Below are 72,089 nucleotides of genomic sequence, written 5' to 3' on the forward strand. Positions count from 1 at the left end.
TGAACCAGTGAAGTACATTAGCGACAATCGGCAATGGTTTTATGATCATCATTCGGCTTTTAATTCCAGATACTTATTGAATTCAAATTTCACCATCTGCTGTGGTGGGATTTGAACCTGGGACCCCAGAGCATTATCCTGGGTCTCTGGGTTAATAATCCAGTGACAATACAACTTCACCACATCTCCACATGAAAGGACCTGCTCAGAAAGAAGCCTTACCTCGTTTAAGTGTAAAGTGACATATAGATAACTGAAGTTGGTGATTCATGTTCTTGGTGCAGAAAACATAAATTGGTGAAACGTTAAAACAGATCTCAGAAAAAGTATCCCTTTATTCTTGGGTTAATTGAATAGGAGTAAAGCAGGTGAAATAGTAGGGTATTGAAAATATGGGTGCTCGGCCGCGTCGATCACAATAACAGTGATGCTTGCTTAACAGGGCTGAACATTTTTTCTAATTTTCTTAATTTGGATTTGTTTCTCATAAATTAATAAATTTAATTCATAACAAAATTTGGTAAAAGTTACCACCACTTATATTCAGAGGAAAGAAATAATAAAATTGGGAAATAAGAATACTGCTTTTTCCTTCTGGATGATGTGAGTCCTTTCTGACCTCTTAAGAGATAGACTTTACCGCAACGTTCTGACAAGTGATTTTACTTATTGAATTGCAGTCAACAAGCAACATTAATTTTACCAAATGCTACTGAGCTTCCCGTTAATACTGGGTGGCAGGCCCATTTTATTAAGGTCACATGCCAAAAGACTTTAAAGGCACAGCATAAAAAAATGTATGACGACAAAAGTCCCTGTCACAAACGCAAAATATTGTGGATTCTGCTTATTTAAAATAAAATGTTTAAAATAAAAGCAGAAATTGCTGGGAAACTTCGGCAGGTGTGGCCGTATTTGTGGAGAAAGAAACAGTGTTAAGGGCCATAATTTCTGAGCTCCCCAGCATTGGATTTGGGGGGTACCGCAAAACTGCCGCTTCCGATGCTATGCTGCAGTCCCCCGCTGGTGGCGTTATCAAATTTTTCACCCCATGTTGATGGGTCCATGCAAAACCGTCATTTGCACAGATTTAAATATCATTAGCAATTTGGACATTTCATTCTCCATCTTCTGCGATGCCCTGCGCACTCTTAGGTGGACGTCTCGCGGGGACAAATTGGTGCAAGTATTTACAAGCAGGGTCTGGGCGCATGGCGGCCGAGGGAAGGAAGTGGCTAAAAAACTCAAAAAGCCTCAAAGCTACAGGGCTTGCTGGGAGGTGGCTGCCCAGCAGGGGGCAGTAGCGGGGAACAACTTGGTGCCAAGTCTGTGGTGTCCCTTTCGGGATTGGGGTGGCCTGGTTCTGACCACCACTGTTGGAGTATGTGGATTAAATGCACCCCTTTTGTGCTGCTTACAGGTCCTGGCTGTTCACATTGCTGAGCACTGCTGGAGTCCTTTGAATGCTCAGAGAGCCTCTGGTCATCTGGAAACCGACCCAGGCTGCCCCTCTGGATACCATCATACACCAGTTGTAACAACACCAAATACCTGCAGAAGGAAGTCTAATAATATTGAAAAATTACAGACCTGCGCTTTGAGCCTGAGATCTGCAATAAAGCAGTCAAGTGTTTCACTTGTTTTCCGGACTCTTCTGGAAAATATATCTTCCAAAAGTTTCATTTATCTGAAACTCACAATGCCTGTCAAACATTTTGATAACTTTACTATATTTCTTTGAGTCATCCTCATTCTCAAAATGGAATGAGTTGAAAATCTCTAGGGTTTGCGATCCAGGCATTGTTAAAAACAATGCAATTTTTTGCTGGTCTCTGGCCACTTTGTGGTCTAAGGCTGAGATATATAATTCAAACTGCTGTTTGAAATTTTTCCAGTTAACATCAACATTACCCGATGTCCGGAATTGCTTTGGATTCTGCAAACCCTCCATTTCTCTTTCACTGGGCAGGTTTCTTCCGGCGTTCTGGCATCCGTGAGGTAGTTGCGATCGGAGCCTGGTTGAGTTTTCTTTTCTTCTGTCTTTGCAAGTTTTTTTCGCACGGATATTTTTTTCTCTCACTAAACCTTTCTATATCACCTTAGCAACCAATACTGGTACCATGTGATGTTCTCTGTTTTCTTTGTAATGATGGCTTGGATGTGTAGTGTTCAACAAAGAACATCAAGCTATGTTAATTAACAAAGCTGATTTATCAACACTACTTTAAAATAGATTCAAATGTATTCCTAAGTACAAAGGTTCCTAAAATAAACTATGCTGTAACTATATCTACAGAGCTCTCAAATACACAAGTCTCTCACGCCTAAACGCCTTTGCCCCGAATCAAGGGTTGTCACGTGCTCCTACATGACTGCTCTTGAGCACCTCTTGGTGGTGAGCTGTATTTACATTAAATTGTTAATTCTTCATTCCCCATACAATATCACATTGTTACAGACACCTGCACTGTGGTCTTTGGAGCCCTCTCTGGTTCTGTGCCCTTCTCAGGACCGAGGCCTCACCAGTGACTCCTACCCCTCAGGATCATGAGCTGTCTCATCCCGGTGAGGCTGGCAGCACTGACTGCCTCAGCCAACAATTCTCACCCGTTAGTCACGCGGCGAGGGTGTCCCTCCTCTCCTCGCTAGCATGGAGCTGTGGGTCCACCTCAGTCTCCCGAACCTGGGGATAGGTCTTCTCTGAGCAATCTTCGTGGTTGCAGTGAGTGTGTGGAAAGTGGACACCAGCTGCCAGGCTCTTTAGCACTAATTATGGCCCAGCGGTTTCAACACCGGAAAATGGGGTGAGGGGCTTTGCGTCTGTGAGGCATTCAAGCAACTTTAAATATTGTGAAGACCCATTAAGGAGGCAACTACAGCTACAGCCTGAGTGTCCTATCAAACTCTCTCAGGATACAGCTATGCTGCAGCTTCTCTCATGACCTGACCTCCACATGATGGACATCAACAGCTGTGTTGCTCACCAGATAGTACCCCCGAAACCTGTGCACTGATGTCTTCTGAAGTGTTGGCTAGTGTAGACTTGAGAGATGAACAGACACTTCCAACACTGATGAAGGTTCAACTCAATTTTATTAACTACTTCTAACTAACTAACACACGATGACTGTGGGTCTAAATGATGCTAACTTAAACGAGAGACCTAAGCCTAGTCTGAACCAGTTGATTCTCTCAGCACGTGGTGTGAGTCTGTGCTGGGCTGAATAAGTTCCTGTTACACTGCGAGGCAGCACCCAGAATCAGCAGGAACCGTGGTGCCCCCTGCCTTTGTTGTGTGTGTATTCTAACTGGTGATTGGCTGCGGTGTTTGTACATGTTGATTGGTCCCTGTGTGTGTCCATCAGTGTGTCTCTGCACCATGATATACTGGTGTATATTATGACATCTTCCACTGAGATGTGTGTCTCTGCTCGGTGGAAGGTGCGGGTGAAAGCCGTGACTCACCAAAGTGGTCTCTTGGGTGGTCGGGGGTGTGGGGGGGGGGAGGGGGGGGGGGGTATGTCTCAGGATGGCCCGACTCAATCAGATGGCAATCCTGTAAGACAATGGACATGTGGTCAGTGACAGGGAAAGGTTAATTTTGTGGGACATCAATAACTCACTTGAGACAGTTTACCGGGTGAAGGGACAGTGGCTCTCACTTCTCTGGTGCAGGCCCTTCGTGCTGTCGGTCACTGCTCTCTCCTCAGGCAACCCCACATTCTCCAACACTCTTTCCTCGTCGGGGATGAGGACTCGGATCTCTGAGATTCCTCCCCCACCCCCGTCTTCACCCTTTCCCCATTATTAATGTTACATTCTCCTGCGGGAACAAAGAGAGGACATTGTAAGTCTCATGCTTGATGGGTCAGGGAAGTCTATAGCAGGTGGAATGTGTAGGCACCGCACATAGCCATGAAGGGGATGTTCTGGTGGATGCAAGGGTTTCTCAGGAACAAGCTTGAAGAGCAGGGGCGGGATTCTCCCCTACCCGGCGGGGAGGGGGGTCCCGGCATAGCGGAGTGGCGCCGACCATTCCGGCGTCGGGCCTCCCCAAAGGTGCGGAATTCTCCGCACCTTTAGGGGCCAAGCCCTCACATTGAGGGGCTAGGCCCGTGCCGGAGCGGTTGGCACCACGCCGACTGGCGCCAAAACCAGCAACAACAGCCTTTGACACCCGCCGCCTGGTGCCGGGGCTGGCCGAAAGGATTTCTCCGGTTCGCGTCAGCTGCCGCTGACGTCACCACCGGCACATGCATGCTGGGGGATTCTCTTCCGCCTCCGCCATGGTGGAAGCCGTGGCGGCAGCGGAAGAAAAAGAGTGCCCCCACGGCACTGACCTGCCCATCGATCGGTGGGCCCCGATCGCGGGCCTGGCCACCATGGGGGCACCCCTGGGGTCCGATCACCCCGCGCCCCCCCAGGACCCCGGGGGCCCGCAAGCGCCGCCGATCCCGCCGCCACCAGAGGTGGTTCAAACCATGGCAGCGGGAGAGGCCTCCCAGCGGCGAGTCTTCGGCCCATCGTGGGCCGGAGAATCGCCGCAGGGGGCTCGCCGATCGGTGGGGCATGATTCCCGCGGAGAATTTCTGCCACGGCGGGGGTGGGATTTGCAGCGGCCCCGGGCGATTCTCCGACCCTGCGGGGGGTCGGTGAATTTCGCCCCAGATGTTGGAAGGGTGTGAGGTGTCAGCCAGTGGACTGGGGGAGAAGAGGGGGAATTTGGGAGAAAGAACTGATGCCAGGAAAGATTTGTGCAACTCGTTGGAGGTCATTCACCTTCCGACATTGGATAGCGGTCCTCCTGGTCACGTTGCCCACACTCATTGCAGCTGTCACTGCCTCCCAGGCGGCTCTGCTGATCCTGCTGCTACTTCTCCGACCCCCTTGGGGGAACAGGATGCCCCGCCTCTCATCCACTACGTCGGGAAGCTTGGCCAGGATAGGCATCCCCAAAGCGAGGAGCAGGTCTGCGTGTTGCCATCTTCATTTCTTGACCGTAAGTGAGTGCTGCGGGAGTGTTTAATAGCTGCTGCCCCTCGTTGGCAGCGAGCAGCTGAAGCACGAGTGTGGTCAATCAGACGGTGACAGAGCCAGGCATGATGGGATTCATGTGGAGACTCATTTGATGTACCAAGTGCGGGATGAATGAAGGCCACGATCTCACCATCACAGCCGACGCAAAACAACCCGCCAAACTCGCCCAAAATGACACTGAGAATTTCTGGGGGTGAATTCCGCCCTTAGGGCTGGATTCTCCGCCGGCGGGATGCTCCGTTTTGCCGGCAGCCTAGGGTTTTCCCGACGGTGTAGGCCAGCCCAACAATGGGAAACCCAATTGACCAGCCTGCGTAACAGAGCGTCCCACCGGTGGGGTGAAACAGAAAGGTGGCGCGGCGTGGCGGAGAATCCAGCCCTTAGTCTGCCAAACAGAGAATCCCGCCCAGTTTCTGTTCACTCTCACTCTCACTACAGCTGCTGCCCCAATGGCTGACATTTGCCAGCATTTTCAGTTTTGTTTTAAGAGTGTTTGACAGGTAAGTTTGGAATGAATCTGCTGGTTAATTACATACAGGGATGCTCGTCATAGTCTTGGATAAACGATCAGGAGGACACGCCGCAGGACCAACGTCTTCCATAACCATGGCAACAGTGTCTCATCTCCACTGGATCTTCTTCTTTCTCTTCCCTCACCGAGTGTTCCCCTGAGGCAGATTTGTGTCTCTTTCCATATCTAGTCATTCCCGGAACAGGTCGCAAGGGGCTTATGGCTTGAGGGGCGCCACTCCACATCAAGCGTAGCTGACTGGGAGTCTCTCCCGCTCTTACCGTCAGCCATTATCACATTGGAAGGATTTTGACCGCATGGTGAATGCACCTTCCTTGGCCATCAAATCCTGGAGTGGGACGTGAACCCGGAGCTGCTGGCTCAGAGTCACGGGGCGGAATTCTCCGCTCCCCACGCCGGGTGGGAGAATTGCGGGAGGGCCGGCGACTCACGACACACCCCCCTGGCGCCCCCCGCGATTACCCCACCCCCGCTCGGAAGAATCGCTGCTCGCCATTTTTCATGGCGACCGGCGATTCTCCCGCCCGGATGGGCCAAACGGCCTGACGTTCCCGACCGGTTCACGACGGCGGCAACCACATTTGGTCGAAGCCGTCGTGAACATGGACGCCAAATGCTGGTTGAAAAATGAAAATCGCTTATTGTCACGAGTAGGCTTCAATGAAGTTACTATGAAAAGCCCCTAGTTGCCACATTCCGGCGCCTGTTCGGGGAGGCTGGTACGGGAATGAGGCTTGTGGGGGGTAGAGAGGGGAGTGAGCACCATGGCCGTGCTCGAGAGGGGACTGTGCCCACCGATCGTCGGACCGGCATCTCAAAATGACGCACACTTTCCCCTCTGCCGCCCCGCAAGATCAAGCCGCCACGTCTTGCGGGGCAGTGGAGGGGAAGACGGCAACCGCGCATGCGCGGGTTTGAGCCGTCAGCCGTCGTGACGTCAGCCGCACACGCGCGGGTTTGAGCCATCAGCCGTGTGACGTCAGCCGCGCATGCCCAGCCTGCGCATGTGCGACTAACGTCACTTAGGCGCTGCCGTCACGTCATTCTTGGCGCGCCGCCTTGTGCAAGCGTCAAGGCCCAGCAGCTGAGAGTTACGGAGCGTCGCTCCTAGCCCCCCGGGTGGGGGTGAATAAGGTGAGAGGAGCGGCCTCCGAGGCCGTCGTGAAACTTGGCCGAGTTCACGACGGCCTTCCCGATTTATCGCGGGAGCGGAGAATTCCGCCCACGGACACTGCCCACTGCACCACAATTATCCACAGGATGCACTTCAGCAACTCACCTAAATCTTCTTCGGCAACACTGTCCAAACTGTGACCTCTCCTGCCGAGAAAGATAAATAACAGGTGCATGGGAACACTACCACCTCAAAGTTCAGCCATCTATCATGCAAGTCAGACAAACTATTTAGCCTTGGACATCTATCGCCATTCCTTCATCCTCCCGAACAGCACTGTGCGCGCTCCTTCACATGCGGTTCAAGTAGAAAATCCAGCACAACCACCTCAAGGGCAATCAGAATGGATGATGAATGGTAGTTTTGCCAATGAGGCTGACATCTTGAAAACTGTTTTAAAATAAGGACAAGGAGCTCTCCTGCAGAGACAAGGAATGGTAGAGATTAGAGTCTTCTTCAGAATTCCAAGAGCAGGCAAACTGGCTGTCTCCATGTGTGAATAAATATGCACATGTGATGCAAGATACCTGAACACAAGGAAATGAATAGAAATAAACATTAATACAAATATGCGAATATGTCAATGACTTGGCCTGTAGTTAACATTACACGGAGCACGTTTGACTCGTGAATCAGTCGCATTTAGCTTTTAAGTTAATGAGATATTATGTGGCAGAAAATGTCAAAACATAGAGGCCCAGTTCATTAAAACACAATGGGGGATAATATCAGCTAGTAAAACTTTATAAGGTACATTAAAGTGCATTAAACCACATCATTGTTTATTCATGAAATGAATTTGAATACAGTCGCAATTCACCTTTCAGGCCATGGATGAATTACTGTCAGAGTTTCTCCTTTAGATGAAATCCCATGTGTGTTTCCTTTAACGACAGGCTGTTGAGGAATTTATTGAAAGCTGACACACATCCCACAACCTTGTCTTATGGACCAGGCCTTCGCTCATAAATATAACCATTGTTTAGAACAGACAGAAACATCTGAAAATAATCATCTGACGGTAACATATCTGATGACAGAATGTAGCAGATGAAGGGAGTCAGGTTAATTTATCAGTGTCAGATAACAGAGCAGGACAGATTTATTATCCATGTAGACTCCATTACTTTGCTCTGATATAATGAACACACCAAGTTCATGATGCTGTGGTTAGAGGAGGATAATAGAGACTCGCCTCTGCAGACATAAATAGAGACAGACTCGGGTGGGGCATATTTCACTTGGGTTCCTTCTTAATGCTCAGCCCTCGACTGACCTGTCCATTATCATCAGAACTTTTAGGTGGCGAGTGAACTGCTCATGGGCATTGACACCAAAACTAAGAGCCAGATTGAACAGGTTTCTGCAACCAAAATGCAGTTGTTATTTGATGATCAGTTGACCAAAATTAATTGGGATTATCAATGCTCTTCTGGAATGTGTAGTAGGTAGGCTGCTGATGGCATTGAAATATAACAGGTCTCTTGTGAGAACGAAGCACACATAGCGTCTAGGTGACGTAGACTTACACATAACACAATGGGAGAAGGAAACATTCAAAGTATTTTAGGTGCGGAACATGTTCATCCCATCTGATCAGGGAGGTGGTGGCATAGTGGTATTGTCACTGGACTGGTAATCCAGAGACTCAGGGTAATGACCCAGGTTCAGAATCCCACCACAGATGGTGGAAGTAAACTCAATAAATGAGGACTGTCAGAGGATATAGTTCAGTTGGAGACTTAGGCAGAGAGATGGCAGATAGAGTTTAATCAGGAAAAATGTGATGTATGCATTTTGGAAGGTCGAATGCAGGTGGGAAATATACAGTAAATGCCAGAACCCTTAAGTGTATTGACAGGCAGAGGGATCTGGGTGTACAGGTCCACAGGTCACTGAAATTGACAATGCAGGTGGAGAGGATAAATAAGAAGGCATACGGCATGCTTGCCTTCATCGGACAGGGCATGCAGTATAAAAATTAGCAAGTCATGCTGCAGCTGAATAGAACCTTAGTTAGGCCACACTTGGAATATAATGTTCAATTCAGGTCTCCACACTACCAGAAGGATGTGAATGCTTTGTAGAGAGAACAGATGAGGTTTGCCAGGATGTTGCCTGGTATGGAGGGCATTAGCTTTGAGGAAAGGTTGGATAAACTTGGTTTGTTCTCACTGGAAAAACAGAGGTAGAGGGGCGACCTGATAGAAGTCTACAGGATTATGAGGGGCATGGACAGAGTGGATAGTCAGAAGCTTTTTCTCAGGGTGGAAGAGTCAATTATTTTTTATTTTTTTTTAAATTTAGATTACCCAATTATTTTTTCCAATTAAGGGGCAATTTAGTGTGGCCAATCCACCTACTCTGCACATTTTTGGGTTGTGGGGGCGAAACCCACGCAGACACGGGGAGAATGTGCAAACTCCACACGGACAGTGACCCAGAGCCGGGATCGAACCTGGGACCTCAGCGCCGTGAGGCAGCTGTGCTAACCACTAGGCCACCGTGCTGCCCTAAGAGTCAATTATTAAGGGACATAGGTTAAGGTGTAAGGGGTAAATTTTAGAGATCTGCAATGGAAGCTTTTTATACAGAGGCCAATCAATGGGTGCCTGGAACTCACTGCCAGAGGAGGTGGTGGGCGCAGGTCCGATAGTGACGTTTAAGGGGCAAATACATGAATAGGATGGGAATTGAGGGATAGGGACCCTGGAAGTGTAGAAGATTTTAGTTCAGACGGGCAGCATGGCCTGCACAGACCTGGAGAGCTGAAGGGCCTGTTCCTGTGCTGTAATTTTCTTTGCTCTTCGTAGTTATTTCTTCTAAAATATCTAGAATTAAAAGTCGAATGATAACCATGAAATCATTATCAATTGGCGGAAAAGACCAACTGGTTCACTAATGTCCTTTCGGGAAGAAAATCTGCCATCCTTACCCGGTCTCGTCTACATGTGACTCCAGACCCACAGCAATATTATTATTATTATTATTATTATTATTATATGGTTGACTCTTAAATGCCCTCTGAAATGGCCTAGCAAGCCACTCAGTTGTATTCAATCACTATGAAAACTTAAAAAAGAAATGAAACCGTACGGACCACTCGGCATCGACCGAGGCACCGGAAACAACAATGGCAAACCCAGCCTGCCGACCCTGCAAAATCCTCCTTACTAACATCTGAGGGCTTGTGCCAAAGTTGGGAGAGCTGTCTCACAGGCTAGTTACGCAACAGCCTGACATAGTCATACTCACAGAATCATACCTTACAATGTCCCAGACACCACTATCACCATTCCTGGATATGTCCTGTCTCACCGGCAGGACAGATCCAGCAGCCGTGGCACCATAGTGGTATACTGTTGGGAAGGAGTACCCCTGGGAGTCCTCAATGTCGACTCTGGACCCCATGAAGCCTCATGGCTTCAGGTTAAACATAGGCAAGGAAACTTCCTGCAGATTACCACATACCGTCCACCATCAGCTGATGAATCAATACTCCTCCATGTTGAACACCACTTGGAGGAAGCACTGAAAATGACAAGGGTGCAGAATATAACCTGGGTGGGGACTCCAATGTCCATTAGCAAGAGTGGCTCAGTAGTACCACAACAGAATGAGCTGGCCGGGTCCTAAAGGAGATAACTGTTAGACTGGGACTGCAGCAGGTGGTGAGGGAACCATGAAGAGGGAAAAAGATACTTGACCTCACCCTCACCAACCTGCCTGCTGCAGATGCATCTGTCCATGACAGATTTGGTAAAAGTAACCACTGCACAGTCCTTGTGGAGACAAAATCCCATCTTTACATTAAGGGTACCCTCCATCATGCTGTGTGGCATTACCATCATGCTAAATGGGATAGGCTTTGAACAGATCTGGCAACTCAAGACTGGGCATCCATGAGGCGCTGTGGGCCATCAGCAGCAGCAGAATTGGGCTCACACACAATCTGCAACCTCATAGCCTGGCACGTCCCCCACTTTTCCATTCCCACCAAGCCAGGGGATTAACCCTGGTTCAAAGAGGAGTGCAGGGGAGCATTCATCACATACTACTATTTAACTCCAATGAGCATTTCTTGGATACCACCTTCCTGTGATTTTATAAATTTACAACTAATATTGAATAAAAATGAAATAAGACACATATCCACCTTTAATATATTGAAAATCTGTTCATACCTCCTGTCAACATTTTCCTGCGACAGAACTTACATGGAAACAGTTATCCTGATGTGCTATAATTGCACCGCCCACCAGTGGTGGTACTGTAGCTGAACATTACTCCTCACGTATAAATATTTCACTTGTTACACAACAGCATATCCTTCAATTCACTCTGAGTATTGCCATTTGAGTACAAGTATCTATATGAATTAAAAATCTTGCCTGTGCTGTGCACTTCTTGTAAGTGCTATGTTTACCTCCGTAATTGCTTTCCTCTCAACCCTCATTGATGACTCGATTATTTTCTTGAATCAACACATGACCTGACTCACCAAGTATATAGTCCGAGGAGAGTGTGTCAGAATTATAACTCGGCCCATCTGATGCATTTATCTTTGAGAGATGTTAACCCAGGAACTCTGGGGAAATATTTTCAGATGGTAAAAAGTGTCTCCTGCTCACCTAAAGTAAAGTCGCCAATAGTCCCAAATAACTTAGGCTACTTTCCCCTTTGAGGGGCAGAGCTGACTGGTAGTGATTTAACCTGAGGATCACCACACCTCAGACCAGCGCCGGCCCTAGGGTTGCTGGTGCCCCGGGCAAGCTGAACTTCGGCGCCCTTGGGGGGGGGGGGGGGGCCGAGAGGGGGGGCGGGGCCGAGAGGGGGGCGGGGCCGAGAGGGGGGGGCGAGAGGGGGGGGCCGAGAGGGGGGGGCCGAGAGGGGGGGGCGGGGCCGAGAGGGGGGGGCGGGGCCGAGAGGGGGGAAGGGCCGAGAGGGGGCGGGGGCGGGGCCGAGAGGGGGGGCCCGCGGCTGAGAGGGGGGGGGCCGAGAGGGGGGGGCGGGGCCGAGAGGGGGGGGCCGAAAGGGGGGGGGCTGGGGCCGAGAGGGGGGCGGGGCCGAGAGGGGGGTGGGGCCGAGAGGGGGGGGCCGAGAGAGGGGGCGCGGACCCGGGGGGGGGCCGAGAGGGGGGTCGGACCCGGGGGGGGGGACCCGAAGGGGGAGCGGGGGGGGCGGACCCGAGGGGGGGACGGACCCGAGGGGGGGGGGGGGCCGGCCTGGGGGAGGGCGGCCACCGCGCATGCGCTGGTTGGCACCGGCCCAACTGCGCATGCGCGGGACCCGAGTCTCTGGCGCCCCCTAGCACATGGCGCCCCGGGCGACTGCCCGAGTTGCCGGTGCCTTGAGCCGGCCCTGCCTCAGACGAGGGGCGAGGTTGAGAAGGTGGAGCTCTCATGAATAACTTCAGCCATCCCGCATTGTTAGCCTTGCTCCAGCATCACAAACCAGCTGTCCAGCCAACTGAGCCGACTGCTCACCGACTGCCACATTGGAATAATGAGTAGGGAATCCGGCTATTTATCCTGCTCCAGCGATCAATAAATCATGGCTGATCTGATTGTGCCCTTAACTCCATTTTCCTGTCTGCCCCCCTTGTCATCCTTGACCACCTTGGCAAGCAAAAGCCTGTCTTGAATAAATTTAATGGGTGGAATTTACCCATTAAATGCCACTCCTGCCAACGGGATCTTCCAGTGCCGCCGACGTCAATCGAATTTTGAACAGCTCGCCATGTTTTCTGGCCCCACCCCTATCGCATCAGGGCCTTAAAACTCCGCCCACCGACCCAGCCTCTACTGCTCTCTGAAGGAATGGATTCCAAACACTAATGACCCTCTGAGGTTCCTCTGCACCTCCATCATAAATGGGAAATTTTGAAACTGTGCCCCCAGTTCTACATTCTCCCATGAGAAGGAAACATCCTCTCAGCATCTACCCTGTCAAGCCCCCTCAGAATCCTATCTGTTTCAATAAGACTCTCATGTATTGTACTCGCAGGATAAAAGAATGGAAATGCTGAAGCTTGCGGAGTTGAACGCAACAATCAACAGAGGTTTATTGAATGGTTGTGAACTGTGCAAAGGTTTAATCCAGCCTGCAAAGTAGCCGACGATGTCACAGGCTATCATGTGACTGAGCTCTTAAAGTGACCATGCAACAACATAACAACAACCCACATATAAATAACAAAGATCACCTGCCTTTCTTTGCTTTAACAAAGGGTCATCTGGACTTGAAACATTATCTCTTTTCTCTCCCTACAGATGCTGCCAGACCTGCTGAGATTTTCCAGCATTTTCTCTTTGGTTTCAGATTCCAGCATCCGCGGTAATTTGCTTTTATTACCTCCCTTTCTTTTGACTGCAACGTGTATAGACCCAAATCGTTCAACCTCTCCTCACAAAACAACACCTCCATCTCCAGAATTAGCCTTGTGGATTTCCTCTGAGTTGCCTCCTGTCATAGCCCCCAGGAGGTCCATGGGGAAACAACCATTGATGTCCCCGTGGGACCCGTGGAGGACGGGCCGCCCAAGTAGAGGGCGGAGGCCAACCACCTGGGGCTCGTTAAGGTAGGGGAGAAAAGCAGGCCCAACTCAGGGCCTGGTCGGACCGATCCTGACAGCGAGGTTTGCACCGGAGTGAGATGCAGTGCCAAGCATATAATTGTAAATAAATGTAAATAAATTCATCTTTGTTGGCGACACCTTCCTTGTGGTGTTTTATACCTCCAATGGGAGTATGTCCCAGATCTTTATGCAAGGTGACCAAAATTGCACCCAGTGCTCAAGATGCAGTCTGACAAATGTTCTGTGTGGTTGCAGCAAGTATTCCTTACTCTTATACTCCATTTATAACTTCAGTGGATGATCTGCAAGGATCCTGGAAATACAAAGTAGACGGAATTTAAGGTTTATGCCAAGGATCTTACAGCTCATTTACTGAAGCTCAGGTAGATTATTGGGAACCAGCCCCATGGAAATAATTTTCCTCCACTTGCATGGTCAGGTGGATGTTAAAGATCTGAGCAAGGAGGTCTCCTCCTCTCCGAGTTGACCTTCAAAACACACCCTGGCATAACAAAGTCGAGGTGAGCTGGCCTTTGGACTCAGCACTGTTTCTGGTCCATTTCCTCATATTGAATGGCCGCTGTGGTTCCTACGGAGCTCAGGGGTGCGGAGGTCAATTGCAGGGCATTTACCATCCATCAGGCCACAAAGGTGATTGATGCAGGTAGGGCAGCGGATGTTGTCTATATGAACTTCAGTAAGGCCTTTGAAAAGGTCCCTCATGGCAGATGGGTACAAAAGGTGAAGTCACACAGGATCAGAGGTGAGCTGGCAAGATGGCTACAGAACTGGCGAGGTCATAGAAGGCAGAGAGTAGCAATGGAAGGGTGCTTTTCCGATTGGAGGGCTGTGACTAGTAGTGTACTGCAGGGATCAGTGCTGGGACCTTTGCTGTTCGTAGTATGTATAAATGATTTGGAGGAAAATGTAACTGGTCTGATTAGTAAGTTTGCAGACGACACAAAGGTTGGTGGAATTGCGGATAGCGATGAGGACTGTCAGAGGATACAGCAGGATTTAGATTGTTTGGAGACTTGGGCGGAGAGATGGCAGACGGTGTTTCATCCGGACAAATGTGAGGTAATGCATTTTGGAAGGTCTGATACAGGTAGGGAATATATAGTGAATGGTAGAACCCTCACGAGTATTGACAGTCAGAGAGATCTTAGTGTACAGGTCCACAGGTCACTGAAAGGGGCAACACAGGTGGAGAAGGTAGTCAAGAAGGCATACGGCATGCTTGCCTTCATTGGCCGGGGCATTGAGTATAAAAATTGGCAAGTCATGTTGCAGCTGAATAGAACCTTAGTTAGGCCACACTGGGAGTATAGTGTTCAATTCTGGTCGCCACACTACCAGAAGGATGTGGAGGCTTTAGAGAGGGTGCAGAAGAGAATTACCAGTTGACTGGTATGGAGGGCATTAGCTATGAGGAGAGGTTGAATAAACTTGGTTTGTTCTCACTGGAACGACGGAGGTTGAGGGGCAACCTGATAGAGGTCTACAAAATTTTGAGTGGCATAGACAGAGTGGATAGTTAAAGGCTTTTCCCCAGGGTAGAGGGGTCAATTACTAGGGGGCATAGGTTTAAGGTGTGAGGGGCAAGATTTAGAGTAGATGTGCGAGGTAAGCTTTTTACACAGAGGGTAGTGGGTGCCTGGAACTCGCTGCCGGAGAAGGTGGTGGAAGCAGGGACGATCGTGACCTTTAAGAGACATCTTGATAAATACATGAATGGGATGGGAATAGAGGGATACGGACCCCGGAAGTGTAGAAGATTTTAGTTTAGATGGGCAGCATGGTCAGCGCAGGCTTAGAGGGCCGAAGGGCCTGTTCCTGTGCTGTACTTTTCTTTGTTCTTTGTTCTTTGTTATCAAGCGAAAATTGGCCGAGGCAGGAGAAGTAGAGGAACCACACAACCTTTCACAAAGTAAACCATGCCAAGGCATTTCATAGGAGGGCTAATCATTGAAAGAAAAAAAGAGTAAGTATAAAGTAAGCAAAGTAGCAGAAATCTGCACATTTCCGTTTAAACAGAGGTGGGTGTGTGGGGGAGGGATGTTCAAGCTACCTGAATATGCTCAGGGACAAAACAGTCAAAAATATATTTTGAGAAGCCTGAGAGTCTCAATTTCAAGTAACTCACATCCTGACTCCCAAAGCCTGTTCACCTACAAGGCACAAGGCAGGAATGTGATGGAATATTCTACACTTGCCTGGATGAGTGCAGCCCCAACGACACTTAAGAAGCTCAATACCCTCCACAACAAGTCAGCCACTTGATTGACATCCCACCCACAAACATTTGCTCCCTCCACCACCAATGCACAATGGCAGCCGTGTGTACCATCTATAAGACGCATTGCAGGAACTCACCAAGGTTCCTTAGGCAGCACCTTCCAAACCCACAACCACTACCATCGAGAAGAACATGGGCAGCAGAAACATGGGAACACCACCACCTGGGGGTTCCCCCACAGGCCACTCACCATCCTGATTTGCAACTTTGTGCGTGATTCAGGGGAAAATTTCTAACTGTCTTCTGGGACGCGTATGGAGCATGTTTCTCAGCGGCTGCGTTAGCACGAACACGGCCTTTCTGCCAAAAATGAGTCCCCACGAGCTTCTTGCCATTATTGGCTGCCTTGCCATCTGATTCGGCTGACTCAAGCGTCAGTGTCTCACCACTAACAAGAGGGAGCTGACTTTAAAACGCTCCCTTACCACGCACTCCCAGTCAGCACACAAGCATGGCAGTGCGCAGACCTACTGCTCGATTTGGGGTTGCTGACCTGGCCAGGCTCCCCGACACTGTGAGTGCAAGATGAGAAATGCTGTTCCCCCGAGGTGGGGGTCAAAGAACCAGCAGCAGGGTCAGCAATGCCGCCTGGGAGGCAGTGGCAGTTCGGGCAGCATGGACCGGGTAGGACCGCCGCCCAATGTCAGAAGAAGACCAACGACATCCACCGAGCTGCAAGGGTAAATTATCACCTCTCTCCTGGCATCCATCACCTGCCACCCCTCAAATTCCAAATCTCCCAACCCCCCGTCGCTGATCACTGGCTGATGCCTTGCACCCTCACCAAATCCGATCTGGGTGCTTGCTTCTCAGAACTCACTGGCACCCACAGCACAACCCCTCCATGTTCAGCTGCAGCACCCACAAATGCCACCTGCTATCGATCCCCCACTGACTTATCAAGCATGTGATTCACAATGCCCTCTCTATGTCCCCACACACAAAAATGGCCCATAAGCGGGAAAGGGCCAAGACGGGGGCAAGGCAGAGTCCCAAAGATGCGAGGCCTTATTCCCAATGAAGAATGGGCCCTGGAGAGCGCTGGGTTGACCGAGGAGAGAGCAGTCACTGACAGCGAGGTCAGCCTGTGCCACAGAGGAGAGGATCATTGCCCCTTCATCCAGATGGCCTTTCTCAAGTGAGTAGTTCATGTCAGACAAAATGATCCTTCCTTCTCACTGACCACATGTCTATTGTTTTGCAGGATCTCCATCTGATGAGGCCAGGCCATCTGGAGTCAGTCCCACCCCACCACCGCCCAAGAGACCACCTCGGAGGAGAGTTCTCAGGAGATCACCAGCGATGCATCACAGCTATCACTGGACCTTCTACCAGCACAGAGACACACAAACCTCGGTGGGCGACATTCGTGGTCTGGTTTCTGGGGCACAATGTGGTGAGCACCACACAGTTGCTGATTCACATTAGGTGGTGGCAGAAACGTCCAAGGAAGACACCAGTCAGCGATCTGCTGGATTCCAGGACTCAGCTGGGTCTCAGTCAGATGCTGAGCCTCTGGACAAGATTCTTCCAGAGCTGATGCTGATGATAGGCCACAGCAGTGACATTCAAGAGGGGATGTCAGGTATATTACAGCTGGGGCAGCACGGTGGCATATTAATTAGCACTGTTGCCTCACGGCACCGAGGACCTGGGATCGATCCTGGTCCCAGGTCACTGTCCGTGTGGAGATTGCACATTTTCCCAATGCCTGCGTGGGTCTCACCCCCACAACCCAAAGATGTGTAAGGCAGGTGGATTGGCCATACTAGTTATAGGCAGCACTCATCATTCCAGCAACAAAAGCATCATCAATCTGCAAAAACATTTCCTCAACGGCGTCATCAGGTGGCCCATTTGGATCAATGGCACGCACCAGGTCACACAACGTCTTCTTGCTTCAAACTGGATTGCCTTCTGGACTCATACGTCCCCCTGAGCCTGGTATACCAGGATCCAGGTATCTTAGAACAAATTCTCCTTCTTTCCAGATACAGAAAAGGAAGGAAACAGGAACAACAGTCTCCAGGCATTTGCAGCCAGCAGCAGGAGCAAGCAGCAAACACAACCTGCAGCTGTGAAGTGCTCTCGCAACGAACAAGGCTAATTCCCCATTTGAAATAACCTTCAGCTGTGAAGCTAGAGGCTGCTCACAGTCACAGGGAGTGAAATTGACTTTCAGCATCAAAGCCACAGTAGGGCTGTGTCCTGGATATGTTTGGTAGGGCAAACAAGCTGCAGCTGTGGTTTCCCCTATTATAGGCCTCCACAATATTTAAATATGGCTTGGAGGCCTTACATATGCAAAGCCACCCCCCCCCCCCCCCCCCCATCAGCCCAGGGATGACCCCAGACCTGGAACGCTTCAGCCCTCCCGACCAAGTCCAAACCCCGTAAAGGGTTCCCCTACCCCACGCCCCTCCCTTGAGCACTGGAGCAGCAGCTCTGGTCCCCTTGATCAGCATGCTGGAAAATGGAAATGGGTACTCACCTCCTCATGTCCCCTCGGAAGCCATTGTGGGAGATTCACGTTTTGGAAAAGGAGTACTGAACAACACCGACGGGACCTCTCGCTGGCAACTCGGGTAACTCCCAGGAGGCCGCTGCATTTGACTTCAATCTCGCTAATGAGGTTGAAATGAATGCAAATGAGGGTTAATGACGCCCCCGCCATCTTCGGACAAGATCTAGAACTGTCCACGCCAGACGCAACACTAAGGTTGAATCACACCCTATATCGCTATTCCTTCACTGTCGCTGGGTCAAAATCCTGGAACTCCCTCCCTAACAGCACTCTGGGTGCACCTACAGCTCAGGGACTGCATCCATTCAAGAAGGTAGTTCACCACCACCTTCTCTAGGGCTATTAAGAATGGGCAAAAATGCTGGTCTAGCAACAGCGATCCCCGTATCCTTTGATAAATTGGAACATAATTAATAGTTTGGCATGATTTAAATTTTGGAACTTTGATTCAGTGAATCCATCAGTCTGATAATTCAGCCAATTTACATATTTACAAATAATCCAAGACTAAATTGATTGATAATGTTCTGGGGAAAAGAAACAGCAACTGAAAATCCAGCTGAATGAAAGACTAGGGTTACCATTGCAAGTAAGATGTATTAAGGATGCAATTTTCCAGGTTGGAATTAATGTCTAAAAACAATTACATTAAGTCAAAACTCTTTCTGTATTCTGACACAAGTCTAAAGGAATGTTTATAAACTGAATTAAAGGCAGAGAAATGTGTCTGGGCAAACCCCCAATTTATTATTTTTAGTAAGCTAGTTGTGCCTTCTCAATCTCACTCAGATAACGACAGCACTAAACCGTAGTTAATAAGTGCTCATTCTTTGCTTTCAGCTTTCAGATTCAATAGGGATGCATCATAAATGAGTGTGGGGGTTGGAGCTGTAACTGGATAACCCATTTGTAACTTCAAACCTTGGCTGAAGGCCTCCCGAGCCAAAATATGTTTCCCCATGTGTTCTTCACGCAAATTTGCTTTCCTGATCTGAACTCAGAGAGACTGGGAATGATCTGTGACTGGCATTGCACGCGTTCCTGGGACTTTACAATGTTCTTCATTGCAATTCAGCTAGAGAATTCTCTGTATTAAATTAGAGTGGAGAACGAGCCAACAAGCTGAAAATATATTTCATAAAAAGGTGGAATCAAATCAGCAGACTCTCATTGATTTTCTTTCCCTCCCTCAAAGACTGCCATTGTGAATGGTAATGAGGAATGAGATGCTGCTACTTATAGAGCAACGGTGGGTGATGAAATCTTGAGACCTTTGGGCCAAGATTCTTCGACCCCACGCCGGGGGTGGAGGAAAGGAGAGGAAAGAGGCAAAGGGGAAAGGAGACAGAAGGAGAGGAGAGGGGAGAGAAGGGAGTGGGACGAGGAGAAGAGGAGAGAGGGGAAGAGGACGAAGTGAAAGTGAGGCAAGGGAAAGAGGGGAGGAAAAGGGAGGAGAGGGAAAGGGAGAAGAGGGAAGAAGAGTGAAGGGGAGGAGAGGAAAGGAGAGGGAGGGGAGCAGAGGGAAGAGCAGGAGAGGGAAAGGGAGGTGAGGGAAAGGGGGGAAGGGAGGAGAGGGAAGGAAGAGAGGGAATAAAAAGATGGAAAGGGGAGAGATGGCAAGAGGAGTGGGAAAGAGATGTGAGGGAAAGAGAGGTGATGGGAGGAGAGACGGAGGGAAGGGGAGGAGAAGGGGGAAAGGGAGGAGAGGGGAGGGGAGGAGGAGGGAAGGGGAGAAGAGGGGAAGGGAGGAGAGGGAAGGGGATGAGAGAGATGGGGAGGTGAGGTAAAGGGAGGTGAGGGAAAAGGAGAAGAGGGAAATGAGGAGTGGGAAAGGGAGGAGATGGAAAGGGAAGAGAAGGAAAAGGAGGGGAAGTGAGGAAAGAAGAGGGGATGGAGACGAGTGCTAAAAGAAATTCAATTTTGGGATTAACATAGCAAAAAGAAAATCAGTGTGAAAAATAATTTCTTCACATTTTTGTCAAACATTTACTCAAGAAAATAGATGTTTGCTCCTAAAAGTGATAAATGACCACAGAAACACTCGTGCTTCCTCCATACTCTTCCGTGACCAGTTAGTTTGCTTCTCTCATTGACTGCAGCTACTAGGCTTGGCGCAGTGAGGTAACATTCATTACCTCACCAGCTCCTGCCTGTCACATTCAGGATACTCCTTTGTTGCGGACCCTGCTCAGAGCGTTGCTCCTCCATTTCCCTGGTGTTGAGAGGCTGTAGATAGCCGATGTTCTGAAAATTCCCCCTGTAGTTGTCAGCTGAACTGGCCAATCGACTGTCAGCACACTGAGCTCAGGATGGAGACCAAAATACTTTCATTGGACGTGCGGTGCAAAGTTAGTTTAGGAACAGATGTTAAAACTTAAGACCTGACACTCAAAATACTTCCAGCACCTTTGTGTGCATTGACTGCTGCACGCTTAGTGCAAGGAGCAATATAGTAAAAGCTGAAAATTCCAGACCTGATATTCACCCCTAAACACTCACATTAAAGTATTTTGTTTCTGTTCATTTAAGAATGACTGGATATTTACAGACCTCCACAATAGAACAGTACAGCACAGAACAGGCCCTTCGGCCCTCGATGTTGTGCCGAGCAATGATCACCCTACTTAAACCCACGTAACCTGTATACCCGTAACCCAAGAATCTCCCCATTAACCTTACACTACGGGCAATTTAGCATGGCCAATCCACCTAACCCGCACATCTTTGGACTGTGGGAGGAAACCGGAGCACCCGGAGGAAACCCACGCACACACAGGGAGGACGTGCAGACTCCACACAGACAGTGACCCAGCCGGGAATCGAACCTGGGACCCTGGAGCTGTGAAGCATTGATGCTAACCACCATGCTACCCCTTTTCTTGATTGGTCGTGACAGGTCCCAACAAACTCTGCCCCCATTTTATACTGGAGGCAAATCTCATTCGGAGTGCCAGCGTTTAAAAAATATTTGTAATGTTTTCACAGAGAAAATTGACCCAATGAATTCAACAAAACATTTCAGAATGAAAGCCAAATACTGTGAAGGCTGAAGGTGCTGGATAAACTCAACAGAACTGGCAGCATCTGTGGAGAGAGAAGAAGAGTTAATTCAAGTTTGGAAGACGTGTCATATTGACCTCTAAACACTTTTCTCCGACAACAGATGCTGCCAGACCTGCTGCGTTTTTCCAGAACATTTTTCTTATAGAATTTACAGTGCAGAAGGAGGCCATTCGGCCCATTGAGCCTACACCGGCCCCTGAAAGAGGACCCTACCTAAGCCCACACCACCACCCTATCCCCATAACCCAGCAACCCCACCTAACCTTTGGACACAATGGGGCATTTTAGCGTGACCAATCCACCTAACCCGCACATCGTTGTACTGTGGGAGGAAACCGGAGCACTCGGAGGAAACCCACGCACACACGGGGAGAACGTGCAGACTCCGCACAGGCAGTGACCCAAGCCGGGAATCGAACCTGGGACCCTGGAGTTGTGAAGTAACAGTGCTACCATACTGCCCCCTTTCTTAGGACGTCTTAGAATCCCTATTGAGTAAGTCACATCCTTGATTCTGAATTGACCCGCCTACTTTGCAGTTAACTGAAAGTTAAACATGCATAATTCATCCCAAAGATGATAATTTGTAAAACAAAAAGGAACTACGAGCTATAAAGTTTAAATACAGGGCTATTTTTCTCTTCCTGGACCTGGGACTATTCAACTACCTGAACTAATATCAGATATTGAGCAGAATTGTACATGGTGCAGCCACCTCCAAACACAATTTTCACTGGATAAGCGATTCAACAAAAGCAGCCACAGGAACAAAAAAAATCTGCCCTTGACATTGGTATATGCACTCGAACAACGGTCCCAATGGTTTTTAAACGTCAGCCCTTATCTAACAGCCAGGCCTTCATTGAAGGCCTCAGAATGACTGCCGCAGAGAAAGGGGTCTCAACAATATTCAAATTGCTTGTTGAGTGAGGTTCACCTTTAATCTCGTTTCTCAGGTATTTCAATTTACTCTTCACGACAACTTGACGGCCTTTTGTCTGGTCAAACTTGAGTACGAGTAATTTGACTTTATGGTTGCCGCCCCACAGCCTGAAATGACATTAGCCATGAGTGCATTGGAGAGAGAGAGACACTGGCAGAATGGAACCCACTGATAGAGGGAGGCAGCTGTGGAAATCACTGAAAGAGGCAGCAAATTTCTTTGTCCTGTCTCAACCTGGAATGCAACGAAAGCTGGAACAGTTTCATTTGGAAAAGCAAGAGTGACCCCTAGTGCATCAAATACTTGCGGCCTCACAACACCCAGAAGCTTCTGCTTTACAAACTCTGATCCAAAACATTTGAAATCAAATGATCTGATATTTCAACATATATTAACATTGAAGTCCTATTTAATTCAATTGTTGGATAATTCATTTTTTAACTGCAATAGCCCACAACAACAACTTACATTTGTAAAACACCTTTAACCTAAGTCCACTGAGTCCATAGAATCTCCACAGCGCAAAAGGTGGTCTTTTGCCGATCGAGTCTGCACTGACCCTCTAAAAAAGCACCCTACATAGGCCCACTACCCCGCCCTTGCCCTGTGATTCAACTTGACCTGCACATCTCTGGACACTAAGGGGCAATTTATCATGGCCAATCCACCTAACCTGCCCATCTTTGGACTGTGGAAGGAAACCGGAGCTCTCGGAGCAAACCACAAGGAGAAATTGCAAACTCCGCGCAGTCACCCAAAGCTAGAACCGAACCGGGCCGGGTCCATGGCGCTGTGGGGCAGCAGTGCTAACCACTGTGTCACCATGTCGCCCTCAAATATCCCAACACTCTTCACAAGTCATAATATTGACACAGAGGCGAGGAAAGTGACATGTCAATAGGTGACCAACTACTTGGCAAAGAGGTAGGTGTGAAGGAGCATCGAGAGACAGGCAGCAAGGCTCAGAGAGTGAATTGCAGAGCTAAGTCCGAGGCCAGGCGTACAAAAGAGGTCAGAACTGGAGGAAAGCAGATACCTCATGGAGTTGTATGGCTGGAGGTGGTCACACAGAAAGAGATTGGCCTTGGAGACCATGGAGGGATTCAAATACAAAATTGAGAAGTTTAAAATCGAGGTGCCAGTGCAGGTGGATGAGAGTAGAGGGGTTGGGATGAGTTTAAATTGTTAGGAATTGGCTCAATTGTGCTTCATATTTGGATACATTTTGGTTGAAGTGGTGAATATTCCTTTGTGACAATAAATGTGAAATTGAGAAGAAAAAAAATGACACTTTTTCCCAGAAGGTGACTGGGATGCTGTCATGCTGAAACTCACCTCAACAGTTATCTCAGCTGCTCGACCCCAGAAATTGGCTCAAATAGTTTGGACACAAATGCTGCCTAGGTTATAAGACTGGCGTCATTTATACTATAAATAACAAGCCTCAATATCTGAAAGGTATTAATAGAAATCTGTTAAGTGTGCTTGCAATTCTAAACCAACCATTTTTTTGAAGGCGTGATATTTTCATTCTCTGAGGACAAATGAACAACAGGTGCCCAGTGGTTTACGTTTTAAAGTGACGTGTTCGCCTGTCAAATCAGATATTGCACCATTAATGAAGATGTCTGATAATGTTTGTAAATTAATTATTTTTTTCATATATTTTTTATTAGATTTTTCAATTTTTTTTACAAGTATACTGCAATGGTTCTAAAAGGACATTCTTCAGCAAAAGTGAGGGGACTAACTCTGAGGCCCTACTGTCGTTACCAACAGCATACTATCTCCTCACTCATTAAGAGATGTATCCACCACCCACCCTTCGGCAATGGTGCCACTCAATTCTGCCATGCTTAAGACACAAATAATAAGAAACTGAAGCAAACCTGTGCCGGGCAATCAGGGTAAGTGACAGATTGTAGAGCGAATGGCACACAGAACGTGCAGAAGAGCTGCTATTCCCGCGCCCGCATCGTGCAATCCTGAAAATGGTTTCTGACCAGACCACTTCCTCACCAAATAAAATCGCTCATAGAATCCCGACAGTGCAGAAGGAGGCTATTCGGCCCATCGGGTCTGTACTGACCCTCCGATAGAGCCCTCTACATAGGCCTACTCCCTTGCTCCATCCCCATAACCCCACCCAACCCATTTGGACACGATGAGGCCATCGGCAGGACCGTAAAATCCCATCAGCAGGAAGGGCTGGAAAATTCACCCTGCTGAGTAAACAAAAGTAAAAAGATTGTTCATTAACTCCTGGAAGGAGGGACTGGCTTAGCACAGGGCTAAAGAACTGGCTTTTAAAGCAGACTAAGGCAGGCCAGCAGCACGGTTCAATTCCCGTACCAGCCTTCCTGAACAGGCGCCGGAATGTGACAACTAAGGGCTTTTCACAGTAACTTCATTTGAAGCCTACTTGTGACAATAAGCAATTTTCATTTCATGAAATGGGGAATTTATATCCATTTAACATTGCGACATTCACTGGAACATCGTTTGTTACTGATTGCTGTTCTGTGGCCTGCATATCTCATTGCAAATATACTTTCCTCATGGTGTTAGAATCAGTCATTACTTCAAGCTGTCCCCACCTGTTTTAAGATGTGTATAGCTCGATAGGTCTCATGAAGAGGTTCTGAATCTTGTATAGTTAACAGTTTGGGTTTATTAATTACCTGGAATTCTAGATGTAACTACAGCATAAGACCTAAGTTGGAAGTTGTCTCCATGCTTTCTTCTACACATATTCCTGCCCCGTACGAGACAGTGCACTAACTGGGCCATGTGTTCCTTTGCATCACAGTGTGGGCGGTAACAAAACCAGCCCCGCTTTAACTCCTCTTATGCCAGACCCTCAGACTACACCAACTTTGCTCCCACCCTCGCTTCCACTCTTACCTCTGTCCTGAAGTCCCTCTTTCCCTGACTCCAGCGCCCACTCTTCATCCTCAATGTCAAATTTACCTGGGGGTCCATTGCCACTCCCATGGGCTTCTTAAGATGGGTCCCCTTTCCTTCACTCCTGCTCCCATTCTTAACTTACACTGAAGTTCAGGGCTTCTTTAACTGCCAAGCACACCGACCAACTCTTACCGCTGGATGGAGCCTAGTCAGTATGAAACCAGACAGATGGGGGGTGTCATTGTTTTTTAAATCTTTATTTATATTCACTGTATATTGTGTTTCTCCTTTAAAAATGTATTTAAAGGTTATTTCATTTATCAATGTTGGCATTTTGGAATGTCCTGTATTTTAACAATGTTTCTGCTAATGAAGGTCCCAAAGGAAATAACTACAATATTTATTTCTTTGAGAGATTTATTTTACTTCAGCTAAGAATGCACAGTGCTGCATGTGTACAGGTTTTCAACTTGCACATTGATTTGACTAGGAATGAAATGTCCAACAGAATCCTCTGGTTCACTTAAAGTCAATTACGTGCGGGATTCCCCGGCCTCCCGGCCATGTGTTTGCCGCGGTGGGAGGTGGCGCGTTGTTCGCTGCTGGCGGGATTCTCTGTTCCTGTCGCTGCCAATGAGAATACCCATTGAAGCCAACCCATGATGGAGCATTCCGGCCTATAATTTGAAGCGATGACTTGCCGTGTTGTGGGGTGCCGATATGTCTCCCAACCGCTGATGGGGTTAGGGTGGCAATGTGGAGTATTCCAGATGTTTGTAGGGGGCGGGATTCTTCCAATTGCTGCTGGAGATGAGGAGCTGTGGGGGAGGGTGGTGCTATCCCAGAAACACAGGCACATTGGACTAAATTATTTTGAATGAGCTGAGACTGGATACAGACAGGCAATTCGCTGTTTTGCCAGCACATTCCCACCTCTGGGTCACCTTGGCAAATGCAGGTTTGGTGTAGGAGCAGGAAGGCCTCGCTGATGCCCTAATGAGGCTGCTCGGCCAATGCCAACTGGAATTTGCGGAGGGTAGAGATTCATCTACCATTCTGTGCCCCGCCCCGCTTTGGCTGCAGACCAGCCGCTGGAACGGGCTTGCAGCTGCAGCCAGGTTTAAAGTTAGCTTCCCAAATTAATCTTTCAAAAAAGGTGAGAGTCGGAAAATGTGAATAAAAATATTTTTTGAAATAACGGTGCATCTCGAGGCTCGCTCTCTGACTCTCTTGCCTGCATTCCCTCCTGAGGGTGTAGTCGCTGATGTCTTACGGTCCGACACCCTCCTTCAGCTTTAGGAGGATCTCTGTCCGCATTCAGGCAATGTGGATGGTGAGGATCTCTCTGGCTACTAATTAGCTAACTTTGTGAAAACAAATTGCACCAGCCAGCGCCACACAGATGGGGCTGTTTAGCACAGGGCTAATTCGCTGGCTTTGAAAGCAGACCAAGCAGACCAGCAGCACGGTTCGATTCCCGTAACAGCCTCCCCGAACAGGAGCCGGAATGTGGCGACTAGGGGCTTTTCACAGTAACTTCATTTGAAGCCTACTCGTGACAATAAGCGATTTACATTTCATTTCATTTTCACATTGTGGGGTTGGGACCCAGAAACTCAGTTGACATCGGTGTCCCAACCCCAGAATTAAAATGCAGCCCTACTAGAGCTGATGCTTTGATTGTTCTGGGTTTTTTTAGGAGCTTCTGACTGCAACTGAAATCTGTCAGCACCAGGGCGGCACGGTGCTGTAGAAAGTCTATGATTTGCTTTCCATTCGGCAGGCATTGGGCTTTCCACTCCTTGGACCTGCATGGCTGGAACTTGAATCGCTACACTCCAAAAAGAAGTGCCTGATTTTTCTTTGCAGAAACAAACCCTGGCAGTCTGTATATTTCCAGTCATGTTCCTTTGTACATATGATGCCGGCAAGCAGGAAGGAGGCTTTGTTTTGTTTGGAGAGGATGGAGTTTTGCAGGACAGGCTGGGAAATCAGTGGGATCTGCGCAGGCTGCAGTATGCCACCAGCACTAATCCAGGACATATGCTTTCACTCTGTGAGCACTCCCTGCTGCTCCAGCTCAGGAAGGGCTTTGTTTAGTTAGACTGAAGCTGACCAAATCTGACGACTTTTCGCACTTTGGTTCGCCGTCCTCAATCCTGAATGCGGAATCGGCCCGGGGAATTGACGAAAGCGATGGTGACTGCATTTCGTCCAAGCTTTAAACCAAACGTTGGCTGAATGCGGACAGGGCAGATTCTGCATGTGACGTTCGCCACACTGTTTACTTCGCTTCAAATTAAACCACTTACAAATTCCCATTTGTCATCGGAGTGTTCCTGAGTGAACTCATACAACAGATTTGCTGAGGTTTGACATTTTATTCTAAATTGGAGCTTTTATGATTTTTTTTAAAGTATGTTTCTGGAGGTTTTACATTTTCACGCACAAAACAACAAAACCACAAGAATGATACAGTACAGTAAGCAACAAAGAGTTTCAGCATACATGAATACAGAGGGACAACCAGCTCCATACAATTATTCTTGACACGACTTGATGCCTCTATAATCCGAATCAGAAAACAAGGGAGAAACAGGCTAAGGCGACAAGACATGGTAAAATTGAGCACACATTCATAGAATAGAACCCCTACAGTGCAGAAGGAGGCCATTCGGCCCACCGAGTCTGCACCAACCCTCCTAAAGAGCACTTTACCGAGGCCCATTCCCCTGCCCTATCCCCATCATCCCCGCGCACTGATCGTGACAATCCACCTAACCTGCACATCTTTGGACTATGGGAGGGAACCTGAGCACCTCGAACAAACCCAGAAAGACGTGGGGGAGAAGGTGAAACTCCACAAAGATAGTTACCCAAGGTCGGAATTGAATCTGGGTCCCTGGCGCTGTGAGGCAGCAGTGCTAACCACTGTACCACCGTGCCGCCCATGCAATGATTTCTCGCAATCGCCACAAGAGTTCAGGATAATATTTTCATGCCATGTTCAGGAGAGCACCAATATACATATATCAATACACACCACAACCTCCTCTCCTTGGACACCAGACTCGTCTGCACTCCTGCAGGAACCAATCACGGATTCTTCATATCCACCCTGAGAAAAGAGGAAACATACAACAAAAACATGCAAGAAAACACTCCAATCTCAAGGACAAGTCAGGAGGAACCCAGTCCTCCCCAAAATACGTAATCTACCCAGGCCATCAAGGAGACAATCATGGATTCATAAATTCAAATACAACTCCACACCAATCAACTACCCATCACCCTGCCATGGGTCCATTCATCCTCATTGTAAATGAGATGTGGAGATGCCGGCGTTGGACTGGGGTGAGCACAGTAAGAAGTCTTACAACACCAGGTTAAAGTCCAACAGGTTTGTTTCAAACACAAGCTTTCGGAGCACGGCTCCTTCTTCAGGTGAATGGAAAGGCTTGTTCCAGAAATGTTTATATAGACACAGTCAGAGATGCCCCGGAATGCGAGCACCTGCAGGCAATCAAATCATCAAAGATGCAGAGAGAGAGGTAACTCCAGGTTAAAGAGGTGTGAATTGTCCCAAGCCAGTTCAGTCGGTAGGCCTCTGCAAGTCCAGGCTTGTTGGTGGGGGCCGAATGTAATGCGACATGAATCCCAGATCCCGGTTGAGTCCGCATTCATGCGTGCGGAACTTAGCTATAAGTTTTTGCTCAGCAATTGCGGAACTTATAGCTAAGTTCCGCACGCATGAATGCGGACTCAACCGGGATCTGGGATTCATGTCGCATTACATTCGGCCCCCACCAACAAGCCTGGACTTGCAGAGGCCTACCGACTGAACTGGCTTGGGACAATTCACACCTCTTTAACCTGGAGTTACCTCTCTCTCTGCATCTTTGATGATTTGATTGCCTGCAGGTGCTCGCATTCCGGGGCATCTCTGACTGTGTCTATATAAACATTTCTGGAACAAGCCTTTCCATTCACCTGAAGAAGGAGCCGTGCTCCGAAAGCTCGTGTTTGAAACAAACCTGTTGGACTTTAACCTGGTGTTGTAAGACTTCTTATTGTAAATGAGATAAGGGGCGCCCAAAAAGCAGTCTCCTGCCATATCCACAAAGGTTACAGCACATAATTAAAAAATAGGAGTAAAGCTGTCCACAGATCCATTTGACATGATTTTTGCTAGAACAGGATAACAAGTCACTCTCAGCCTTATGCTCACACCTCGCAGGAGGAAAGACGACAACAAATAATCAACAACAATATCACTCGGGAGTAACATCCAGGATTATTGACGAATTGCAGGATAATAACACCATCTATGTTGCTCGAAAAGGCCAAAGCTGTGACAGGATCATCAAACACTCCTCAGGACCTCTCAAGGAATAAAGCACTGTGGGCGGCACGGTAGCACAGTGGTTAGCACTTTTGCTTCAGAGCTCCAGGGACCCGGGTTTGATTCCTGGCTTGGGTCACTGTCTGTGCGGTGTCTGCCCATTCTCCTCGTGTCAGTGTAGATTTCCTCTAGGGTGCTCCATGTTCCCCCCCCCCCCCCCCCCCCCCCTCCCCCCCAAAAGATGCGATAGTTAGTCGAATTGGACATACATGGTTTAGGGTCTCTCCCTCCTCCCCCACCTTTAACGGGGAACCTCAGATTCAGCGAGGCTCACGGGGAGTTCAATCAATGCCATTTTGTAAGATCCGGGTGATGACATCCCACCCCCCAAAGTCTAAAGAATCCTCAGAGGACTGTAGCGATGAAGGGCGCCGAACTTGCTTTGTCTCGGGCTGTGCATCGTGAAACCCTGGCGCAGGATTCGGCATGGTACACCAGAGGGTGAATATCACTTCCAACTGGAATGCTGAATCAGAATCTCTGCCAGAGGCTGCTGCATTGTGGACTCTCTGTCAGAGACCCACCAATGGATGGGTCTCCATCCCTGAATAAGTGGTGACGACCTCTCCCATGTCGACATCCTGATCCCCCTGCCGTTGTGAACGGGCCAGCTCAGGCATCTCGGTTCGGATGGACAAGATTTTTACATTCATGAGGAATTTTACAAAGGAATTGGTCACCTGGACCTAATGAGATCCACGTGCTTATGCAATACTCAACCCTGAACGTGTATTTGGTGGGAAACCAGCCCTGACTGCCAGTCCTGGAGATTCACTTGGCCCAGTTTGCAAAATTTCGGATATTCACTGTATCACTTGTATGAAGACCCAGGGTGGTCGATGTTGAACTGGGAAATTCCCTTGTAGGTTTTGGTTGTGGCGCACCATCCCACAGATGTCAGGAAATACCATACTAAGGTAGGTCCGAAGTCTCCGTCCCATCAGCATCTCAGCCAGGAGTACCCAATCACGGCGTGTGGGGTAATCCTGTAAATAAACAAGAACTGGGCCCAGCCCAGTGGTCATTAACCCGGAAGACTGTTTTTGTAGTCCAAGTTTGAACGTCTGGATCATCCTCTCTGCTAGCCCATTCGGTGCTGGGTGGCACGCCGAATGTGTCATACCCTGTTGGCCTTCAGAAACCAAGAGAACTCTTCGCTCGTAAAAGGTGTGCCATTGGCCATGACTAACACCTTGGGCGTGTCATGGGTGCAAAAAGACAAGCCTCACCTTTTGATCGTAGCCCTGGATGTGTCGCCCTCACCTTGTGGAACTCCAGCCATTTGGAATGGGTGTCAATTAAGAGGAGGAACCTGAACCCCTGAAACGGCCCGGCAAAATCGGCATGCAACCGTGCCCATGGCCGTCCTGGCCATTCCCAAAGGTGAAGGGGTGTGGCTGGCAGAAGCTTTTGGTGCTCCTGACGGATGAAACGTTGTTGGGCCAATCGTTCAATGTCAACATCCAGGCCTGGCCACCAGACGTAACTGCGCGCTGACATTTTCATTTTTGACACCCTGGATGTCCATGGTGGAGATATTGCAGGATGAAAGTGTGGCTTTTTACCAGGACGAATACATGTGCACCCTCCACACTAAACTCAGACATCTTGGATGAGTAAGCCCGTAATTCACCTGGGAGCTGTCAACGCTGTCCACCATATAACACGACATGTCGAGCCTTGGAAAGAACTGGATACGTTTGGTTCTACTCATGGATCCTGGGTGCAGTGACCAGCAAGATGTCCATCAGGATGGCGACAATGTCGTCCATCCTGGGAGGAGATGGGGAGGTAGTCAGCAAAGGTAGCTGGCTCAAAGCATCAGCATGTGCAATTTGAGTGTTCGACTTATGCTCGAACGAGTATTCAGAGGCGGCCAATAAAAGAGCCCACCACAAGATCCTCTTGAAAGTGATAGGTGGGATGACCTGTCCTCCTTGAATAAACAGAGCAACAGTTTGTGGTTGGTGATGAGGGTAAGTTGGCACCATACACATATTGGTGGATTTTCTGAACTATGAAAACCACCGCCAGGCCCTCCTTATAATAATAATAATCTTTATTGTCACAAGTAGGCTTACATTAACACTTCAATGACGTTACTGTAAAAATTCGCCAATCGCCACATTCTGGTGCCTGGTCAGGTACACTGAGGGAGAATTCAAAATGTCCAAATGACCTAACAGCACGCTTCTCGGGACTTGTGGGAGGAACCCAGAGCACCCATAGGAAACCCATGCAGACACGGTGAGAATGTGCAGACTCCGCACAGAAAGTGGCCCAAGCCAGAATCGAACCTGGGACCCTGGAGTTGTGAAGCAACTGTGCTAGCCACTGTGTGCCCCTGCTGCCCACAAAAATCTGCTGTTTAATATCTTACAACACCAGGTTAAAGTCCAACATGTTTATTTGGAATAACGAGCTTTCGGAGCGTATTTAAAGAACGTGATGCGATTGCCGTTTTTTAACATTGAACTGGTTGGACCATGCCTGCGCCAACCAGTTTTATTGGTGATCCTGCTGAAGAGGATACAGAAAGTTGGTCCTTAAATTACCCAAGAGAAGAAAAGGTGTTCCCTGGATTGTCCAGTCCTTGCAAATAGCACCTTAGTGGCGTGATGTACCTTGAAGGTGCAGTTGGTGAGGCAGTCAGTTGGTGTGTGAGCTGCTTGGAGTGTGTTAAATAACGAGGAAAATTTAATAGACTTCAAGAGCGTTCAGGGCAGGTGGAATGGGCGGACAGGTGGCAGCTGAAGTTTAACACTTTGTGAGGTGATGCAGTTTGGTAGGAAGGATGAGACAAGACAATACTTGTTAAATGCCAAACTTTTTTTACAGGGGTGGCATTAAGAGAGAGTTATGGGGCGGTCTTGCATTAACCTTTGAAGGTGGTGGGACAGGTTAACATAGAACATAGAACAGTACAGCACAGAACAGGCCCTTCGGCCCTCAATGTTGTGCCGAGCCATGATCACCCTACTCAAACCCACGTATCCACCCTATACCCGTAACCCAACAACCCCCCCTTAACCTTATTTTTATTAGCACACTACGGGCAATTTAGCGTGGCCAATCCACCTAACCCGCACATCTTTGGACTGTGGGAGGAAACCGGAGCACCCGGAGGAAACTCACGCACACAGGGGGAGGACGTGCAGACTCCACACAGACAGTGACCCAGCCGGGAATCGAACCTGGGACCCTGGAGCTGTGAAACATTTATGCTAACCACCATGCTACCCTGCTGCAACAAAGCAGTTAATAAAGCATAGATGCTTTCAGACTTTGAAATTGAGGCAGAGAATACAAAAGCAAGAAAGATATGCTAAATCGGCGCAAACTACTCCTCAGGCCTATTGAGGTCCAATTCTGTGCACCAAATAAAACGACTTTGGAGAGGACAAAGAAAAGATTTCCTAGAAAAGTTCCTGAAATAAGTGATTCAGTACATGGAGAGACTGGAAAAGCTACGGTCGTTCACCAGTGAGCGGAGAAGGCTGAAAGGAGATTTGATGGAGGTGTTTAAAACCTTGAAGTAATTAGGAGATGGTTAGCTTACTTGGCTCAGAGTGTGGTGCAGACTAGCACCAAACAGTCTGGGCTCAATCTTTGCGTCAGCTGAGGTAATTCTTGGGGCCTTTACTGTGACCCAAAATGAAATGAAATGAATGAAAATTGCTTATTGTCACGAGTAGGCTTTAATGAAGTTACTGTGAAAGCCCCTAGTCGCCACATTCCGGCGCCTGTTCGGGGAGGCTGTTACGGGAATTGAACTGTGCTGCTGGCCTGCTTGGTCTGCTTTCAAAGCCAGCGATTTAGCCCTGTGCAATACAGTGCAGAAGGGGGCCATTAGGCCGATTGAGTCTGCACCGGCCCTTACAAAGAGCACCCTACTGAAGCCCACGTATCTACCTTTAGTTTTTTTCCATGTCGGTGCAACATCGAGGGCCAAAGGGCCTGTACTGCGCTGTATCGTTCTATGTTCTATGTTCTACCCTATCCCTGTAACCCAGTAACCCCCACTTAACATTTTTTGGACACTAAGGACAATTTAGCATGTCCAATCCACCTAACCCGCACATCTTTGGACTGTGGGAGGAAACCTGAGCACTCGGAGGAAACCCACGCAGACACGGGGAGAACGTGCTGACTCCGCACAGACAGTGACCCAGCCGGGGATCGAACCTGGGGCCCTGGAGCTATGACGCAACTGTGCTAGCCACTATGCTACCGTGCTGCCCAAGGATTAACTGCCCTTGGACAATGAAGACACCAGGGAGTGAAATAATGAGGAACTGTTGATGAAGAGAGGCACAGATTGTAGGTGATCCAGATGCCACATGAAGAAGATCTGTTTTGCATAATGAAAGGTTTGGAATGCACTGCCTGATGTGGTGGTGAAAACAGATTCAAAAGGAATATTGATAAATTGTTGATTAGTTTCACTGCATCAACCCTGCTATTTTTCCCTAACTGCAAGCTAACTGTTTGGGTATAGTCAGCATTTTCATCCACCGACTTGTGGCTTTGTGTGCTTTTCCAGTGTCTGCAGCAAGAAGTCTTACAACACCAGGTTAAAGTCCAACAGGTTTATTTAGAATCATGAGCTTTTGGAGCATGGCTAAGTGAAGAGGTAGGTTATACAAACACAGCATATGTAGACAAAGCCAATGATACAAGGTGATACTTTGCAGATAATTAAGTCTTTACAGGTCCAGACGGTGCAACTGGAGAGAGGGATAATCACAGGCTAAAGAGATGTGAATTGTCTCAAGCCAGGAGAGTTGGTAGGATTTTGCAAGCCCAGGCCAGATGGTGGGGGGTCCAGTCATTGTCCAGTACTTCCCCAGGGCGGAGAAACTGCAACATCTTCTTCGAAGCCTTCAACACGTCATCAATGAAGACGAACATCTTGCCAAGGTGATCCCCACAACCCCACTACTTGCCTTCAAACAACCGTGCAACCTCAAACAGACCATTGTTTGTAGCGAACTACCCAGCCTTCAAGAGAACTGCGACCACGGCAACACACAACCCTTGTCATGACAACCTCTGCAAGACGTGCCAGATCATCGACATGGATACCATGATTGCACGTGAGAGCATTATCCACCAGGTATGCGGTACATACTCGTGCGACTCGGCCAACGTTGTCTACGTCATACACTGCAGGAAAGGATGTCCCGAAGCGTGGTACATTGGCGAGACCATGCAGATGCTGCGACAACGGATGAGCAGACACCACACGACAATCGCCAGGCAGGAATGTTCCCTTGCAGTCGGGGAACACTTCAGCAGTCAAGGACATTCAGCCTCTGATCTTCGGATAAGCGTTCTCCAAGGCGGTCTTCAGGACGCACGACAATGCAGAATCGCTGAGCAGAAACTGATAGCCAAGTTCCGCACACATGAGTACGGCCTCAACTGGAATCTTGGATTCTTGTCTCACTACATTTAACATTCTGCATTTAAAGAGAGGCCGGGTCTTTTATTTTAGGCAGTAAATCTAACTCTCTCCCCAAGACATGCATTGACATCAAATTAATCATACTGTTCCTATTCTCGCCCCATAATCATATGTCTATGTCAACATAGGTATCTGTTGTGATATTGGATAAATATAGAATGAAATCTCCATCAGAAACGGGTTGGTAATGCTCACAGTGACATAGTCCGGGATCGATTCAATGATTGGCTGACATTGGCCCTTACAGAACAAGACAGGATTCAGTACCAGCTTTCTAGGCTCAATATGCCAGGATAAAACAGCATTTTATACTGACAGCGTGTGGTTTTAACTTTCCCTGTGTGTTTCTAATGGTTCATAAGCCCTGATGGAACATTCATGAGGAAATGAAAGGGCAGCATTGATGCATTGATGTGAATAAAAACCTAATTAAATGTGGCCGGAAACAATCAAAAAACCCTCATGACACTCAATCCCAGATTTAATGGTTCATGAGGTTGAAGTGAATTACTTTGCTAATTTATCATTGTCAAGGAAAGAAACGTTTAAGATGAACCAGAATTAAAAATAGCTAGTTATTTGGGCGGCGTGGTGGTACAGAGGTTAGCACTGCTGCCTCACAACGCCAGGGACCCGGATTCAATTCGGGCCTCGGGTGACTGTGTGGAGTTTGCCGTTCTACACGTGACTGCGTGGGTTTCCTCCGGGTGCTCCGGTTTCCTCTCACAGTCCAAAGATACACAGATTAGATTGATTGGCCATGCTAAATTGTCCCTTAGGGTCCAAAACGTTATGTGGAGTTACGGGGATAGAGCGGGGGCATGGGCTTAGGTGGAGTGCTCTTTAGGAGGGTCAGTGCAGACTCGATGGGCCGAGTGGCCTCCTTCTGCACTGGCTGTTTAGCACAGGGCTAAATCGCTGGCTTTGAAAGCAGACCAAGGCAGGCCAGCACCACGGTTCAATTCCTGTACCAGCCTCCCCAAACAGGCGCCGGAATGTGGCGACTAGGGGCTTTTCACAGTAATTTCATTTGAAGCCTATTTGTGACAATAATCGATTTTCATTTCATAGTGATGCTATGATTCAGTGTTTTGATTTAAATTCCAGAACATTGGAACAAGTGTGTAATCAATTCTGAATAAACCTACCTTACAGGAGAAGCGGCCTGCAGGTTTTTGGCAGGAGCAGTGTCCAGGGGCCTGTCGGGAAGGTAAGTTTAACTTTAAAAACTTACCTTTAGAGCTGCAGGAAGTTGGCCGTGGGGATTTCTGGAAAGATTTGTTAGTACCTGTATATAAGTTGGGCGGTTGATAAACCTGAGACACAACACTTGTAGTGTCCCCCACCCTTCCACCTCCTCTAACCTAAGGAGTTGAGTGAAAATCAGGTAAGCTCTTCCTTTCTTTTTCTTCTGATTCACCTGAGGAAGGAGCTGCGCTCCGAAAGCTCGTGTTTGAAACAAACCTGTTGGATTTTAACCGGGTGTTGTAAGACTTCTTACTGTGCTCACCCCAGTCCAACGCCGGCATCTCCACATCATTTCTTTTTCTTGTTTTATCTAGAAGGGATGGTAGGGAAGGCAGTACAATGTTCCTCCTGCAGAATGTTTGAGGTGAGGGACGCCATCAGTGTCCCTGCTGATTTCACCTGTGGGAAGTGCACCCATCTCCAGCTCCTCAGAAACCGCGTTAGGGAACTGGAGCTGGAACTGGATGAACTTCGGATCATTCAGGAGGCAGAGGTGGTCATAGATAGGAGCTTCAGGGATGTAGTTACACCGAAGAATCAAGATAGATGGGTGACGGTGAGAGGGGCTGGGGGTAAGCAGTCAGTACAGGGATCCCCTGTGGTCGTTCCCCTTAGTAACAAGTATACCGTTTTGGTTACTGTTGGGGGACGACGACTTACCAGGGGTAATCCATGGGGTACAGGTCTCTGGCACAGATTCTGTCCCTGTTGCTCAGAAGGGAAGGGGGGAGAGGAATGGAGCATTAGTCATTGGAGACTCCATAGTTAGGGGGATAGATAGGAGATTCTGTGGGAACAAGAGAGACTCGCGGTTGGTGTGTTACCTCCCAGGTGCAAGGGTCCACGATGTCTCCGATCGTGTTTTCGGGATCCTGAAGGGGGAGGGGGAGCAGCCCCAAGTCGTGGTCCACATAGGTACCAATGACATAAGTAGGAAAAGGGATAGGGATGTAAGGCAGGAATTCAGGGAGCGAGGTTGGAAACTTAGATCTAAGACAAACAGACTTATTATCTCTGGGTTGTTACCCGTGCCACTTCCTGGCGAGACGAGGAATAGGGAGAGAGAGCAGTTGAACACGTGGCTACAGGGATGGTGCAGGAGGGAGGGTTTCAGATTCCTGGATAATTGGGGCTCTTTCTGGGGTAGGTGGGACCTCTACAAACGGGCTGGTCTACACCTGGACCAGAGGGGTACCCATATCCTGGGGGGGGGGGGGGGGGGGGGGCGAATTTGCTAATGCTGTTTGGGAGGGTTTAAACAAGTTCAGCAGGGGAATGGGAACCTGAATAGTAGCTCCAGTACACAGTAGGTTGAGAGTAGTGAGGTCATGAGTAAGGTTTCAAAGTTGCAGAAGTGTACCGGCAGGAAGGAAGGTGGTTTAAAGTGTGTCTACTTCAATGCAAGGAGCATCTGGAATAAGGTGGGTGAACTTGCGGCATGGGTTGGTACCTGGGACTTCGATGTTGTGGCCATTTCGGAGACATGGATAGAGCAGGGACAGGAATGGTTGTTGCAGGTGTCGGGGTTTAAATATTTCAGTAAGCTTAGGGAAGGTGGTAAAAGAGGGGGAGGGGTGGCATTGTTAGTCAAGGACAGTATTACGGTGGCAGAAAGGACGTTTGATGAGGACTCATCTACTAAGGTAGTATGGGCTGAGGTTAAAAACGGGAAAGGAGAGGTCACCCTGTTAGGGGTTTTCTATAGACCTGCGAAAAGTTCCAGAGATGTAGAGGATAGGATTGCAAAGATGATTCTGGATAGGAGCAAAAGTAATAGGTTATTTGTTATGGGGGACTTTAACTTTCCAAATATTGACTGGTAACGCTATGTTCGAGCACTTTAGATGGGTCCGTTTTTGTCCAATGTGTGCAGGAGGGTTTCCTGACACAGTATGTAGATAGGCCAACGAGAGGCGAGGCCGTATTGGATTTGGTACTGGGTAATGAACCAGGACAGGTGTTAGATTTGGAGGTAAGTGAGCACTTTGGTGATAGTGACCACAATTCGATTATGTTTACTTTAGTGATGGAAAGGGATAGGTATATACCGCAGGGCAAGAGTTATATCTGGTGGAAAGGCAATTATGATGCGATGAGGCAAGACTTAGGATGCATCAGATGGGCAGGGAAATTGCAGGGGATAGGCACAATGGAAATGTGGAGCTTGTTCAAGGAACAACTACTGCGTGTCCTTGATAAGTATGTACCTGTCAGGAAGTGGTCGCGCAAGGGAACCGTGGTTTACTAAAATAGTTGAAACACTTGTCAAGAGGAAGAAGGAGGCTTATGTAAAGATGAGACGTGAAGGTTCAGTTACGGCGCTTGAGAGTTACAAGTTAGCTAGGAAGGACCTAAAGAGAGAGCTAATAAGAGCCAGGAGGGGACATGAGAAGTATTTGGCAGGTAGGATCAAGGATAAACATAAAGGTTTCTATAGATATGTCAGGAATAAAAGAATGACTAGGGTAAGAGTAGGGCCAGTCAAGGACAGTGGTGGGAAGTTGTGCGTGGAGTCCGAGGAGATAGGAGAGATGCTAAATGAATATTTTTCATCAGTATTCACGCAGGAAAAAGACAATGTTGTCGGGGAGAATACCGAGATACAGGCTACTAGACTAGAAGGGCTTGAGGTTCATAAGGGGGAGGTGTTAGCAATTTTGGAAAGAGTGAAAATAGATAAGTCCCCTGGGTCGGATGGGATTTATCCTAGGATTCTCTGGGAAGCTAGGGAGGTGATTGCTGAGCCTTTGGCTTTGATCTTTAAGTCATCTTTGTCTACAGCAGGAGTTCTCAACCTTTTTTAACCCATGGACCCCTTTTCCTCTTAATTTTTTTTTGTGGACCCCCATAGCCATTCCACAGAAAAAAAAGCTTCTTATATGCGTGGTAAACTAATCCTAAAGTCCATCTACCTTACCATGAGGGTTGGAAATGGATTAGCGGTATTTTCATACGTTGCCAAACTTATTCTAATATGAAAAGTAATGAAAAAAACTTTTTACTGACTAAATTGAATTAAATTACTCTAAAAATAACCAATTCATATCAAATATACACAGTTTCTAGTGATTACTGTGTTAAATCATTCATTAAATTTGTCAAGGAGAAACGTGGCATAAGCGTCAGGTCAACCGTGGGTATTTAATAAGCTGCTTCTGTCATTAAAGGTCCTCTGGGCTGTTCCTAGGGGACAATAGCCCGGGCAATCTTCAACAACAACTGTCATTAAAGCACAATAAACCCATTTGTCATCAACCGGTATGGATTTTTTTTTCTCAGAATACAGTACCACAAAAATAAACACAGCAAATGCACCTTTTTGGTTCTGAGCCCCTTCAGCCCTCAAGGTAAATTAGATAGATTATAATCTCTCTTTGACCTTTGTCAGTGCGAGAGAGAGAGTGAGAGAGAGAGAAAGGTGAATTTTCATCATGAAAACAAACATTTTTTTCTTCTACTTGATTCTCAGTAATAACAATTGTTCTGAAGTAGAATTACTCTATGGACCACTAAAATATCACCGTGGACCCCCAATTCGGTATTTTTTTTGTGTGGACCCCCAGTAATGTTACATGGACCCCCAGGGTCCATGTGGACCCCGTTTGAGAACCACTGGTCTACAGGAATAGTGCCAGAAGACTGGAGGATAGCAAATGTTGTCCCGTTGTTCAAGAAGGGGAGTAGAGTCAACCCCGGTAACTATAGACCAGTGAGCCTTACGTCTGTTGTGGGCAAAGTCTTGGAAAGGTTTGTAAGAGATAGGATGTATAATCATCTGGAAAGGAATAATTTGATTAGAGATAGTCAGCACCGTTTTGTGAAGGGTAGGTCGTGCCTCACAAACCTTATTGAGTTCTTTGAGAAGGTGACCAAACAAGTGGATGAGGGTAAAGCAGGTGATGTGATGTATATGGATTTCAGTAAAGTGTTTGATAAGGTTCCCCACGGTAGGTTATTGCCGAACATACGGAGGCATGGGATTCAGGGTGATTTAGCAGTTTGGATCAGAAATTGGCTAGCTGGAAGAAGGCAAAGGGTGGCGGTTGATGGGAAATGTTCAGACTGGAGTCCAGTTACTAGTGGTGTACCACAAGGATCTGTTTTGGGGCCACTGCTGTTTGTCATTTTTATAAACGACCTGGAGGAGAGCGTAGAAGGGTGGGTGAGTAAATTTGCAGATGACACTAAAGTCGGTGGAGTTGTGGACAGTGCGGAAGGATGTTACAAGTTACAGAGGAACATAGATAAGCTGCAGAGCTGTGCTGAGAGGTGGCAAATGGAGTTTAATGCAGGAAAGTGTGAGGTGATTCATTTTGGAAGGAATAACAGGAAGACAGAGTACTGGGCTAATGGTAAGATTCTTGGTAGTGTGGATGAGCAGAGAGATCTCGGTGTCCATATACATAGATCCTTGAAAGTTGCCACCCAGGTTGAGAGGATTGTTAAGAAGGTGTACAGTGTATTAGCTTTTATTGGTAGAGGGATTGAGTTTCGGAGCCATGAGGTCATGTTGCAGCTGTACAAAACTCTGGTGCGGCCGTATTTGGAGTACTGCATGCAATTCTAGTTGCCGCATTATAGGAAGGATGTGGAAGCATTGGAAAGGGTGCAGAGGAGATTTACCAGAATGTTGCCTGGTATGGAGGGAAGATCTTATGAGGGAAGGCTGAGGGACTTGAGGCTGTTTTCGTTAGAGAGAAGGAAGTTAAGAGGTGACTTAATTGAGGCATACAAGATGATCAGAGGATTAGATAGGGTGGACAGTGAGAGCCTTTTTCCTCGGATGGTGATGTCTAGCACGAGGGGACATAGCTTTAAATTGAGGGGAGATAGATACAGGACAGATGTCAGAGGTAGGTTCTTTACTCAGAGAGTAGCAAGGGCGTGGAATGCCCTGCCTGCAACAATAGTGGACTCGCCAACACTAAGGGCATTCAAATGGTCATTGGATAGACATATGGATGATAAGGGAATAGTGTAGATCGGCTTTAGAGTGGTTTCACAGGTCGGCGTAACATCGAGGGCCGAAGGGCCTGTACTGCGGTGTAATGTTCTATGTTCTAAGCCTCAATGTACACAATGAGAAATTCATCCTGCGCAGCCCCTCCTTCATCTGCGTTGGAGAAGGAATCCAAACTGGAGTTGACACCAATCCAAATCATAAGATCTTAATTGGTTTGAGCAGGCAGTATCTACTTGCACAAGTGCAACAGAAACATTCACCCCCCGCTCCCAAAAAAAAACTAGGAGCAGTGGTCTAGCATACATTGGGCAAGCCTTTGACAGGTTAGAGATAATGGACATTTTTTTATTTTGTTAACTTAATAATACACTGGACCTCCAAACATCCAAAGGAAATCTACCCTGTTTTCTACAGTCTTTGGAAGGCCCAGGATGGAACACACTCCCATTCTTAGCAACCGCTGTGTTACAATCCACCCCAGGTGAGGTTCCCCAAAGTTGTTGATCCAGGAGAGACCCCTTAATTTGTCACTATCCAGCTGAGATATCGCCAAATTGTAATAATTCCAGGTGCTTCCTGTCTTAATTCAACTCCTCCTCTGTTGGTCACAACAAGATTTAATCTTGAAAGGATCCCTTTTCACACATGCTTTTTCCCCTCCAGACCCAATATTATGTTTTTAAAGGGGCCGATTTAACCAGACTTTCCTAAGTTCAAGATAGAGTGAGTTTATTAATTACTAAAGGCAAGAGAATGGTAAAATGCATGCATATACATTAATATTTATTAGAAGGGAGAGTTGAGTTCAAAGTGAGTAAATATTTTAAAAATATGGAATAGTCCTTGACTCGTGAAGAGTAGATGATTGAGCATTGCGGCGGTTGCGTTTCAAGATTCCGTTAAAGTTGACTTCAGCAGGCAAATTGTTGTGATTCCGGTATTCAGTTGATTGGCAGAAGAGCTTCCCAGTTCCTGTTTCACTTTTAAGCTCGGGTCCTTGCTGAGCGGGTTGACTTCCACAGTCAGAGAAAGAGAGAGCAAGAGAGGTAAATATAAAATGGCTGTGTGAAGGGCCATTTTGAATGTTCCTGCTGGCTTTTGCATGTGTCACTTCCAGCACTTCTTCTCACAGCACACACACACTGACAGACACCGTTGCAGCTTTTCAGCTGCCTATTTACCCATTCATTGCCTATTCCACAGGGGAAGGTGAATCCATAAAGATCTGTCTGGGGATTACACAGGCAATCTCTTGATAAGATGCCCATTATGTCTCACATAAAGAGATATTCATTCTGATGAAAAGCCATCACCCTGAAAAGTAAATCCTGTTTCTCTCTCTCCAGATACTGCCTGACCCACTGAAATTTTCCCGCACGTTATGTTTTCATTTCAAATTTCCAGCGCACCATTTGGTGGTGGCTGGAATCTCTACTCCCGGTGCTTGTCAATGGGATTTCCCATTGAAGCCACCACATGTCACACGGAAACCCATGGGCAGGGGTGAGTTGCCAGCGGGAAGAAAGAATCCCAATGGCTGGAGAATTCCAGCCAGAGAGTGTAGATTTACAGCTGCTATTCAGGTGGGAAGTGAGTGATCCATGAGGTTAGATGCTGTGTTTACTGCGGTTCACTATTCACATCAATTTGCGAGTGATATCAAATAGAGAGGTGTAGTGAGAAAAGGAAGAATGTTTTAAAATTCAGGAGGACATTAATAAGCTTGCAGAATAGGTTTGAAATTGGCACATTAATTTCAGTATAACTCAGCCCTCTCCAAAGACAAGTTTGAGGTAGGGGGGCATTTGATGGAACAGGGTGGTGGCAGGTGAGGAGCACACCATCATTCCACTTTTGTCCTGATGTTACAACACCCTGGGCCAGTGCGCAGTTGATTACAGTCCCACAAACTCTGGAATCCCAACATAAGTGAATGAACCAAAAATTTGCATATCGCTACTGAGACCTTTGACCCTTGACTGCTCCATTGACTTAGAGGCATCAGATTTCTAAGTAAAACATACCAACTGTTTATTTAAAAAAAAACAGAGATACCTATACTCCCACTTTTACCGTCCCACCCTCCTCAGAAACACACACAAGACAGGCACACACAGCGAGCTATGGAGGTGTAAAAATAATAGGAATTAAAATATGATATGGAAGGTGAGTATCCTTGGGTTGGAAATTGAAGTCGTTGTAGCAGTAGGCAGTCCTTCCAGGATGTGGAGTGATTGAAAACCATTCTACCAAGGATCTTCTGGCAGTGAAATTCAATTGGAACTCCCAGGCTTTAGGGTTTCCTTTGGGGAGTCACCTTAACTTTTATTACTCTGGGTCTTCATTCAGAAAAACAGCCTCAGGTCAGTTTGATTCCTAAGACTCTCAGTCTCGCTTCTCCCCAGTTTCCACCTGTGGTTCAATCTTAACGGTTTCCAGGCTCACCGGAATGCCCCATAGCTTCACTGGACTGGAGAAAAACTTCAAAAAGGGTTTTTAAACAACTGACTCTGCCTGCAGCTGCTGGCAGGATTGTCTTTGCAGCTCAATCTGGCTGTGCAAAGAGAAAGATCCTTACTTTGGACCTTCAGAAAGAATCTATCAGGTGAGGGAGGTAGATCAGGGCTATGATCCTCCATCTTGTGTTGAAAACAAAAACTAAAACAAGAAGAAGGTCTGGCAATTGGAAAACAGCTCATTGGCCACCAGCCAAGTCCATCAAGAGGTGTTATCAGTGGTGTCATACCAAACAGCACATCCTGCTGGAATGTCCTGTTTATTTTAAAATTAAAGGTGAAGTCCATCTTAAAGGCATAGGTCCCATTAATTATCCAGATACGGAAATTGAAATAGCATTCATATTCTAGGGGCCGAGCATCAGGAATGGGGGTGGGAGGTGACTGCTGAATGCCATCCTTTTGCCTTTGCAACTGACCCCTTCCAGCCCCTCCCATTAATTGTAAGGGATGGCCAGAGACTAAAATAGACCTGCTGGACAGAATCACATCATAATCTGATGGATAGAGCAGTGTGAGTGTTAGCTCCGTACAGAACTCCAGGGCCTCTGGTTAACAGCCTACAAAGAAGAAACTTAATTCTGGAACAAAATAGATTAAAGATGATTTCTTGAGGTATGATTTTGTCAATTGTGCCAATGCAAATAAGGATGCAAAGCCCATGTGTGTTATATGCAGGGAAGTACTGGCAAATGAGAGGAGCACTTTCAGATTTTGAAAGAGACGTGGTGGGTGAAAAATTCCTTTTGAGGTTGTGACCCCAGAGTCAGTTATTAACTTATAACCAACTTCAAATGAAAAGATGTGGAAGCAATTTAATGGAAAAGTTTCCAAGTATGTTAATGATGGGAACTGGCACGAGCTTCCCGACCAGCAAATTCGATGTAGTGTCCTTCTGAATTTCTGTTTCATAGAAAATAGGAGGGCTCCATTTGGCCCTTCCAGCCTGCTCTGGCATTCAATATGATCATGACGGATCATTCAATTCAGTAAATCTGTTCCAGTTTTCCCCTGATATACCTTGATCCCTTTCACCCCAAGAGCTATTTCTAACTCCTTCTTGACATCAATGCCTGTCTGCTGTACTCTGATGTTTACATTGAACTTATACCTCATGACTATCAAATCTAGGGCGGCACAGTGGTGCAGTGGTTAGCACTGCTGCCTCGCGGCGCGGATAACCCGGGTTTCATCCCGGCCCCGAGACACTGGCTGTATGAAGTTTGCATATTCTCCCCGTGTTTGTGTTGGTCTCACCCCACAACTCAAAGATGTGCAGGCTAGGTGGATTGGCCATGCAAAATTGCCCCTTAATTGGAAAAAAATAATTGGGTACTCTACATTTATTTTTTAAAATGTGTATCAAATCTCATCAATCTACAAGTCCTGGGCATAATTTATTATGCACTTTCAAGAACTAGATAACATCGAACATTAGTTGGGGTGGATGGGTGGGAGGTTTGGGGGGAGGGGGGCTGAGTGTATTAAGGGTTACTATGGGTAATCCCTGATTCCTTTTTGTCAGTTGTTTATGTAAACATGCAGGCTGATGTTTGGGGATTGGTGGGAGGATGGGGTCATTGTTATTGTTATGGAGATTAACATGTTTGTTGCTGATTATTGTTTATTGTTGGTGGGTGTAAATTTGGGAGAAAATGTGAAAAAGGAGGAAAATAAAAATATTTTTTTAAAAAATCTCATTAATCTTAATTTTAAACTTCTGAACTATTGACGATATCACTGCAAGCTCTTTTGAATTCTACAGTATGGCTAAACCTTTGTGTTCTCTTTCTATTGTAATTGAAGACCTAAGACATCAGCAATTATCGCACATCCTCACATGACTGCTAATGCTTCCTTTTCAATCACTGTGTATCTCTTCTCTGGACTTGTTAATGACGCTGATATGTCATCGACTAGTCTGTATTTTCCATCGCTTTGTACCTGAAAATGTATTGCACCCAATCCTGTAGAGGGTGTGTCTGCCACTATTATTTCAGGTGAGAGACTGTAATGGCTGGAATTCTCCTGCCGTTTGCTTTCAGTTTAAATTGGGATGCAACTGACCTACTATCCGAATTCAGAATTTTTAAGCAGTGCACAGAGAAATGGTTTCTTGATTCAGGTGTGTCTGCACCAGATTGCCTAGCAATTGGAAATTAAGGTCTACATGGGACAAACACATCAGGATTTACAACAACAGAGCTAAAGGATCCTTGGACTTACAAACCACATTGGAAGACTGGTTCTGCATCAGGTTAAACATCCTAGAGTGCAAGTACAATCAATCCTCCTGGGTATCACACACGTTTTAAACCATGGAAACTAATGGCCCAACAATTCCAGTTCTACCTGCATGTGGTGACCTCACATGAATGACAATCCATGGAATTATTCAGTCCTCACATATTAGATCAAACTCAGAAAGTACTCCTATCACCTGAGTTCATGACTTAACATCACAAAAATGACAACATTGGCAGTTTCAAGGGAGCTGCAATGTTACACTTGCAAGAGAATGCAAGTCTGGCAATTTATCGAGTGCATTTTATAAAATGCAAATGCCAGAAACTATTAGAAGAAATTGTGAAGCATGCCATGCTCCAGAAACTCTGGAAACCCATAATTGAAGGATGGGCTCATTCAATTCAGCATGTCAACAAATACACCAAACTATTTTGACCTGACCAGGACAAATTAGGCAACTTCCACGGAATCATTCTTAAAGACAGGTAGGTCATCATACTAGAATCTTTGCAATCTGATATCCTTCAATAACTTCATCGCTCACACATGGGCATAGATCAGTGGAGAAGACTTGAAAGAGAGACTGTTTATTAGCCAGGTACAAACCATGATATTGAAGCTATCACCAAACAATGTGAGGCATGTCAAGAACATACGTCAAATCAGCAGAAAGATCCATTAATTCTATGTGAAGTCTTGATCCAAAATCACATCTGACCTCTTTCATGTCCATGACACTGACTTCATTTTCATTGTCAATTACTTTCCGATGTACCCCATTATTGGACAATTGAAGAATATAACAAGCACAATTTTCACTCACACCCAAAGTGTTATTTTCAGTTTGTTTGGTGGTCCTAGAGAGCTCATGGGGGATAACAGTCGGCAATTTATTGGTGATCCATTTTGGGATGTGTGAAAAGTGGAATATCGATCAGACTACTTGTTCTCCCCATTACCCTAAATCTAATGCCTAGCTGAACTAATGATTTGTATGTTGAAATCCCAAATTCTCAAATATAGACAGACTAAACAATGTCACATATTGCAATGTTACATCTGAGAGCGACACCTATAAGTGCAACTATTTGATTAACGGCAGAGCTCATGTTTGGCAGAGCCGTGCGTACATATTTACCTACTCTAACCCATTTTACTCTCATAGAAACTTTTAAAACTGCAAAAGAAGATGACCAATGTGCTCGATAAAAATGCTGGTACACAATTGACTAGTTTATAGTTAAAATAACAAGTTTACATCCAGAATCCCACAGAAAGTACATGGCAAACAGCGGAGGTAACAAGGAAATTTTCGGAACCAGGGTCTCACAATGATTTTACACATGAAGGCGCAATAGTGAGATGCAAATGAGGACAGATCAGATCCATTCCAGCTCCTCAACTGTCATCCATCCCTGCTGCCTCTCGGATAAGATCCCAGATGCAACTTGCAACAACAGCCAAGGAAGACAGCCACACAGATCACTGTGAACAATTAAAGAAACCTCAAGACAAGGTTACATAGAACATAGAACGATACAGCGCAGTACAGGCCCTTCGGCCCTCGATGTTGCACCGACATGGAAAAAAAAACTAAAGGCCATCTAACCTACACTATGCCCTTATCATCCATATGCTTATCCAATAAATTTTTAAATGCCCTCAATGTTGGCGAGTTCACTACTGTTGCAGGTAGGGCATTCCACGGCCTCACCACTCTTTGCGTAAAAAACCCACCTCTGACCTCTGTCCTATATCTATTACCCCTCAATTTAAGGCTATGTCCCCTCGTGCTAGCCACCTCCATCCGCGGGAGAAGGCTCTCGCTGTCCACCCTATCTAACCCTCTGATCATTTTGTATGCCTCTATTAAGTCACCTCTTAACCTTCTTCTCTCTAACGAAAACAACCTCAAGTCCATCAGCCTTTCCTCATAAGATTTTCCCTCCATACCAGGCAACATCCTGGTAAATCTCCTCTGCACCCGTTCCAAAGCTTCCACGTCCTTCCGATAATGAGGCGACCAGAACTGTACGCAATACTCCAAATGCGGCCGTACTAGAGTTTTGTACAACTGCAACATGACCTCATGGCTCCGGAACTCAATCCCTCTACCAATAAAGGCCAACACACCATAGGCCTTCTTCACAACCCTATCAACCTGGGTGGCAACTTTCAGGGATCTATGTACATGGACACCGAGATCCCTCTGCTCATCCACACTACCAAGAATTTTACCATTAGCCAAATATTCCGCATTCCTGTTATTCTTTCCAAAGTGAATCACCTCTCACTTCTCCACATTAAACTCCATTTGCCACCTCTCAGCCCAGGTCTGCAGCTTATCTATGTCCCTCTGTAACCTGCAACATCCTTCCGCACTGTCTACAACTCCACCGACTTTAGTGTCGTCTGCAAATTTACTCACCCATCCTTCTGCGCCCTCCTCTAGGTCATTTATAAAAATGACAAACAGCAACGGCCCCAGAACAGATCCTTGTGGTACGCCACTCGTAACTGAACTCCATTCTGAACATTTCCCATCAACTACCACTCTCTGTCTTCTTTCAACTAGCCAATTTCTGATCCACATCTCTAAATCACCCTCAATCCCCAGCCTCCGTATTTTCTGCAATAGCCGACCGTGGGGAACCTTATCAAACGCTTTACTGAAATCCATATACACCACATCAACTGCTCTACCCTCGTCTACCTGTTCAGTCACCTTCTCAAAGAACTCGATAAGGTTTGTGAGGCATGACCTACCCTTCACAAAACCATGCTGACTATCCCTAATCATATTATTCCTATCTAGATGATTATAAATCGTATCTTTTATAATCCTCTCCAAGACCTTACCCACCACAGACGTTAGGCTCACCGGCCTATAGTTACCGGGGTTATCTCTACTCCCCTTCTTGAACAAAGGGACCACATTTGCTATCCTCCAGTCCTCTGGCACTATTCCTGTAGCCAATGATGACCTAAAAATCAAAGCCAAAGGCTCAGCAATCTCTTCCCTGGCTTCCCAGAGAATCCTAGGATAAATCCCATCCGGCCCCGGGGACTTATCTATTTTCACCTTGTCCAGAATTGCCAACACTTCTTCCCTACACACCTCAATGCCATCTATTCTAATAGCCTGGGTCTCAGCATTCTCCTCCACAATATTATCTTTTTCTTGAATGAATACTGACGAAAAGTATTCATTTAGTATCTCGCTTATCTCCTCAGCCTCCACACACAACTTCCCACCACTGTCCTTGACTGGCCCTACTCTTACCCTAGTCATTCTTTTATTCCTGACATACCTATAGAAAGCTTTTGGGTTTTCCTTGATCCTACCTGCCAAAGACTTCTCATGTCCCCTCCTTGCTCGTCTCAGCTCTCTCTTTAGATCCTTCCTCGCTTCCTTGTAACTATCAAGCGCCCCAACTGAAACTTCATGCCTCATCTTCACATAGGCCTCCTTCTTCCTCTTAACAAGAGATTCCACTTCTTTGGTAAACCACGGTTCCCTCGCTCGACCCCTTCCTCCCTGCCTGACTGGTACGTACTTATCAAGAACATACAATAGCTGTTCCTTGAACAAGCTCCACATATCCAGTGTGCCCAACCCTTGCGGCCTACTTCTCCAACCAACACATCCTAAGTCATGTCTAATGGCATCATAATTGCCCTTCCCCCAGCTATAACTCTTGCCCTGCGGGGTATACTTATCCCTTTCCATCACTAACGTAAAGGTCACCGAATTGTGGTCACTGTTTCCAAAGTGCTCACCTACCTCCAGATCTAACACCTGGCCTGGTTCATTACCCAAAACCAAATCCAATGTGGCCTCGCCTCTTGTTGGCCTGTCAACATATTGTGTCAGGAAACCCTCCTGCACACATTGTACAAAGAACGACCCATCTAATGTACTCGAACTATATCTTTTCCAGTCAATATTTGGAAAGTTAAAGTCTCCCATAACAACTACCCTGTTACTTTCGCTCTTTTCCAGAATCATCTTTGCCATCCTTTCCTCTACATCTCTAGAATTACCAATACAAGATCACCTCTCAGCTTTATGAACTCATAGATTCACTATTGTTTAGCATGTACAGATACATTTCTGTAATGGGAACTACATATGAACTCGTACTGTAAATAGTACAAAAACAGGAAATACGGGACAAACTCAGCAGGTCTGGCAGCATCTGTGGAGAGAGAAACGGAGCTAGTGTTTCGAGCCTGGATGATTCTTTGTCAAATATCATCCAGACTCGAAACATTAGCTCCCTGATGCAACCATCAATTCACTCTGAGACATGAGTTGGAGTAAACTGTAGCTTTAATCGGCTTACAACTGAACTTGCCTGCGACTGTGCTGAACTGAGGGCGGACTCGCAGGACCGCAGCACTTATACTTCCTGAAGGGGGTGGAGCCAAGGGCCTGTACAAGAGCCCTGGACATGCTCCTCATCTCCCCCTGTGGGCAGAGCTGTGCAACGGCTCACAGATGGAGCCCACAGGGACACAGTAATGTACAGTGTGAATTATAGTGGTTACACATTCACCACACTCCCATAACGTGTTCCCTTGTGAGAGATTAGTGCTTTTATGTCATTTCGAAACACAACAATCTTCTGTACCACTTTAACCATGCTCCAGCCTGATTTATGACTGAACCATTCGAGAAATTCTCAACCAGAGGTAGAAACTTTTCGTTCGCCATTTATTACTGCTTGCCACAATATATTATTGTTCTGGCGGGATGGAGTAATAACTCTTGAAGACTGCCATCTGCAAACACTTTATTGTGACATTTTTACAATAATGATAACATTCCCTTACAGTTGTTCCTTTCCATGTTGCTTTCTCCTACACTCTCAATTCACTTCCTCCTGTGACACTGCAGGCTAGTATTGTTACACTTATAGCTCCTTCCTTTTAATCCCTACAAGTGCAGAAGGAAGCCATTCAGCCCATCCAGTCTGCACCAATCCTCCGAAAGAGCACCCTACCTAGGGCCACTCCCCCCACTCTATCACCCGTAACCCTAACTACCCTGCACATCTTTGGACTATGGGAGGAAACCGGGAGCAACCGGAGGAAACCCATGCAGACACGGGGAGAAAGTGCAAACTCCACACATTGCCAACAAAATGTGTCCCTCCATGATTATTCACTGTTCAGTGCAGACGTCACTCGGCCTAACTCCAATTATACTGACAAATTGTCAAAGCACAATTCACAATAATGAAAAATATGGCTGATGCTGCAACTCGAAAACATTGAAACTCTGGAGATATTCATTCTGGAAATGCTGCCTGAATGGCTCCAGAATTTCCTGTCCATCAATTTGAGACATTGTGGGTCTTAATCGAATATATAAAACTTCTAGAATAAAATCCATTCATCTCCTTCCTCACTCCTCACACTCAGTCTCCCTCAGGTTAAATTTTAGTACCAGCTGAAATATTCTGGAATGATGTGGAGGAAATGCAATACGTAGATACATAGAAGATAGGAACAGGAGGAGGCCTTTTGGCCCTTCGAGTCTGCTCCAACATTTATCATGATCATGGCTGATCATCCAACTCAATAGCAATTTTAACTCACAGTAACTACTCTGCAGATGGGACTATTGGTTATTCTATGCTTTAATGCTAAAGCAGAATATATAAAAATAATTCACATGCAGAGCTAACTCCTTAGTTCCATAATTCTTCATTGTGTTGGCTATTCCAGCCTTCGCCTCCACTCTTGAATTACCGATCGACATTTCTTTTGTAAACAATTCTGCACAGGAAGTTTTAACTAGTCAAATGCTCTCACTTGGGTTTAAGCTCTTTGCTTACACTCCCAGGGTCATCTGTCGGACGAGGCGTTAAACCGAGGTCCCAGCCGGCCTCTATAATGGATGTAATAGATCCCACAGCACTGTCACAAAGAAGAACAGGGCAGTTCTCTCCGGGGTCCTGGGCAATATTTAGCCTTTGTACAATACCGAATTCTGGTCATTATCACATTGCAGTGTGTGGGAGGTCGCTTGGTGCAAAAATGTCTGCCAGTTTTTGTACATTACAACAGTGACTACACTTCAGAAGTGTTACATTAGTGGCCATATTACTGCATTAATAATCCAGAGAGGCTGTGTTCACAATTTTACCATGCCAGAAACCTGCCTGATAACAGTGGCATGAAGCCGTCAATTGTTATAAAATCCTATTACATGAATTCCTGACATTACAATAATGACTACACTCCAAAGGTACTCAGTTGCATGTAAAGTGAAATGAGATAGGGGCAGCATGGTGGTGCAATGGTTAGCACTGCTGCCTCACAGTGCTGAGGACCTGGGCTCAATCCCAGCCCTGGGTCACTGGCCATGTGGAGTTTGCATATTCTCCCCGTATCTGCGTGCGTCTCACCTCCACAACCCAAAGATGTAGGTGGCTTGCCCACACTAAAATTGCTCCTTAATTGGGGGAAAAAAGGTGAATGGGATCCTAGATCATAAAATGTACAGCACAGAAAGAGGCCATTCGGCCCATTGAGTCCGCACCAGCTCTTGGAAAGAGCACTCTCCACCCTATCCCTGTAATCCCACCAAACCTTTTTGGACACAAAGGGGCAATTTAACATTTTAGGTTTAGCACAGGGCTAAAGAGCTGGCTGTTAAGGCAGCCAGTAGAGCTGGTTCAATTCCTGTAGCAGCCTCCCCAAACAGGCCGCGAAATGTGGCGACTAGGGGCTTTTCACAGTAACTTCATTGAAGCCTACTTGTGACAATAAGCGATTTTCATTTCATTTTCACTTAGTTTCATTTTCAACATGGCCGACCCACCTAACCTGCACATCTTTGGACTGTGGGAGGAAAGCAGAGTACCCGGAGGAAACCCACGCACACACGGGCAGAATATGCGGACTCCACACAGGTAGTGACCCAGGCCGGGAATCGAACCTGGGACCCTGGAGCTGTGAAGCAACTGTGCTAACCACTGTGCTACCGTGCTGCCTGGGATGTTGGGGATGACATTATCAATGCAAATTCTTTTCTCTGCCAGTGTATTTTTAAAGTGGCCCAACTCTTTAGAATGGTTGGGATCTTTGATCGGAATCAAATGTCTTTTGGAATGCATTGCATTGCAAGCATCTGGGAGGGAGAGGGGAAATCAACAAGGGTAGCAGGACATTTAAAATAGTTAGGAGAGAAATCATTGATAAGCTAAACTAGACAAAGCTAAGGGAGGAAAAAGACATTGTTCAGATGGCAAAATATCCATTCACATTCAGAAAAGCTGAGGAACAGTATCATTTAATAAAAAACTTGACGGGCAAATAATGTGATTCCTCTTTTCAGAAGTGGAGACATAACAAATTCTGTGAACTGTAAACTAGTTAATGTAATGTTAGCCGAAGGAAAGATAACGGAGCGCGAGTTAAAGATGTAAAGGAAAATCATTTAGAGACAGGAAATAGATCAAAGAATTGTCAGCACAGATTTCAAAAGGTTCAATCTTTTTCAATTATCTGTGAAAGTAACAGAAAGAGTAAACAAAGTTAATGTAGTAGATGCAATGTACATTGGGTGGGATTTTCCATTGGCTGACGATGGAATTGATTTGATTTGATTTGATTCATTATCGTCACATGTATTAATATATAGTGAAAAGTGTTGTCTGGCAAATTTAATTGAATTTTTCGAAGAGGTGACCAGGTGTATAGATGAGGGCAATATATTTGACGTAGTCTACTGGAACTTCAGCAAGGCTTTTAATAACGTCCCACATGGGGTTTTCTTTTTATTCGTTCGTGGGATGTGGGCATCGCTGGCTGGGTCAGAATTCATTGCCCATCCCTGAGGGCATTTAAGAGTCAACCACATCTCTTTGGGTCTGGAGTTCACATCTACATAGAAGATACAGTGCAGTAGGAGACCATTCAGCCCATCGAGTCTGCACCGACCCACCTCAGCCCTCACCTCTACCCTATCCCCATAACCCAGTAACCCTACTCAATGTTTTTTTTGGATACTAAGGGCAATTTAGCATGGCCAAACCACCTAACCTGCACGTCTTTGGACTGTGGGAGGAAACCGGAGAACCCAGAGGACACCCACACAGACACGGGGAGAACGTGCAGACTCCGCACAGACAGTGACGCAGCGGGGAATCGAACCTGGGACCCTGGCGCTGTGAAGCCACAATGCTATCCACTTGTGCTACCGTGCTTCCCCCTGTAGAGCAGACCAGGTAAGGTTGGCAGATTTCCTCCAGGACATTAGTGAACCAGATAGGATTTTACAACAACAACTAACAATGGTTTCATGGTGGTCATTAGACTTTTCATTCCAGATTTTTACTGAATTCAAATTCCACCAACTGCCGTGGTGGGATTCGAACCCAGGCCCCCAGAGCATTATCCTGCGTCTCTGGGTTACTAGTCCAGTGATAATGCCACGACATCACTGCCTCCCCCATAGCGAAGTTAAGAGACTGTGGGATCCAAGGAAATTTAGCAAATTGGATCCAGAATTAGCTAAGTGACAGGAAGCAGAGCGTGATGCTGGAGGGATGTTTTTCTGACTGGAAGCCTGTGTCCAGTACAGTCCAGCAGGTATCAGTGTTGGGGCTCTTGCTAGTTGCTGTTTATAAAAATGATTTAGACATCAATGTAGAAGGGTTCATCAGTAAGTTTGCGGATCATACGGAAATTGGTGGGGTGGTAAATAGTGAGGAGAATAGCCTTAGAGCACAGGAGAATATAGACAGGCTGGTCAAATGGAATTCAATCTGGATAAGTGTGAGGTGATGCACTTGGGAAAGGCAAACAATGCATAGGGATACGTGATGAAAGGCAGGACCCTGGGAAGCACCGAGGATCAGAGGGACCTTGGTCTGCATGCACACCGGCCCCTTCAGGTAGCAGAGCAGGTGGAAACAGTGATTAAGAAGGCATCTGGTATACTTACATTTATTAGCTGAGGCATAGAATTTAAGAGCAGGGAGGTTATGCTGAAACTGTATGAAATGTTGGTTAGGCCACAGCTAGAGTATTGTGTGCAGCTCTGGAATCCACATTATAGGAGGGATGTGATAGCACTGGAAAGGATGCAGAGGAGATTTACCAGGATGTTCCCTGGGCTGGAGAGTTTTAGTTATGAAGCGGGTTTGGATAGACTGGAGTTGTTTTCCTTGGAGCAGAGGAGACTGAGGTGGAACATGATTGAGATATATAAAAGTATGAGGGGCATCGATAGAGCAGACAGGAAGAAGCTTTTCCCCTTGGTGGAGGGATCAGTGACCAGGGGCATATATTTAAGGTAAGGGGCAGGAGGTGTCGAGGGGATGTGAGGACAAACCTTTTCACCCAGAGGATGGTGGGAGTCTGGAACTCGCTGCCTGAAAGAGTGGTGGAGTCAGAGACCCTCATAACATTTAAGAAGTATTTAGATGTACACTTACAATGCCAAAGCATATGGGTGAAGTTCTGGAAAATGGGATTAGAATAGTTAGGGTGGTTGTTTTTGACCAGCGCAGACGCGATGGGCTGAAGGGTCTTATTTGAGCTGTCGAGATCTATGACTATATGACTCATTCCCCTCCAACACAACAGTGACTCAGGGCTGGCTGACTCCGAATCCATGCAATCATGTATAATTTTAACAAGTCAGCACCTATCGCCTGTTCACCATGTTACCTTCAAGTACTGGTGGGATTCTGCGCCATGCGACGCCGGAATCGGGAATCATGATTGGGTGAAGAATCGCATGTGAGCCAAATATTGTGGCCAGCGCCTGGCAGAATGCCATGCTCCAGTGCCGCGACAGCGGTGTCAATGCATTCTACTCTGCACGTACAGTAAACGCCGTTCGCATAATAAAAATAACAGCAATCTTTATTAATGTCACAAGTAGGCTTACATTAACACTGCAATGAAGTTACTGTGAAAAGTATCATTCATGGGCCTGACCCGGGATTCTCCTGCGATGCTCCACCTCTGCCAGGAGGAATTACCAACAGCCAATTTCACTTGTGGTTTTAAAAATTGGGAAACCGGCCTCGTGGCTGCTGAGGGAGAGAGAGGAGGTAGGACATGTTCCTCGAGGTGTGACCGTGGGCTGCCGGTCCTGGCACTGGTAGGGTTGGCTGGGAGAGGAGATGAGGGTCATCGGCCAGGGCTGGGGGGGGATGTAGCGGGGTTGATGTGGGGCGACCAGGGGATGGGCTGTGGTGTCATGGCGACCCCTCGGTGTTCAGGCACGGATCGCCATTGCCGCAGACTGCAGAGCAGCCACCTTGCTGTGTACACCACTGAACGTCCAAAGTGGCCCATGGTTGTGCAGAGTGATACGGACCATTTGGGTGCACCCAAAGCCTCTCTGGACCTCACCTTCACCCCACCATTCTCCCTGCAATCCCAACCTCCACCCCACCAATGTCCCCTCCCTCCATCTCCACAACCGGACACCCCCTGCGGTTGGGGCATCATGCAGCCCACCGAAGGGCAATACCTTCAGTAACCGCAAAAGGAGGGCGCTGGACGAGGGCCATAGAGCGTACCGCTGCACGGGTAGCATTTGACACTGGCACCACTGCCAGCAGGGATGGGTTCTGAAGTCAGAGGGCCCGTGGCGCTGGTCACCAACGGGCTCAGAGGTGCGTTGCCGAGGGCAGAGTGCCAGGAGAATGGCCTGGGGTGGGCATGGTTATAGGAAAGGAGCGAGTGAGGGGAAAGTGACATGTGGGGGCAAGGGCCGCGGTGCAGGCTGATGCCACAGTGTAGTCCACTGGCTGGACACAGGGGTATGCACGATGCTAACATGTCTGCCTTTCACCCTCTGCAGACAATGGGCTTCGGAATCCAGCCAGGAATGATGGCCTTCATCCTAGCCGCCACAGCTCTGGGGGATGCACTGAGGTAGTACAAGCAGGAGATGCTCAAGAAGGAACCTGCAGCAAAAGAGCCTGCCCCAGAGGAACAGGAACCAGCGGTGAGAATGGAGAGTCAGCCGTCCAACAGGCTGAGGAGGAGTTGGGAAGGATACATTGCATCAGGCCTCATGTGCATCAGCAGCGTCTAGTCATTCGAGGACCAGCTGGACCGGCCATGCCATCGAAGATTCCGGCTGAGCAGTGGAACAGTGCAACATATCTGCCGGGACATGGCGCACCTGGAACCGCAGGGATATGGGGAGGACACCCGTTCCTGGCCGTCAGGGTGATGGACATCCTAAACATTTACCCCACTGAGTCCTTCCAGGCACCAAGTGGGCACCTGTCTGGAATCTCACAGACCTCTGTGCATCCATGCCATCTCGGAGGACTTATATCCCCACTCGGCACAATATATCAAATTCAATTTGGACTGAGCCCACCAGGATGCTCGGGTAGTGGGGTTTGCCCCCTTTGCCTGGATGCTTGAGGTCCAGGGGGTGATCTACAGGATGCATGTCCCGCTATGAGCATTGGCTCATGACGGACCGGTCTTTGTAAACTGAAAGGGGTTCCACTTGATGAACGTACAGATGGTGTATGGCCATGAGCTCCACATCATGCATGTCTGCGTCCGATACCCGGGCAGTGTGCACAACGCCTTCATCCTGGCACACTCAATGGCTCCTGGCACCTTCGAGGTGCACTCCCTGATGAGGGGTTGGCTCCTGGGTGACAGGGGCTATCCACCCCAGTCATGGCTGATGACGCCTATCCGGGGGCCACAGACCAACACATCGACCCGCTACAACGACACCCATGCCACGACCGGGGGCATGATCGGGCGGTGCTTCAGCATCCTGACGATGCATTCAGGTGCCTGGACTGCTCTGGAGGGGCCCTCCAGTACAGCGCTAGGAGATTCTCCCATATCGTGGGGGCCTCCACAACATTGCACAGCAGAGGGGTGGTGTGCTGGAGGAGGGGGAATGAATGCCAGGCCTCGTCCGTCGAGAAGGATGCGGAGGAGGGCCCAGATAGGCAGGACATGGGGTCAGGACGGAGGCAGGAGCCCACACAATGTGTGCACCTGGCTGACGGCACTGATATCCCATCCCACTGACACACACCCCCACTCTCCCGCACAATTGGTTGTCAGGGCAGATAATGAGATGCATACTGTACTTCCGGGCTGGGCGGCGGGCTCCGCGATTTTGTCGAGCTGGGGGGTCCGGAGAATTCCGAATTGGCGCGAAACCGGCGTCAAGCCTGATTTCGACGTCGGAGCCGATTCTCCGGCCGATCGCGTTTCACGATTTTGGCGTAATGTCACAGAGAATCCAACTCCTTGTGTATGATTGCTACATTTAAGCGGAAGAAAAGAAGAAAGTAATATTACCACTCTTAAATATAGAACCATGGAATCCCTACAGTGCGAAGGAGGTCATTTGGCCCATCGAGTCTGCACTAACCTTCTGAAAGTGCACCCTACCTGGGCCCAATCCCCCACCCTATCTCCGTAACGTCACCTAACCATTGGACACTAAAGGGCGATTTAGCATGGCCAATCCACCTAACCTGCACATCTTTGGACTGTGGGAGGAAGCCGGAGCACCCGGAGGAAACATGCAAACACGGGGAGAACGTGCAAACGCCACACAGACAGTGACCCAAGGCCATAATTGAACCCGGGTCCCTGGTGCTGTGAGGCAGCAGTGCTAACACCCGTCGAGAAATATTTTTTGAAGCAAAATTTAAATAACTATATAGATTTTAAAATGTTGCCTGATCATGCTGGTTCTCTTGGTGAGAAACAGCAGTGTTTCAAACTCATTGCTCGGTTTTATCAGGGAGAAAAGCAGCTGAGTTATGTTACAACGCGCAATAATTCTTCCTGACATATCCAAAGTCATAGCTTAAAATGCTAAAGTGGCTTTCATGCAAACCAACTTTCACTGTGTGGTGTTAAAACCTTTTTGAGGATTAATTGTTGAATTAACAGGAAACAAATTGAGAGATGTATTTCACCACGGAATGCTGCAGCCTGAAGCTGCAGCCTGCATTTTACTGAGTTGTAGAGTTTCTGTTCATTGCTGCCCGAGGCTCCCAGTTCATAACTGTATTGGATCTTAATTAAATACGGCAACTTGCATTTGTACAGCATCTTCAATGCAGTAAAACATCCCGAGGTGCTTCCTAGGAACTTTGTAAGATTTGACATGGAGTCACACAGACCTGAGTGCGGATCTTTGAGGAGGTGGAAGAGGTTGAGGGCTGAGGCAGCTGAAGCACAAGCCCAATTATGCTGAAATTGAGGGATGTGCATTATGCCTGAACTGGAGGGAAACACAATTCTTAGAGCAATGGTGGACACCCTGCGCCCCCAGGGCCACATGCGGCCCGTCAGGGTTCTGAGTGCAGCCCATTGTTGACTGTTGCCCAAGTGCAGAATTTCCTCAGTCTGCTCGTTTCCACCCTTGGAGTTTTTTTCCTACCGGTTTGACTGAAGTGATATGCGCGCAAAACAAGGGCACGTGAAGTGAGGGGTGTGATGATTGCTCAGAACATTGGCTGTGAGAGCCATGCACTCCCTCTCCATACAATCAAGGGACAATATTTATTTAGCTTTTACCACTTGAAGCTGATGGCAGTTTTATTAACGTATGAATGGTTAAGCATTTTCTACGACTTGTTGTGAAACATCCAGTTTCACAAGGGCAGCACGGTAGCACAGTGGTTAGCACAGTTGCTTTACAGTTTCAGGGTCCCAGGTTTGATTCCCGGCTTGGGTCACTGTCTGTGCGGAGTCTGCACGTCCTCTCCGGTTCAGCGTGGGTTTCCTCCCACAGTCCAAAGATGTGCGGGTTAAGTGGATTGGCCATGCAAAATTGCCTTTAGTGTCTAAAAAGGTTACGTGGGGTTACTTGGTTATGGGGATAGGTTGAGGTGTGGGCCTGAGTAGGGTGCTCTTTCCAAGGGCGGGTGCAGGCTCAATGGGCCAAATGACCTCCTTCAGCACTGTAAATTCTATGATCTATGATCCAGCGCATATTAAATGTATTCAATCTTACTCAAAGCTCACAATTAGTGAACAAGTCCCATTTCAATCTTGCGGCTCACTGAGATGATGGAGGGCCAATTGTGCGGCCCATTCACTTTCCTAGGGTTCCCATCACATTCTTAGAGGGAAGAGGTCATACTGTTGGGTGGCACGTTGGCACAGTGGTTAGCACTGCTGCATTACAGCGCCAGAGACCTGGGTTCAATTCCGGCCTTGGGTGACTGTCTATGTCGAGTTTGCACGTTCTCCCTGTGTCTGAGGTGGGTTTCCTCCTGGTGCTCTGGTTTCCTCCCACTGTCCAAAGATATGTAGGTTAGGTGAATTGGCCATGATTTAAAAAATTGCCCCTTAGTATCCAGGGATGTGCAGGTGAGGGGATTTTGAGGATGGGTTGAAGAATGGGCCTTCATAGTAATCTCTTTCAGAGAGCCAGTGCAGACTCGGTGGGTTGAATGGCCTTGATCTGCACTGTAGAGATTCTATGGTTGTATGTAAGGGAGAGGTGTGGCAATGGAGGGACTTCAATAGCAAGCAGCCAACTTAGGTCAGTGAGCACATGGGTGAATAGGACTTAGTATGAGTTAGGATTCAGGCAGCTAAAAATTTGATGAGCTGATGTTTTGCAGAGCGTGAAAGGTGGGAGGCCAGGCAACAAAGCATTAGAACAGTAAATCTGATTGCAATGTGGTATATCTTAAATCACAGTTTATTGTTGTATGAGCAAGAAGGTGAGGGGTAGTTGCACAGACTTCAAAAAGTTTAATTGTGTTTGACATGTAGGTTGGCAATTGCAAAAGAAATGCAAAAAAAAAACAATTCCAACTGGTTGCTCAGCGTTCAGCAATCAGGACATCTGTCAGAAAATAGAGAATTGTTTAACTGAGAGTTTGGCTGTGCACTTAAACAATCATCTGTTCACCACACTTGTGGAAACTCAGTGAGGATTGAAAAGTGGCCTTTTCGTGGAAAGGCTAATTGCAATTACGGTCGTTGTAAGTCATAGTAAACAGAATAATTTGCAAATACTGAGAGGCCTCTCCGAGCAATGTGGTTGACTCTCATATCCCTCTGAAATGCCCAAGAAAGTTGCTCAGTTGTATCAAAAACCACTACAAAATCTAAAAGCAAGAAACTGTATGGAGCACCCGACATCGACCTGGGCACTGGAAACGACAACAGCAAGCCCAGCCCTGTAAACCCTACAAAGTCCGCAGAATTAACATCTGGGGCTTGTGCTAAAGTTGGGAGAGTTGTCCCACAGACTAGTCAAGCAACAGCCTGACATAGTCATAATCAAAGAATAATGCCTTGCTAATAACGGCCCAGACACCACTATCACCATTCATGGTACATCCTTCCCACCAATAGGACAGGCCCAGCAGAGATATACAGTCGGGAGGGAGTTGCCCTGGGAGTCCTCAACATTGGCTCTGGACCCCATGAGGTTTCATGGCTTCAGGTTAAACATGGGCAAGGGAACCTCCTGCTGATTACCACGGATCATCCACCATCAGGTGATGAATTGGTGCTCCTCCATATTGAACACCACTTGGAGGAAGTACTGAGGGTGGCAGGAGCACATAATGTATTCTGGGTGGGGACTTCCATGTCCATCATCAAGAGTGGCTTGGTAGTACCACTCACTGAACTGGTTGAGTCCTAAAGGACATAACTGCTACATTGGGTCTCTGACAAGTGGCAAGGGGCCAACAAAAGGGAAAAACATACTTGACCGTATTCTCGCCAACCTGCCTTCCTAGGATGCAACTCTCCATGACAGTATTGATAAGAGTGACCACCACACAGCCCTTGTGGAGGCAAAGTCACATCTTCACATTGAGGTTACCCTCCATCACCACTGTGCTAAATGGGATAGATTCAGAACAGATCTAGCAGTGTAAGGCTGGGAAACCATGAGGCACTGTGAGCCATTAGCAGCAGCAAAATTGTATTCAACCACAATCTGCCACCTCATGGCCTGGAAAAAAACAATCTACCATCACCACAAGCCAGAGAACCAACCTTTCGAGGCAGCCCCCCTTCCAAAATGGCACGGTAGCGCAGTGGTTAGCACTGTTTCCTCACAGCGCCAGGGATCCGGCTTTGATCCCAACCACTGTGTGTGTGGAGTTTGCACGTTCTCCCCATGTCTGCATGGGTTTCTCCGAGGGCTCCGATTTCCTCCCACAGTCCAAAGATGAGCATGTCAGGGGGATTGGCCATGCTAAATTTCCCCTTAGTGTCTAAAGGTTAGGTGGAGTTATGGGGATAGGGCAGAGGCATGGGCCTCGGTAGGGTACTCTTTTGGAGGGTTGGTGCGACTATTGGGCCGAATGGCCTCCTTCTGCACTGTAGATTTCTATGATTCTACAACACCAGGTTAAAACCAACAAGTTTATTTGGAATCATGAGCTTTCATAGCATAGCTCTTCAACAGGTGAGTGAAGAGGTAGGTTACACAAACACAGCATCTATAGACAAGGTCAATGATGCAAGATGATACTTTGAATGTGAGTCTTTGTGGGTAATTAAGCCTTTACAAGTCCAGATGGTGCGACTGGAGAGAGGGATAATCACAGGTTAAAGAGGTGTGAATTGTCTCAAGCCAGGATAGTTGGTAGGATTTCACAAGCCTAGGCCAGATTTGGGGGGGGGGGGGGGGGGGGAAGTAATGAGACATGAATCCAAGATCCCAGTTGAGGCCGTACTCATGCATGCAGAATTTGGCTATCAGTTTCTGCTTGGCGGATTAGCGTTGTCGCGCATCCTGAAAGACGCCTTGGAGAACGCTTACCCGAAGGTCAGAGGCTGAATGCACTTGACAGCTGAAGTGTTCCCAACTGGAAGGGACCATTCCTGCCTGGTGATTGTCGCGAACTGTCTGTTCATCCGTTGTCGCAGCGTCTGCATGGTCTCACCAATGTACCATGCCTCGGGACATCCTTTCCTGCAGCGCATGGGGCAGACAACGTTGTCCGAGTCGCACGAGTATGTACCGTATACCTGGTGGGTGGTGTTCTCATGTGTAATTGTGGTATCCATGTCAATGTTCTGGCACATCTTGCAGAGATTGCCATGGCAGGGTTGTGTGGTGTCATGGTCGCTGTTCTGAAGGCTGGATAGTTGCTGCAAACAATGGTTGGTTTGAGGTTGCGCGGTTGTTTGAAGGCAAGTAGTGGGGGTGTGGGGATTGCCTTAGCAAGATGTCTTCATCGATGACGTGTTGAAGGCTCCAAAGAAGACCTCATAGCTTCTCCGCTCCGGGGCAGTACTGGACGACGAAGGGTACACTGTCGGTTGCGTCCCGTGTTTATCTTTGAGGAGGTCGGTGCGGTTTTTTGCTGTGGCACGTTGGAACTTTCGATCGATGACACTTAGCTAAAGTCATAGACTAACAACACAGGCTCTTGTTGGTTGTGGTAAAGAATATAATGGACTACAAAGCAAAGCCATGTAGAATCTCTGGCAACAGAGCAGCCCTCCCCAATGAACTCAATGCATTCAAGGCTCATTTCGAGCAGGAAGCCAACAAAGTGTTGCCAACTGCCCCAACAGCCTCGGACACACCCATACCTATCGTTACAGCCTCAGAATTCAGATCAGCTTTCTTGAAAGTGAACCCATGGAAAGCAATGGGTTCTGACGGAGTCCCTAGTCGTGCACTCAGATCATGCGCGGACCAACTGGTAGGTGTGTTTGTGGACATCTTCAACCTCTCCCAACTGCGTTCTAACGTTCCCACCTGCTTCAAGCAGACCACGATCATTCCGGTGCCAAAGAAGAACCAGGCAACGTGCTTCAACGACTGCCATCCGGTGTCTTGGCATATATCATTATGAAGTGCTTTAAGAAGTTGGTCAGGAGACACATCAAGGCCAGACTTCCAGAATGCCCTGATCCACTGCAATTCGCATATCATACCCATCAATGGTGCCGAGGTGCAGATGGTTGACAGCTTAAAAAACCAAGGTGTGCACATCACCAACAATCTGTCCTGGTCCACCCACGTCAATGCTATGACCAAGAAAGCATAACAGCGCCTATACTTCCTCAGGAAACTCAGGAAAGTTATCATGTCCCCATGAACTCTTACTGATTTTTACAGATGCATCATAGAAAGCATCCTATCTGGCTGCAGCACAGCCTGGTATGGCAACTGCTCTGCCCAAGACCGTAAGAAACTACAGAGAGTTGTGAACACAGCCCAGTCCATCACGCAAATCTGCCTCCCATCCATTGACTGTCTACACCTCCCACTGCCTTGGGAAAGCGGGCAGCATAATCAAAGACCCCTCCCACTATCGGGCAGAAGATACAAACGTCTGAGAGCACGCACTAACAGATTCTAAATCAGTTTCTTCCTGCTGTTACCTGACAGCTGATTGGCCTTCTTAGGGACTGAACTGACCTCTCTACGGATCTTCTCTACTGTTGTAGCACTACACTCTATATGCTTCATCCAATGCCTGTGTCAATGTATTTACATTGCGTATTTATCGAATGCCAGTTTTTCATAGAACATAGAACATTACAGCGCAGTACAGGCCCTTCGGCCCACGATGTTGCACCGTCCTGTGATACCCTTCTAAAGTCCCTCTACACTATTCCCTTATCGTCCATATGCCTATCCAATGGCCATTTGAAAGCGTTTAGTGTTGGCGAGTCCACTACTGTTGCAGGCAGGGCATTCCACACCCTTACTACTCTCTGAGTAAAGAACCTACCTCTGACATCTGCCCTGTATCTATCTCCCCTCAATTTAAAGCTATGTCCCCTCGTGCTGGACATCACCATCCGAGGAAAAAGGCTCTCGATGTCCACCCTATTTAATCCTCTGATCATCTTGTATGCCTCAATTAAGTCCCCTCTTAACCTTCTTCTCTCTAACGAAAACAGCCTCAAGTCCTTCAGCCTTTCCTCATATGATCTTCCCTCCATACCAGGCAACATTCTTGTAAATCTCCTCTGTACCCTTTCCAATGCTTCCACATCCTTTCTATAATGTGGCGACCAGAACTGCATACAATACTCCAAATGCGGCCGCACCAGAGTTTTGTACAACTGCAACATGACCTCATGGCTCCGAAACTCAATTCCTCTACCAATAAAAGCTAAAACACCGTACGCCTTCTTAACAACCCTCTCAACCTGGGTGGCAACTTTCAGGGATCTATGGACATGGACACCGAGATCTCTCTGCTCGTCCACACTACCAAGAATCTTACCATTAGCCCAGTACTCTGTCTTCCTGTTATTCCTTCCAAAATTAATCACCTCACACTTTTCTGCATTAAACTCCATTTGCCACCTGTCAGCCCAGCTCTGCAGCTTATCTATGTCCCGCTGTAACTTGTAACATCCTTCTGCACTGTCCACAACTCCACCGACTTTAGTCTCATCTGCAAATTTACTCACCCATCCTTCTATGCCCTCCTCCAGGCCATTTATAAAAATGACAAACACCAACGGCCCCAAACAGATCCTTGTGGCACACCACTAGTAACTGGACACCAGTCAGAGCATTTCCCATCTACCACCACTCTTTGTCTTCTATCAGCTAGCCAATTTCTGATCCAAACTGCTAAATCACCCTGAATCCCATGCCTCTGTGTTTTCTGCAATAGCCTACCGTGGGGAACCTTATCAAACACTTTACTGAAATCCATATATACCACATCAACTGCTTTACCCTCATCCACCTGTTTGGTCACCTTCTCGAAGAACTCAATGAGGTTTGTGAGGCACGACCTACCCTTCACAAAACCATGTTGACTATCTCTAATCAAATTATTCCTTTCCAGATGATTATACATCCTATCTCTTATAAACCTTTCCAAGACTTTTCCCACAACAGAAGTAAGGCTCACTGGTCTATAGTTACCGGGGTTATCTCTACTCCCCTTCTTGTACAAGGGGACAACATTTGCTATCCTCCAGTCCTCTGGCACTATTCCTGTAGACAAAGGTGACTTAAAGATCAAAGCCAAAGGCTCAGCAATCTCCTCCCTAGCTTCCCAGAGAATCCTAGGATAAATCCCATCCGGCCCAGGGGACTTATCTATTTTCACACTTCCCAGAATCGCTAACACCTCCTCCTTATGAACCTCAAGCCCTTCTAGTCCAGTAGCCTGTATCTCAGTATTCATGTATGTTCATGTATGGAACAATCTGCCTGGACTGTACCCAGAACAATACTTTTCACTGTGCCTCGGTACATGTCAAAATAAATCTAAATCTAAATCTAAATGTACCATTGTATATCAGTCATTCTAACTGTAGGTAACATACAGTAGTAGGGTAATGATACAGCAGTAGGGGGATAATTCCAACGAGGAGTCCTTATAATATTATGTTAAAACCTTTGAAATGATGTTCCCGGTGTGCAGTGGTGGGAAATGAAAGCTTGAGGATAGTTTTCCAGATGAACATTCCAGGATAACAATGAGGGAGGATAGAACCTTTGAAGGTGCCCCCTTTTGAATGAAAAATCACATCGAGGCCCCTTCTGCCCCCTGAGGTTACATTGCAAGATCCCATGATGTCATTTTAAAATGTCCTGCCCAATAAGTTAACCATCAACCAATGTCACGGATACAGATCGTAGTGTCAAGGGTTAATGTTAAATATTGTTAGGATATTGGATCAGACCCCAACCTTTGTTCACATTCAGAACGAGAACCCTAAACGATTTTTCAATTTGTAAAACTGTGAGGGAATGGATACTTCTCCCCAGGAGTGATGATTCTGACAAATAAGTATCTTTAATGTTAAAAGAAATTTAATTTAACATATAATCAACTACATAAACATCAATGAAATAGCTTTACAATTATCAGTTGAACAGTTCTTAAACAAATGAAAAGAACTGAACTTTCTATCTACCCTTGCCACTAATTCCAATTGAGCAACCCAATACAGTTCAAATGCCACTCATAAATAAAGTTAACTGAACAGCTTTCTTGCTTAGCTGTGAAGAGAATTCCTTTCAAGAGCAGATCCAATACACTTCTGGCAAAACTGCTGTTCAACAAACTACATACACACCTGGCTCCTCCCATTAATTACATAATTTGTACCCCACTATATTTCATGACCTACTTAGCTAGGACTAAACACCATTCCCTCTTAAATGATCTACACTCCATGGAAATCTCCAGATATCACAACACAAGGAGCTGGTTTAGCTCACAAGGCTAAATCGCTGGCTTTTAAAGCAGACCAAGCAGGCCAGCAGCACGGTTCGATTCCCATACCAGCCTCCCCGGACAGGTGCCGGAATGTGGCGACTAAGAGCTTTTCACAGTAACTTCATTGAAGTCTACTCGTGACAATAAGTGATTTTCATTTTTCATTTCATTTTCACTATTCCATTAGCCCTTGACCTGTAACCAAGTAAGTGGTTGGAATGGATCATTAACTCACTTTTTACAACTTTTAATTACAGTTTAATAGACACACTGCCTATATGCATTTGAAACTAGGATTTTAAATAAAATTACTGCCACAAAAATGAAAAATAATAGAAAACAATTTCTACATTCATCAGAAGATACAAAGAGATAGTTTACACCATCAATGATGTCAGTTCATAGAACAACAGAGCATACTGAGGGATGATTCTATATGAAGCCTCGTGCTAAACCTAGTTGGAAGAATTTCCAATAAAAGGTCAAGTTTATCAACTGCTTTGACTTAGGTGAAGCTAAAGTATCCATAATCCCAGATGACAATAGACTGCTTTCCCCTTTGAGGGGAAGAGCTGACTGGTGGCGATTTAACCTGTAGATTACCACCCCTCAGGCAAGCGGCAAGTTGTGGAGGTGGGGCCTCCATGACTAACCTCAGCCGGAATGGAAAATGAACTCGTGCTGCATCACGAACCTGCTGACGAGCCGACTGAGCTAAACTGGCCCCCGATCAAGTCAATAGCCTTGACTTAGCAACCAATCAACAGCCTTTTCTCCTGTAGTATAAGCTGTTGCGATTGTTTGAAATTTGCTATTCTTATGTTTGTCCTGGTGAGTGCAAGATGAAAAGCTTTGACAACATGGCTCTCTTTTCCATCAATAACATTGGGCGGGATTCTCCGACCCCCCGCCGGGTCGAAGAATCGCCCCGGGCCGGCGTCAATCCCGCCCCCGCCGTGTCCCAAATTCTCCGCCACCAGAGCTTTGGCGGGTGCGGGAATCGCTCCGCGCCGGTTGGCGGGCCCGCCGCGGCGATTCTCCGGCCCGCAATGGGCCGAAGTCCTGCCGCTGTCAAGCCTCTCCCACCGGCGGGAATCAAAACACCTACCTGACCAGCGGGATTGGCGGCACGGGTGGGCTCCGGAGTCCTGGGGGGGGGGGGGGGGGTGCGGGGTGATCTGGCCCCGGGGGTGCCACCACGGTGGCCTGGCCCGCAATTGGGGCCCACCAATCAGCGGGCGGGCCTGTGCCGTGGGGGCACTCTTTTTCTTCCGCCTTCGCCATGGTCTTCACCATGGCGGAGGCGGAAGATACCCCCTCCCCTGCGCATGCGCCGGGATGAGGTTAGCAGCCGCTGACGCTCCGGCGCATGCGCAAACTTTCGCCGGCCAGCGAAGTCCTTCTGGTCCCGGTTGGTGTGGCGCCAAAGGCCGTTCACGCCAGCCGGGGGAGCGCCAACCACTCCGGCGCGGGCCTAGCCCCTCAATGTGAGGGCTTGGCCCCTAAAGGTGCTGAGACTTCCGCACCTTTGGAGCGGCCCGACGCCCAAGTGGGTCACGCCACTCCAACACACCGGGAGCCCCCGCCCTGCCGGGTAGGGGAGAATCCCGGCCATTATCTGTGAAGAGCTTTGGGAATGAGAAAGTTGCTATACAAATGCAAGTCTTTTTCTCTTATGAGTAAAAGCAGCACCTGGTACAGCACTAAGCGCGGCCAGCTTTACCAAAGTGCCATTTGACAGTCTATTATGCTGCAGAAACAATATTTATAAATTAAAGGAAATCGGACAGGAAAAGTTGGGTCAGTACAATCAACCTGGGTTCTGCAAGGTTTTTATCTGCTAAGCATGTTTGCATTGTTTCCTGTGCTGATTAGAGGAAGTGTCTGGAAAGGCAGAAGGGAGGTGGTGGGACTGACGGAGAGCAGTGAAGCAAACTGCCTCATTTACCATCTCAGAAATGGTGTTGAAGGGTTAGGTTTGTGAAATTCAGCCACGAGCAGGGAACGTCAGGAGGACCTGAATGTTCCCAGGGCATTATTCGAAAATAAAATAAAACAGGATTTTCTCCCTGGTGCACTGTGTAATAATTACTCCCTGTTCAACCTCATTAAAACAGATTTTCAGGTCGCTTCTGGGACGTTGCTGTGTGCAAATTGGTTGTCATGTTTCCCAATACGAGTTGTGAGTATGTGTGAAAAATATCTCAGCAGCTGTAAAGTGCTTTGGGGATGCAATATAAATGTGTTATCATCTTCCCCTTTCTAGGTCTGATCGTTGCATCGCTCAATTTGCCATGTTCCTTGTCAGATCGAAGCAAATCACTTTTAAAGTGCACTGTTGGAAGCACTCTCCAATTTTTCCTTTATGTTGATCAGTGGTGGTAAGTAATTACACGGCACCAGGGCCTGGAGTTCCAAGCATGCTGAACTGACGCTGTCAGCAAAATGATTAGAAGCCTGTTGAAAAGCTTGCCAATGGAATACAAGCTGATTACTCATCAGTCGCCCAAATACAGTGGAGAATATGGAAAGCCAATCACCGAGGGGATTGCTGTGTGTCAACAGAATCAAATTTCTTTAGAATCCCAGTGAACAACTCCAGCCCTGGAGTTACTTTGTGTTCATACAATAGAATTTTAGTGACACGATAGGTGGAATTCTCCCATGCCATCGCTGACGGGTTCAGTGGGGGGCAGTGGTATTCGGTGGGAGGCCCAATCGGTTTCACACTGGCACGAATTTCCCACAGGATCTTCCGCTGGTGCCCGCTATGGCATATCGAGAATCCCATTGGAAGCGGGTGTGGAACTGATTTGCATCCTGCTATTCCCACAGGATCTTCCGCTGGTGCCCGCTATGGCATATCGAGAATCCCATTGGAAGCGGGTGTGGAACTGATTTGCATCCTGCTATTGGGATGCAGATGGAGGCCTGACCAGAAACGCTTCCCAATGCACAGTTCTCCGTATCGCCAGCAGGAAACACGCTAGTCAAGAACATGTCTGGACCAGCGTGGCATGTAGAAGCCAGGCCTCACCTAAACTATGCCCGGGGCTGCCTCGTTTTTTTAAATAATTAGTTCATGGGACACTGGCATCACAGGCTGTGCCAGCATTTATTGCCCATCCCTAATTGTCCTTGAGGGGGCAGTTAAGAGTGAACCACATTGCTGTGGTCTGGAGTTATATGCAGGCCAGACAAGGTAAAGACAGCAGATTCCTTCCTGGACATTAGTGAACTAGATGGTTTTCTTACAACAATCGACAATGGTTTCATGGTCACCATTTCATTTCAGATTTTTATTGAAATCAAATTTCACCATCTGCAGTGGCCGGATTTGAACCTGGGTCCCCAGAGCATTACTCTGGGTCTCTGGTTACGTTGTCCAGTGACAATTCCACTACGCCACCTCATCAGGATTCACCTGAGGAAGGAGCTGCGCTCCTAAAGCTAGTGTTTGAAACAAACCTGTTGGACTTTAACCTGGCGTTGGAAGACTTCTTACTGTACTCACCCCAGTCCAACACCGGCATCTCCACATCATGCCTCTTGTGATGTTTCATCATGTCAAGGGTGCTATATCGCAGGAATCACAGGATAATATAGTACAGAAGAGGCTCTTAGGCCCATCAAGTCTGCACCGACTCATGAAAGACATCTGACCACCTATCCCATTGACCACCACATGAATGTTATGACGTCCAAGTGCTTATCCAGGTACTTTTTAAAGGATGTGAGGCAACTCGCCTCTACCACCCTCCCAGGCAGTGCATTCCAGACCATTATTACTCTCTGGGTAACAAAGTTTTTCCTCAAATCCCCCCTAAATCTCCCACCCCTCACCTTGAACTTGTGTCCCCTTATAACTGACCCTTCAACTAAGGGGAACAGCTGCTCCCTATCCACCCTGTCCATGCCCCTCATAATTCTGTACACCTTGATCAGGTCGCCCCTCAGTCTTCTCTGCTCCAGCAAAAACGACCCAAGCCTATCCAACCACTCTTCATAACTTAAATGTTCCATTCCAGGCAACATCCTGGTGAATCATCTCTGCTCCCCCTCCAGTGCAATCATATCCTTCCTATAATGTGGCGACCAGAATTGCACACAGTACTCCAGCTGTATAAATGCAGAATGTTGTTTCTGAGTAATGTGAGCTATTCAGGAAGATCAGAGCGATATTCAACTGTTGCGGCAGGGCTAACATGCAGATTATCCTGGGAATTGCCTCCTTGTAAATTACCTGCTATTATTATTTAACCAGCTTCCCTCAGAGTTCCTGAACCGTGCTGGTTTGTACTGAGCTTCAGTACTTTGTACTTCAGTTTGTGGAAGTAAATGCAACAATGCAAAAATCAACCAATTGTGATTAAATGCACCGTTGCTCACAAAGCCCTTGAAATGGTCAGGGGAACAGCCAATTAAACAGTGATCACTGCTGACAGGAAGCTCTTACAGCTCCTGGAGAGTTATCTGGGAGGGGTGAACGTGGGCTGAATATTCCAGCAGGACATGGGATTCCGACTTCAGGAACATCCTGAACTTGTCCATGGCACCAGCACAACTGCGGTGTAACCTTCTGGGGAGCAGCCTCCTCATTAGTTGCCTGCATGCTTGCCAACCCATTGAGCATGGCGGGCTGTTGAGACTGCAGGCCTACATCAGTGTCAGGCCAGCATCTCAACTGGGAGGGGTAAGGGCTGCTGTCCAGAAAGATGACTACGAGGGCACTTCAACATGGAGGCATCTTCGGCTGCCTCCACAAAAGTAATTGAATAAAGAAGGCTAAAGGCCAAAGGTCAGTGAGATGGAGGTGGAGGAAACTCCTGTGCAGGAGGAGTGACAGAAATAGTCTCCTCACAGCCCTGAGCTCAGCAGGGCCTCAATTGCCCTAATTCACTGCCAGCTCTGTGGATCGGACAGTCTATCCAATTCACAGCCGTGGGAAGATTACCCAGAAGCTGGAATGCATCATGGACATGGCTTTCCCCGTTTTCATATTTTCCCAGATCCACTCTTC

The sequence above is a fragment of the Scyliorhinus canicula genome, chromosome 12, assembly GCF_902713615.1.
Source record: "Scyliorhinus canicula chromosome 12, sScyCan1.1, whole genome shotgun sequence".
In the NCBI taxonomy this organism is placed as follows: domain Eukaryota; kingdom Metazoa; phylum Chordata; class Chondrichthyes; order Carcharhiniformes; family Scyliorhinidae; genus Scyliorhinus; species Scyliorhinus canicula.